This window comes from Rutidosis leptorrhynchoides, chromosome 1, assembly GCF_046630445.1.
Source record: "Rutidosis leptorrhynchoides isolate AG116_Rl617_1_P2 chromosome 1, CSIRO_AGI_Rlap_v1, whole genome shotgun sequence".
In the NCBI taxonomy this organism is placed as follows: domain Eukaryota; kingdom Viridiplantae; phylum Streptophyta; class Magnoliopsida; order Asterales; family Asteraceae; genus Rutidosis; species Rutidosis leptorrhynchoides.
Window position 1 is genome coordinate 419,232,318 of NC_092333.1, and position 72,089 is coordinate 419,304,406.

Sequence of the window (72,089 nt, forward strand, 5' to 3'; positions counted from 1 at the left end):
CAACTATGATGTTAATAAAAATTACTATATTACTAATAATAACAATCATAGCAATAATCATAATAATATCAATAATAATAATAATCATAATAATAAAAACAATAGTAGTGATAAAAAAAAGGAACTACCTCCATTGTAATGAATCCCAAAAATAAAGAAAAACAGCCCACTCCTAGGCTCGAACCCGAGAACACTTGCAAACCCGAACACGTCATTGATCCAGCTGAGCTACTGCTCTTTTTCTGTTTTATCAGATAAAATTATTTATTTAAACCATTTTAAATTTCTGTTTTATTTTCTCCTTCAACCTCTTCAGCTGTGATCGACCATAAAATCAAAATTAGAGTAACTATAAATCATATGTTTTGATTTAGGATTTTAAAATGAATCAACAACCTTTATAATTGATGATTGGAATTAATCAAAAAAAAACAAAAAAAAAAACAGAAGCAGCTCTTTTAAACCCGTTAACAAGCTCAATCTCTAATCTCGATCTTAAGGATGTTTCAGATTATGATTTCTAAATGAAAAGAGTTTTAAATCGTTATTAGAAACTAACTGGACCATCAATTTGACTTAAAACATTGAAACCAACTCGAATTTAATCGAAGATCATCATTTGACTTTTTAGTTTAAAGGACATTGACTCGAAAATTCGAAGTCAATATGAGAAATTAACGATTGAAATCTTGCAGATAGATTAAATTGAAGATTCCTAACAGAACCTCATTTATAGATTTTAAAATAAAAATCAAAATTGAATTTTTGTTGGAAACCATGAAGAACAGAGGTATTCCTTCAGTTATTTTGCTGTTTGTGTTTTATGACTCGAAAATCAGATTTGATAAATATTGTGATTGATAATGGTAATGAGGAACGAAAGAGTTAACCCCTATGATTGAACTACTAAATCGTTTTATGGCCAAACACCAAACGACAGGAAGAATCAAATCAGAAGTAAAATAGATAAAAAAATAAAATATTAAAAAGTAGATGTGGACTTGAAACTGAATTGTACGATTTTAATGTAGCTGATTTTGATCCAGCAGACAAGTGAAAAGATTTGGTAATGACTAGGAACTGATTCTGTAAATCGACAAAATTTTTCCTGAATGAAATTCATATCTATATATCCGTATATATATAACTGGATTTTATATCTTTATATATATTTATTTGTATAATTGCATTTATATAATTGAATTTATATATAACTGTTTATACATATATATAATTTATGAAATTTTTGTAATATTAATAATATAACTTTATTAATAATTTCAATAAGGATACTAGTAGTAATAATAATAATAATAATAAATAATCATAATAATAATCAAAATTATATAACAATGATATTAATAATAGTAAGATTAATAAATATTATTAGTGATGCTAATAATAATACTAATTATAATAATATTGATATTATTATGATAATAATAATAATAACATTTTAACAATTCATACCTCTTAAATTTCATATCTACACATTATATATTATAATAATATTAATAATACAAATAATAATATTAATATCAATAATAATGAGAGTAATAATAATAATAATATTTGATATAATACTATATCTAAACTTGTAATTATACTTACTATATTAATATTACATTTGCCATTTTTGTGTTTATATATTCTTAAACAATTATAATTAATATAGCTATATATATTTACAAGTAAAATTTATATACATAACTACATATATCTATTTATATAATATTAGTTTTTATTACATCGTATATTATTTTATATATTTATTTCCAACAATTAAATGTATATGCTAGTTTATTAATGTTCATGTTATTATATATTATACATATATTTATATATGCACATATTTATATATATACACATATTTACAAACCATGGTTCGTGAATCACCGGGAACAGTTGAAGGTCAAATGATATCATGTAACCAGTTTAAATAATTTTCGAGACTCAATATTACAGACTTTGCTTATCGTGTCGAATTATGTAAAGATTAAGTTTAAATTTAGTCGGAAATTCCTGGGTCATCACAGTACCTACCCGTTAAAGAAATTTCGTCCCGAAATTTGAGTAAGGTCGTCATGGCTAACAATAAATATGTTTTTCTTGACGAATATGAGCTGATAAATAGAGTTTTCATCATTACAGAGTAATACAGATAAAATAATTCGATTATTCGAAGAGCACGAATGAAACTATCATGAGAGAGGTCCCTACGGGCATCGTCCACCTTCGTCCAAAAACTTGCCCAAATTTTTAGCCGTTAGTAAAATAAAAATAAAAAATTTCCAACGGCTATCCCAACGGTCACTTTTACACTATAAAAACACCAATTATATGCTTCATTTTATGCACTCAAACACATATTTCTTTTATATTTCCACCTTTCTCAAAATCAAAATCAAATACTCCCCAACTGCAAAATGCTAACACTTTCCCCAATGATTGTTTCATTCGATGTTCATTACGGAGGTGATTTTCGTAATCAAATGAAGGAATATAAGTGGGGCGACAGTATTTCGTTTGAAGATATCGACATTCGTGATGTTGGTTTACAAGACTTGCTATCCTTTCTGAAGGAAAAAGTTCCGTGTGAATTCACATATGTGTTCTTTTATAAAGACGATTATGATGCGGATTGTAGGGCAAGTTTTCTGTGTTCCGATGATCAATGGTACTTTATAAAAGATACCATTGAAGATCGCGGTAAACGCATTTCTTTGTATGCGGTTCTTGAAGATGAAGAGGCGTTGGGTTATCGTTACCTCGATGAATTAGCTGAAGCAGCAGTTGAGGCATCAAGAGAAATACCGATGTCTCCAAAGTGCCTCACGGATGGTGAAATGACTGGTGAACGCTACTTTGTAGATGACAATTGACGACGACGAGTAGTTTGATTGTAATCTTTTAATTTTTAATTGTCGTGATGTTTTAATTTTTAATTATTGTAATTTCAGTGTTGTTGTCGAGTTTTATTTCTTCCTTTATGTTTCGGAGCTCTTCGTCTTTTTAATCTCCTCTCGATCTCGAGTAAAATGAGTAATGGTCTAGAATTTGTAAGTATGGTGTTTCAAATGAATTTAATGTTATAACCAAGAAAGAACGTAATAGCACGATTTGATTCAACAAATTACCTGAATCATTGAGAATAGAGCTATCAAGAATATACTTTCTTGATATGTTCAGAAGTTAATTAGAATAAAAGAGTTATGTAACATGACACATGATGGTGGTATGATCTACTGTGAACCATCATGTCCCATTAGAACTCAGCATGACTTACTGTAATATAATCACGTTGATCAAGTGTCATTATATTATACTAAATCATGCATCAGTTCCCAACATTACTTCAATAACATTCATATTTTAAGTTCGAAAGTTTACAGAATATAGAAACTAACAGTTTCTATATGATGTAACACTGATAGCACAGAGAGATAAATGATTTCAGATAGTATTAGTTATAAAAATATATTCAGAAGTATCGAGGATATTTATACTGAAAGATACGATAATATCTTTGAATATCTAAGATCAGAGGATGATGGAGACTATTGTCCGCAAGAGTTTAGAGTAATGAGCAAAATATTTGCTAAAGACTTCAGTAGACATTGAATCATCTAGATTCTTTGAAGTCAAACTTATTCTTTGTGATTTGTCCACGGTTTCTTTCATAGTTTCGCATAATCTGCTTTTCAGTACTAAATTTTCTATTGAATGCTTCCAATATAATGATACACAGGAAGCACGAAGAGGTATATAATTTCGGACGAGAATATTTATGAAGATATCCTCAGAAATATCGAAGATATTGATGATGATATTTTGGAATTTCTAAGTTCGATGGTTGATGAAGAAAGATTTTCCGCAAGATTTTAATATGAGTACGGAGCAAGATATTTGTTGAAGATTTCATCGGATCCAGAATTACCTGGATTCTTTGAATATATGGTATGGTCCTTGTATTTGTCCTTGGTCTCCTTCGTGGTTAGCTCAATCCGTTTTCCAGTTCCAACTTTTCTGAGCTTTTCCAACATACTATTCTTTATCATCAAACTTTAAATGATTATGGTCATTTACGGTTGTCTATGGTTTCTGCTGCTTCATTCAGCTTTTTCAACATTCAGAGTATTGATTTGTGACTGAGTGTTTTTCAGAATTCCTGACGGAGAGATCATAATTTTAAGAGATAAATGTCATACATATAACTGTTGATGTAGATATGCTGTGAGTTTTCAAAGTACTGATTGCGGATTCCCGGTAATTGGTATGGCAGTTCTCGTTACAAGATGTGAATGAGTATATGATAGGGTTTCACTGAATAAATATAATGATTTGTCAGAGAGATTTAAGTCAAGGAATAACGAGGTTGCTGATATGGTGGAATATAAATGGTTCCCCGGTAACAATAAAAGAGCACGCATATAAATCAAGGTTATAATAAGGTTGTTTCGAATGAAAAGTCAAAGTTGACTTGCTGGAGCTGTGACAAAATTGGCTAATTTGAAAGGAATTACCAAGTTATTTTGGGTAAATATAACACTAAAGGAATTGGCAAAACTATGTGTTAAACGTTTACTTAGTTTCAGAGAGTTTTTTAGATACATAACTAAATGCGTCACTCTCTTCTTCCGTAGATGAAGTGCGGTTGGTTCATCCTCTCAGTTGAGGTATTTTCAAGAATTTATGAAATGTTTGAACGCAGATTGGTATTGTCAAGATACAAATGAGGTTTAAGATGAAATCAAGTGGAAAACTTGAAGAATCGTTTAGTTTCATATGTTATAATTAATATTTTAATTCATTATAATTGTCCACTGTTGTTAGTCCTCATTTGATTAGTCCACAGTTAGCTAGGAACAGTTAGCTAGGATTTTGTTAGCGTGGATTCTTAACAAAATTTCTCATAGTTAATTTGTTTGTTTCTAACAAATTTTATTCCGTCAAATATTTTCTTCATTATGCCACTTGTTGAATTCTGATAGGTCAAAATCCAAATATGAAATTTGAATGGAAATGGTTATTCTGTGGTGAACGGGTTCATTTATCTGTGGATGTAAGTAAGATAGGAAATGACTGTTGAATCAGATTTGAAGAATGTACAATGTAACTTATTAATGTGAAATCTTAAATATTCCTCGGGTATTACCTACCCGTTAAAATATTTTCACAATTCACAGTTTGTACAAGGAATTTTTCAATTACAATCTTTATGAAAATATATATATATATACAATTTCTTCAGGTGTAATCTTGGATTTAATGAGTTAATATGATATTAAACTCATTTGATTTACCGTTAGAACAAGAATATGTAATCTATAAAATATTAGAGATTACATAATCGCCATGAAGAATGAAGATAAATGATGTAGAACGTCATGTAGAACGATGATTATGCTCGAGGTACAGATTGAGATGTTGAGGCATGTGATGTTAAAACTTGGGTTGTTGGTGGTACTGATGTTGATTTTGGTGGTACTGTTGGTGCCGGTGATGTTGCTGAAGCTGGTACGTTTTGCACCATGTTTTCTAAATTGATTACTTGAGCGCGAAGCTCGTTGACTTCTTCTATTATTTCGGGATGATTGTCGGTCGGAACGAAAGGATGAATAAGGTTTAGAATTTTTGATAAAATATGATCGTGGTGAGATACTCTGGAAATGAGTGTGAAAATGGTGTTTCGAATGGGTTCGCCGGTAAATGCTTCATGTTCATCGCCAAGAGGTAAATTCGGCTGGTGGAAGGAATCGCCTTCTTCGCGCCTCCATTGATTGAGTCGATCACGAACTCATCAGATGAATTGGGGATGGATGACTGGTTGATTCATTCTGGTGACGTTGCTTCCGGAGCTTAGATGACTATCCATTCGGAATAACTGTCGGGATAACTATCAGAATAGATGTCAGAATCCGAGGGACTCGAACTAGTTGAAGGATTCATCTCGTACGATCAGATGAAGGATTTTCGATAAGAAATAGATTATAGGATGTAGATTAGTATCCTGCAATACATAATTTACATATGCATATATAATACTAAAATCTCATAAGTTACGGAGGAATCTACGGAAGCTGTCAGGCAAAGATAACAATAACAGATACGCTAAGATATGAATTAGTAGATACGATAAGATACGAATTTTGTCTATATACTATTCATGCAATCATTGCAGTAAAACGTGTCTAGACTAAGAATGATAAGCAAGTGATTTTTGACACAAAGTGATAAGCAAAACTTTTGACATGCAGACACGGTCGAAGTCCAGACTCACTAATGCATCCTAACGACTTATCAGTTAGACACACTATTGCAGACCTGGTTCGCTAAGACCATTGCTCTGATACCAACTGAAAGGACCCGTCCTAATCCATCGGGACGAAGTCCATATCGATTATAAACGATTCACAATAGTTGATTTCATCGCGAGGTACTTGACCTCTATATGATACATTTTACAAACATTGCATTCGATTTTAAAAGACAATCTTTCTTTACAACGAAATTTGGAGACATGCATACCATTTCATAATATATCCAACTATAATTGACTTAATAATAATCTTGATGAACTCGATGACTCGAATGCAACGTCTTTTGAAATATGCCATGAATGACTCCAAGTAATATTTATAGAATGAGCAAATGCACAGCGGAAGATTTCTTTCGTACCTGAGAATAAACATGCTTTCAAGTGTCAACCAAAAGGTTGGTGAGTTCATTAGTTTAACATAAATAATCATTTTCATCATTTTAATAGACCACAAGATTTTCATTTCTCATAAATATACGTCCCATGCATAGAGATAAAAATATCATTCATATGGATTGAACACCTGGTAACCGACATTCACAATATGCATATAAGAATATCCCCATCATTCCGGGATCCTCCTTCGGACATGATATAAATTTCGAAGTACTAAAGCATCCGGTATTTTGGATGGGGCTTGTTGGGCCCGATAGATCTATCTTTAGGATTCGCGTCAATTAGGGTGTCTGTTCCCTAATTCTTAGATTACCAGACTTAATAAAAAGGGGCATATTCGATTTCGATAATTCAATCATATAATGTAGTTTCGATTACTTGTGTCTATTTCGTAAAACATTTATAAAAATTGCGCATGTATTCTCAGCCCAAAAATATAAAGGGTAAAAAGGCAAATGAAACTCACCTAATGTATTTTGTAGTAAAAATACATATGACTATATCGAACAACTGAACAATGCAGGTTTGGCCTCGGATTCACGAACCTATATTATTTGTGTAATCATTAATATATAGATAATCGTAATCGAATAAATATATATATTATTATTTGTGATATAATTTTTATATTAATAATTTATATATATTTCATTATTTAATTAAATGTATTCATTTTGAATATAACAATATTAATATGGTTAAGTTATGTATTTTAAATTTACTTTTATATAATTACGCTCTTGTTTACAAAATATTAGTTATAATAACACTAGAATAATTATACTGATAATAATAATAATTTTCATAGTACTAATAATATTAATGATAGTATTAATAATAATTTTTATAAAAATATAGATTTAAAGTAAAGATACTTTTAGTAGTAATTATATTAATTTTCAATTATAATAGTACTTGTTAATGATATTCGTATTAACGAAAATGCTAATATTAATAATATTACCTATGTCCATATTAATAATACTAACAATTTTAAAATGATACTCATACTAATAGTAAGGATGTTGATAATAATAATAATAAAACTTATAATAATAATAATAATATTAATAATAACAATAATAATAATAATAATGATAATAATCATAGTTGTAATTAGGGTTATGCTAATAATAATGATAAAAGGGTAACTAACACTTGTATTAGTAATAATGATAATACTAATAGCTAAAGTTCATAATACATAATAATAATAATACTAATAATTATGATTTTAATACCTAATGATAATAACAATAATAATAATTATGATATTCATAACAGTTAATATTAATAATAATAATATTAGTAATACTTTTAATTCTTGCAACTATGATGTTAATAAAAATTACTATATTACTAATAATAACAATCATAGCAATAATCATAATAATATCAATAATAATAATAATCATAATAATAAAAACAATAGTAGTGATAAAAAAAGGAACTACCTCCATTGTAATGAATCCCAAAAATAAAGAAAAACAGCCCACTCCTAGGCTCGAACCCGAGACCACTTGCAAACCCGAACACGTCATTGAACCAGCTGAGCTACTGCTCTTTTTCTATTTTATCAGACAAAATTATTTATTTAAACCATTTTAAATTTCTGTTTTATTTTCTCCTTCAACCTCTTCAGCTGTGATCGACCATAAAATCAAAATCAGAGTAACTATAAATCATATGTTTTGATTTAGGATTTTAAAACGAATCAACAACCTTTATAATTGATGAGTGGAATTAATCAAAAAAAACAAAAAAAAACAGAAGCAGCTCTTTTAAACCCGTTAACAAACTCAATCTCTAATCTCGATCTTAAGGATGTTTCAGATTATGATTTCTAAATGAAAAGAGTTTTAAATCGTTATTAGAAACTAACTGGACCATCAATTTGACTTAAAACATTGAAACCAACTCGAATTTAATCGAAGATCATCATTTGACTTTTTAGTTTAAAGAACATTGACTCGAAAATTCGAAATCAATATGAGAAATTAACGATTGAAATCTTGCAGATAGATTAAATTGAAGATTCCTAACAGAACCTCATTTATAGATTTTAAAATAAAAATCAAAATCGAATTTTTGTTGGAAACCATGAAGAACAGAGGTATTCCTTCAGTTATTTTGCTGTTTCTGTTTTATGACTCGAAAATCAGATTTGATAAATATTGTGATTGATAATGGTAATGAGGAACGAACGAGTTAACCCCTATGATTGAACTACTAAATTGTTTTATAGCCAAACACCAAATGACAGGAAGAATCAAATCAGAAGTAAAATAGATAAAAAAAAAATAAAATATTAAAAAGTAGACGTGGACTTGAAACTGAATTGTACGATTTTAATGTAGCTGATTCTGATCCAGCAGACAAGTTAAAAGATTTGGTAATGACTTGGAACTGATTCTGTAAATTGACAAAAATTTTCCTGAATGAAATTCATATCTATATATCCGTATATATATAACTGGATTTTATATCTTTATATATATTTATTTGTATAATTGCATTTATATAATTGAATTTATATATAACTGTTTATACATATATATATTTTATGAAATTTTTTGTAATATTAATAATATAACTTTATTAATAATTTCAATAAGGATACTAGTAATAATAATAATAATAAATAATCATAATAATAATCAAAATTATATAACAATGATATTAAAAATAGTAAGATTAATAAATATTATTAGTGATGCTAATAATAATACTAATTATAATAATATTGATATTATTATGATAATAATAATAATAACATTTTAACAATTCATACCTCTTAAATTTCATATCTACACATTATATATTATAATAATATTAATAATACAAATAATAATATTAATATCAATAATAATGAGAGTAATAATAATAATAATATTTGATATAATACTATATCTAAACTTGTAATTATACTTACTATATTAATATTACATTTGCCATTTTGTGTTTATATATTCTTAAACAATTATAATTAATATAGCTATATATATTTACAAGTAAAATTTATATACATAACTACATATATCTATTTATATAATATTAGTTTTTATTACATCGTATATTATTTTATATATTTATTTCCAACAATTAAATGTATATGCTAGTTTATTAATGTTCATGTTATTATATATTATACATATATTTATATATGCACATATTTATATATATATACACATATTTACAAACCATGGTTCGTGAATCACCGGGAACAGTTGAAGGTCAAATGATATCATGTAACCAGTTTAAATAATTTTCGAGACTCAATATTACAGACTTTGCTTATCGTGTCGAATTATGTAAAGATTAAGTTTAAATTTAGTCAGAAATTCCCGGGTCATCACACTGCTGGTGCTGCTGCTGGTGTTTGTAACCTTTGCACCATATTCTCCAAAGCCACTACCCGAGCGCGAAGCTCGTTGACTTCTTCTATTACACCGGGGTGATTGTCGGTTCGGACGAGCGAATAAATAAGATCTAGAATTTGGTGTAGTATATAATCATGACGAGATACTCTGGAAATGAGAGAGAAAATGGTGTTTCGGACAGGTTCGTCGGTAAGTGCTTCAGGTTCATTGCCAAGAGGGCAATGTGGTGGATGGAAAGGATCGCCTTCTTCTTGTCTCCAATGATTAAGGAGGATACGAACCCATCCCCAATTCATCCAGAATATATGATGGCTGATTGGTTGATCCATTCCAGTCACACTGCTTTCGGAGCTTGAGTAGGATTCCATTTCGGAATCCGAGGAACTTGAACTGATGACGAATTCCATTTCGTACGATTTGATAAAGGATTTTTTTGATACGAAATGATTTTCTGGCTATCGAGTGGTATTCTAACTACATAGAATATATATATATATATATATATATATATATATATATATATATATATATATATATATATATATATATATAGATCAAAAGATTTCATAGATTACGGAGGAATTTACGGAATATGTCAGGCAAAGTTTACGGTAATAGATACGATAAGATATGATTTAGCAGATACGCTAAGATATGAATTTTGTCTATACACTATTCATGCAATCAATGCAGCAAGACGTGTCTAGACTAAGAATGATAAGCAGGTAATTTCCTAAGGATGGTAAGTAGATGATTTCTGACTAAAAATGATAAACAAAACTTTTGACATGCAGACACGGTCGAAGTCCAGACTCGCTAATGCATCTTAACAACTATCAGTTAGACACACTAATGCAAGACCTGGTTCGCTAAGACCACTGCTCTGATACCAACTGAAAGGATCCGTTCATATACATTATAAACGATTCACAATAGTTGATTACATCGCGAGGTATTTGACCTCTATATGATACGTTTTACAAACATTGCATTTGTTTTTAAAAGACAGACTTTCTTTACATCAAAAATTGACGGCATGCATACCATTTCATATTACATCCAACTATAATTGACTTAATATTAATCTTGATGAACTCAACGACTCGAATGCAACGTCTTTCAAAGTATGTCATGAATGACTCCAGGTAATATCCTTAAAATGAGCTAATGCATAGCGGAAGATTTTTTTAATACCTGAGAATAAACATGCTTAAAAGTGTCAACCAAAAGGTTGGTGAGTTCATAGGTTTATCATATCAATCATTTCAATATATTAATAGACCACAAGATTTCCGTTTATAAATATATGTACACTCGCAAGTGTATAAAAGTATTCTATAAGTTGTAGGCACCCGGTAACAAGCCTTAACATTCATGTTTTACCCTCTGAAGTACACCAGATCAGGTGTGTTTAATATAACCTCGAAGTACTAAAGCATCCCATAGTCAGGATGGGGTTTGTCAGGCCCAATAGATCTATCTTTAGGATTCGCGCCTACCGTACATAGACAAGTAGTTTAATGTTACCAAGCTAAGGGTATATTTCTGGTTTAAACCCACGTAGAATTAGTTTTAGTACTTGTGTCTATTTCGTAAAACATTTATAAAACAGCGCATATATTCTCAGCCCAAAAATATATATTGCAAAAGCAATTAAAAAGGGAGCAAATGAAACTCACAATACTGTATTTCGTAGCAATTATGTATATGACGGCACTGAACAAGTGCAGGGTTTGTTTCGGATTCATGAACCTATATTAAGTATATATATATTTATATGTTGGTCAATATCTGTCTAACAATTTAGGTCAGGTCGTAGTGTATCACAATCCTAATGCTCGAGACCGACATGCAAAAGTCAACAAAAGTCAACTTGACCCAAAATGACTTCCAAAATCTATACATGTTTATTATATAACTTATATATAGTCGTTTTATATATTTAAATATATTTATCAGATCTTATTATACTAAATAATACAAGTCATTTATTAATAAATAAAAATTTATATTTAAATTCATATATGATAAAAATATACTTTTATATATCTCAAGTAATAAAATTTATAAAATTCACTTAATATCATAAAAATATAGTGGTATGTATTATTAATGTAATTATATTACGTGTGGTAAAAATATCTTTGTACGCATATTTATTTGATTAAATAATATTGATAATAATAATAATGATAAAAATAATAAAATGATAGTTTCAATAAAAATATTAATTTTTAGTAATAAAAATAATTTTAGTAATAACATCAACTGATAACAATTATAATAATCGTTTTAATAATAATATTAAAATTAATAATAATTCAGTTGACCATATCTTTTAATCCGTTCATCGAACCCACACGATTTCTAAATGAAAAGTTATTAATGTTTCTTTAGCTTTTCAACGACATGCATATCATATACCTTATCTCAGCAGCATATGTATCAAATTCGTGATTTATCATAAACTATTTAACGACGAAACTAAGCATACAAACATGCATAATCATATATACTCGAGCACTAGTCAGGGATACACTATTAATATATAAAAGATAAGATATGAATGCTCACGTATCAATATTGTGATTCAATATTGCAGGAAAGTACGTAGACGCAACGAAAATGATAAACGTTAGGTTGACCTCACGAGCAATACCCTCGAACAATATCTATAACCTCCATAGCTATAACCCATAATTTCCTTAGCTCTATCCCGTTTGAAAACTTATTTTGAAATCGTCTGAATATAACTCCGTCGTAGTATTTTATGTATACTAATAATATCTTGAAATAATACTAAGTAAATATATATATGTAATTCGATTGAGAGAGTTTAGAGAAATATATTTTCAAGTTTCTATGAAATAATAAAACCTATTAAATTCTATTTATAATAGATTTTTAAATTATTAAAGTGAATTATTAAAGTATGAATTATTAAAGTAAATTATTAAAGTATGAATTATTAAAGTGAATTATTAAAGTATGAATTATTAAAGTATAAATTATTAAAGTGAATTATTAAAGTGAATTATTAAAGTGAATTATTAAAGTTAAAGTAAAGTAAAAGTAAAGTAAAAGTAAAGTAAAGGTAAAGTTAAAGTATAGTAAAAGTATAAAACTATGTACGTATAATACGCGTATAAATATATTTAATATTAATTTAAATCGTTATATCATAAAACATTTTAGAAAAGTAGAATTATATATATTCATAATAGGTTTCAAGTTTTTAAATTACAGTCTGTTGGTGAAGCATGGGATAAAATCCAAAGGTTTAATAAACGTATGAAATCATCTTAATGAAAAATGTCGAGTTACTTAACTTGTCGATATCCAACATCTAAGTTATTTACACTCCACGTTCTTACTTATAGATCACTTTACCATTTTCCGAATATTGTCAAAAAGAATAGATTTCTTAAATCACAGTGGACCTCATAACATTGGCCCGTAATCATATCATAATGTATCTTATAATTCAATCATTTGATATTATCTCTTAATTCTGTCGATAAATATATCGAAACAAATACGTTCATGTAAAGTATCATATATATCAAATACTTTGTTAATGTTTTCAGTTATTATATATTATATATACATATCTATATACACATAATTGATCGTGAATCGTCGAACACGGTCAAAGGGTAATTGATTACATGAATGTAGTTCCAAACTTTTTGAGATTCAACATTACAAATTCTGCTTATCGTGTCGGAAACATATAAAGGTTAGGTTTAAATTTGGTCAAAAATTTTCGGGTCGTCACATACGAACCCATCAGATGAATTGGGGATGGATGATTGGTTGATTCATTCTGGTGACGCTGCTTTCGAAGCTGGAGTGGGACTCCATATCAGAATCCAAGGGACTTAATCTAATGGTGAGTTCCATTGCGTACGATTGAATAAGGGATTTTTCGATATGAAATGATTTTCGGATATCGGATGATATTCTAATTACATAGAATATCTATGTATATTACAGAAGATCCCGTAGATTACGGAGAGATTTAAGGAAACGTGTCAGATAAAGTCTACAGTAACAGATACGCTAAGATATGAATTAGCAGATACACTAAGATATGAATTTATCTGTACACTATCTATCAAATAAGTGCAGGAAGTCGTGTCTAGACTTAGGAATGATAAGCAGGTAATTTTACAGTAGGAATGACAAACAATACTTATAATATGCAGCTAAGGTCGAAGTCCAGACTCGCTAATGTATCCTAACAACTATCCGTTAGACACACTAATGCAAGACCTGGTTCGCTAGGACCAACGCTCTGATACCACATGTAACAACCCGTCCTAATCCATCCGGATGAAGTCATCAACATTTGGTCCCATTGCGATGATCGACTCCAAGTAATGTCCTTAAAATGAGCAAATGCACAGCGGAAGACTTAATTCGTACCTGAGAATAAACATGCTTAAAAGTGTCAACCAAAAGGTTGGTGAGTTCATAGGTTTATCATAACAATCATTTCAATATCTTAATAGACCACAAGATTTCATATTCATAAACATTTCAATAAAAATATTCTAAGTTGTTGAGCACTTGGCAACCATACTTAACATTTAATCAACGTCGCATATTCCCTTTATTATGAAATCTCCCTACACCGTACCAAGTGTAGTCACTGAAACGAAGTACTGTGCAACCGTTGAATACTGGTCGTCCAGTCCGGTTGGGGTTGTCAGGCCCGATAGATCTATCAACAGGATTTGCGTTTACACTACCCCATGTAAATAGTAGTTACCAAGCTCAGGGAAACTCACCTAATGTATTTTGTAGTAAAAATACATAGAACGACATTGAACAAGTATAGGGTTGTCCTTGGATTCACGATCCTATATCATTTATGTGTATTAATACATATAATCGTAATCAAACAAATATATATATATATATATATATATATATATATATATATATATATATATATATATATATATATATATATATATATATATATATATATATATATATATAGCTATGTTTTAAGATTTGCTATTTATATAAATGATTCAATTTAAAACATATTTAAATATTATTTGTAACTTATTTATAATAACATTTTATTAAAGAAAAATAGTATTTAATATTAATATAGATGTAATATATATTTTTTTCATAAATGTCCTTTATTTATTAAAGTACTATTTTTAATACTAAACTAGTGACAATAATAATAATGATAATAATAATAATAATAATACTTATAATAATAATAATAATATTAATATTAATAATAATATTAATAATAATAATAATAATAATAATAATAATAATAATAATAGTAATAATAATAATAATGGTAATTATAACACTACCTCAAGAGTCCTTAAAATAATGCCCAAGTCCGGGTTTGAACTCCCGCTAACCCGAAACAACCTAAACCACTCTTCCGTTTCATCTTTTCTGATAAAATCCCAGACGCAAATTTAATTAACCCGACACTTCTGTTTTCTATTTCTTCTTATGATCATACTCATATAACCATTATTATTATCATTTGGCCCAAAAGATACACAAGTTCACAGCCCAACCATAAATAACCTAGCGCAATCTCATGTTTAACATGTACGACTCGTGATTTAGAAAGCATATGTGGTTTTAATCAAGTAGAAAGCAGAGAACACGAAGCAGTTGTTCGATCACAGCTCCTCATCTTCATTGTTACTTGTTCGGAATAGCAACAACAACAAAAAAATATATATGTTGCAGTAGGATCGCAGGAGCAATCTTCATCATCTCATCATCTATATCACCCTAAACGTATAATCTAACCATCATTAACTTTTCTTAATCGAATGTCATCATGACTACCTCATAAAATAAAGATCAAAGAACGTCCCTACCCTAATCATCTTTATTTATTATTTTTTTTATATCCATAATCAACCATTATCAAACTTTGATATCATGATACAAAGTATTCAACGTGCGTCTTTTTTTTTTATTATTGCCCCTCTATGTCCACACTTTACACCCACTATGTTTCTCCTAATATATTACTAAGTGCTTGTATTATTTGATGTAATAATGTTAACCAAAACCCTACAAACAACTACTCAAGGTTATAAATCCATTAGAGATAAAAAGTCCACTAGTGACCCGACTCAAGATTTGTTTTTAAGATAATGATGCTGATGCAATTTGTTTGTTGGATATGGATCCAAGTTTTGCGTCCCTACCTCGACCCTACTCCCACTACCTTTTAAATTCTTAATTCATCTATCATCATTATTTGTTCTACACATACAGTAGTAGTATGTTTTGTAGCCAATAAAATAAATAAATGAATTAATAGAACTTTAAACATCAAAATTTAATCACAAGTGGGGAAAGTAGGCTAGTGGATGTCGGCCTAAAAAATATTAAAATGACACGTACTAGCAACCGTTTATCAAGAGTTGCAGAATATTTATGGGGTCTGTTGTTGATCGAATGGAATAGAAAAATATATGCAGCAACAAGGAAACAGCAGTAGCAGAAATCCGTGGTAATTGATGGTGGTTTTTGGTGATAATAGTTCTCGGTTTAGGGTGGTGATAGTGGTGATTGGATGGTGATTGTGGTGGTTGATGACGGGTTTAAAACAGGAGAAAAATAAAATATCAAGCAACGTGCTTTTGGGCGGGTCTTGGTTTCAAACCGAATAGAATTGAGAGCGAACGGGTATAGTAGTTCAATGAGGTTGAAGTAGTTGTGTGGGTTTGTTGTGATTGGTTTAGTCTTGAGCTCGAAACACGAAAGAAGTAAAAAGCAAACATGAGGTGTTCGATGGTTGCAAGTTGGTGGTTTAATATGGCGACTAAGGTGGTGGTTCTTGTGGTGATCGTACAGGAGTACCGGTTACGGTTGCCATCTTTTGGTGTTCATGATGGTTTGATCGTGGGTTAAGATAAGGTAACAAAGACGAGTGTAATGGTGATAACCGATGGGGATTTATTTATGTTGTTGAGTATCCACAATCATATACAACATCATTTAACAATAATAACTAGTTTGATGGTAGTAATGGATTGATTTAGGATGCTAAAGAAGAAGTGATGGTTTAAATGACAGAAAAACAAACAATAACAAGTAGTGGAATGGAGATATTGAATGTGGCTGTCGAACTCAAAGGGAATGGAAGAGAAAAAAAAATGAATGGTGGCATCTTGATTCATGTATATGCATATTTTATTTATAATGAAAGGTAGATAGATAAAGATCCTAGTTTGTGAGAAGAATTCAAAAGGTGATACAGTATCACAATTATAAATCTCAAGTTAATTAGAACGTGTGAGTCTGCCGACACTTTTACACGGATAGCTATATCGTGTCCATTACTAAACAGTTGTCGTATAAAAGTGTTTCTAAAAATGCCAAATTTTTAGTTTAATTATATTTTATTATTTCACTCATTAACTGTTTGAAACCTGATCAAAAAGGTTCGAAAATTATTTGTTTTCTGTTCCAATTTATATGTACGGAGTACTAAAACTTAATTTGAAAAGGTAAAAAAATAATTAATCAAAACTGTTATCTTTTTAATCAAATTTTGGAACAACTTTTATTTTTAAACTTCATATATATATATATATATATATATATATATATATATATATATATATATATATATATATATATATATATATATATATATATATATATATATATATATATATATATATATATATATATATATATATATATATATATATATATATATATATATATATATTAGACCTATTTTAAAAATAATTAAACGTCAACCGAGAGTTACAGACATTAACCATTTAAACTCAAAATTGATTATATTTAATATATGCTATGTATATATATAAACATTTTTAAATAAAAAAATTTACTACGCAATTAAATATATATTAAATAATTAAATTAGATATACAAGAAATAATAGTTTTGATTACAATGTATTGTACATATTTAGTTATAAATGTACGTAATAGTTTATTAATGTTCAAATTATTATATATATTATACATATATTTATATATACACATTTTTATATATATCCACATATTTACAAGCAATGATTCGTGAATCATCGAGGACAGTCGAAGGGTAATTGAATATATGAACATAGTTTCAAGGTTTTTGAGACTCAATATTACAAACTTTGCATATCGTGTCGAAAATATTAGATTGTATCGAGAGTTTGGTTTAAAATTAGTCAAAATTTTCCGGGTCGTGACAAAATTCGAGTTCGTTTTGATATTTCAAGTACAATTGACAAATCCAATAGTTTATATGTAAGATTTTCAAACTATTTCATGAAGAAAGCGTGGCCTAAAACGAAGTTAAAATCAAATCGAAGAATTGTTTTTTTTTTATCTCGACGAGCAACAGCAGCTTTTTATTCATACTTTAATTTTTTTTTTTACAAACTCTCCAAATACAAATTGTTATAATTAAGTTTCAAGTCTTAAATCGAATTTGTAATTCACGTTTATGTTGATTTGATTTTGGCCATTAATTGTGATGAAGAAGAAAGAGGAAGAGGATAAAGAAAAGCAGACACATGATAATAGAAATAAAACTGTGTTATAATCAGAATAGAAGGATTGGTAGAGTGGTTTAGGGGGTTTGTATATAAGTGGGAGGTCACGGGTTCGAGTCCCTGCTTGGGCAAATTATTAATTTTTTTTTTTTAGCTTTAAGAGGTAGTTCCCTTTTCTTTTATTATTATTATTGTTATTATTAATATTAATATTATTATCATTATTATTATTATTGTTATTGTTATTATTATTATTATTATTGTTATTATTGGTTATTATTATTATTACTAGGTATTATAATTAAAATTAGTATTGTAATTATTATTAATATTATCATAATATTAAGTATTATAACCATTATTATTATTATTATTAATCTTAAAAGTATTATTAATATATGTATTATTTTTTAAACCCATAAGTATTATTATTATTATTATTATTATATTATTATTATTATTATTATTATTATTATTATTATTATTATTATTACTAATATAATTACACATACCATTATTGTTATTATTATTATCAATAAGTATTAGAATTATTATTATTATTAGTATTATTATTAGTAAGTATTATGAACATTAGTTATTACTGTTATTATTACTAATATAAGTATTAGTTACCAAATATTATTATAGTTATCATAACCCTAGTTGCAATTATGACTATTATTATTATTATTATTATTATTATTATTATTATTATTATTATTATTATTATTATTATTATTATTATTATTATTATTATTATTATTATTATTATTATTATTATTATTATTATTATTATTGTTATTACTAATATTATTATCACTATATGTATTATTGTTAAGTAATATTATTATTAATATTATTATTAATATCAAAAACTACCTTTTAAACATATAAGTATTTAGTACATAAAATATATTTGTTACATATACTATAATTATATTAAAATTTCACATAACTATATATATCAAACCTATTAATATTATTTATATAAATCCATACAAATAACAAACTAACAATTTTTTTAAAAAAAATTAACATTTAAACAATTATGTATATAAATATGGATATATTAATATAACTATATAGATATTAACCATTATAAATATATCCACAAAATTAAACATGCATAATATATAAATTAAAGATGTAATATATAAACTTATTCAATTACGATTATGTGTATTAATATATATACACAAATGATATAGGTTCGTGAATCCGAGGCCAACCCTATATTTGTTCGATGTCGTCAAATGTAATTTTACTACAAAATACATTAGGTGAGTTTCATTTGATTCTCTTTTACTCTTTACATTTTTGGGACTGAGAATATGATAATGCTAAAAACGAACATATATTTCATAGCATTATTCCTCAAGAAAGACAAGCTTTTAGTTGCAATTGTTCTATTTACAAGTGATATTCGTTTAAATAATAAAAGGTGAAGACAAAAAATAGATTCGACGAATTGAAGACGCAAACGACCAAAAAGCTCAAAAATACAAAATAAAATCAAAGTGGTTCCATTTATTGATAAGAAACGTCTCAAAATTACAAGAATACAATATTCAAAACGCAAAGTACAAGATATTAAATTGTACGCAAGGACGTTCGAAAATCCGGAACCAGAACCAGAGTCAACTCTCAACGCTCGACGCAACGGACTAAAAATTACAAGTTAACTATGTATATAAATATAATATAATATATAATTAATTATATAAATTATATATATATATTATATTTATATATTAAAACCGTCGGCAGACTAGGATCCAAACTTGTGTGAGCTGGGTTTACGAACTCCGCGACTTGCGGAGTTTGTAGTGCAAAGGGACCGTGACTCACGGAGATACCCTGGACAAAAATGCCTATAAAAGCTAACTCATTTTGATCGTTTTATATATCCATATCCTTTAATCTCTCTATCTAAACGTATATATATATATATATATATATATATATATATATATATATATATATATATATATATATATATATATATTTATATTTTAATTTTAATTTTAATTTCTAATAATAAGGGTATGTTAGCGAATGTTGTAAGGGTGTAAGTCGAAATTCTGTCCGTGTAACGCTACGCTATTTTTAATCATTGTAAGTTATGTTCAACCTTTTTAATTTAATGTCTCGTAGCTAAGTTATTATTATGCTTATTTAAATCGAAGTAATCATGATGTTGGGCTAAAAATACTAAAATTGGGTAATTGGGCTTTGTACCATAATTGGGGTTTGGACAAAAGAACGACACTTGTGAAAATTAGACTATGGGCTATTAGTGGGCTTTATATTTGTTTAACTAAATGATAGTTTGTTAATTTTAATATAAAGATTTACAATTGAACGTCCCTATAAATAACCATATACACTCGATCAGACACGATGGGCGGGGTATTTATATGTACGAATAATCGTTCATTTAACCGGACACGGGAATGGATTAATAGTCACTAGAATTATTAAAACATGGGTGAAATTATGTATAAGGACACTTGGCATAATTGATAACAAAGTATTAAAACCTTGGGTTACACTCAGTCGATATCCTGGTGTAATTATTAAACAAAGTATTAAAACCTTGTTACAGTTTAAGTCCCCAATTAGTTGGAATATTTAACTTCGGGTATAAGGATAATTTGACGAGGATACTCGCACTTTATATTTATGACTGATGGACTGTTATGGACAAAAACCAGACGGACAGATTAAATAATCCAGGACAAAGGACAATTAACCCATGGGCATAAAACTAAAATCAACACGTCAAACATCATGATTACGGAAGTTTAAATAAGCATAATTCTTTTATTTCATATTTAATTTCCTTTATTTTATATTTAATTGCACTTCTAATTATCGTACTTTTTATTTATTGTTATTGTATTTAATTACACTTTTAATTATCGTACTTTTTAATTATCACAATTTTATTTTATCGCACTTTTATTTATCGCAATTTCATTATCGTTATTTACTTTACGCTTTAAATTAAGTTATATTTATTTTTAATATTTTACATTAGGTTTTAACTGCGACTAAAGTTTTTAAAATCGACAAACCGGTCATTAAACGGTAAAAAAAAACCCCCTTTATAATAATAATATTACTTATATATATATTTATATTTTTATAAATTAAAACTAATATAGCGTTAAACTTTGTTTAAAAGATTCCCTGTGGAACGAACCGGACTTACTAAAAACTACACTACTGTACGATTAGGTATACTGCCTATAAGTGTTGTAGCAAGGTTTAAGTATATCCATTCTATAAATAAATAAATATCTTGTGTAAAATTGTATCGTATTTAATAGTTTTTCCTAGTAAAAATAAAGCTATTTCATATATACCTCTGCGCACATCAAGTATTTTTGGCGCCTCTGCCGGGGAACGCCGAAGCGAAACGCCACACACATAAAAAAAAGAGAATTTTTATTAGTTTTATTTAGTTTTTGTAAAAATACATTTTAAATATTAAAAAAATTTAAAAATTTAAAAACCGAAAAAGAAAAAAAATAGATATATAAATCTATTTTTAAGATTTTTATTTATAAAATTATAAAGTATTTCTATTTTTTTATTTTAGTTTTTAAAATATAAGTTTTTATTTATTATATTTTATATAATTATTAAAAACAGAAAATTATATAAAATATAATTTTTAAAAAAACTACAGAACCTGTCAAACGATATTTGGGCATTTAAAATTTTAACCTCCGCGACTCGCGGGGTTTTCTGGTACGTGGCACCGCAACTCGCGGAGCCACCCTGACACGAGCAGAAGCCCTAATTCTGCATTAATTACGTGTAATTATTATTATTTATTTAAAAACCCTAATTAGGTTTTGTTAATTAATTAATTTAGTTTAGTTTTAATTATTTTATATATTTAGTTTAATTAGTTTAATTAAATTGTAAAATAATAGTTTTAATAAATAAATAATATAAAATAATATTTTTATAAAATTTGTACTTTTTACAACTTTTAGTATATTTTTATATTTTGTCCCTTTTTAATTGTTTTAGCGTAATTTTTTGTATTTTTCGCTCATATTTAGTTTTAATCCATAGTTTTTGCCATAGTTATTTTTACTTATAGATTTTTAAGCTTTGCCGTAAAATCCCTTAAGTGCTTTCTCTTTAGACTAAGATTTAGGTGCTTTAGAATATTGCGACGCCTTTTTAAGTTTTAGTACCTTTTTAAGATATTTCCATTTGGGATATAGTTTTTCTTGTAAGCTTTAATATTTTTAGACGCAACTTTTAATTTTTAGTTTTTAGTTCCTTTTTAAGTTTTGACGCACTACTTTCTTATTTTTATTTTTCGACGCCTTTTACCTATGTATCAATTATCACTCCAATTAGTAATCTCAATTTGCAATTTTAATTTTAAGTTAGTGATAGTAATAAGGTTGGGTTAGTCGAGTATTTTAAAGTTTTATAAGTCACTCTTTTTCTTTCTTATTTTTCGACGCCTTTTTTTTTTCTCTTTCTTTCAACCCTTTTCTTTTTTGGCCTTTTTAGACGCGCTCTTTTTCTTTCTTATTTCTCGCCATACTAGTTTTTAGGACATAGATTTTTATTCTACTTCTTATATAAATTTCTTAAAATTACGAAAATTTATTTTAAGTGGTTAAATTGATAGACATCAAAATTTTCTGGTTCGTAGTAATAGTTGGATTTGTACGTGGACCGAGTTATTGGAGCCAAACAGTACTCAATTATATTGAGACCAAACGAATCCTGCCCCTCTGCTGCATCTTTTGGCTATTCGAAACGTGGGCAAAATCAGAAAAGTCTATTAATTGGATAACTTATATAATTTTTCTTTCCTTTTAAAAACTAATAGGATATTCAGTGAATGCACTGAGCAAGACGTTCACCACCTTTTGTAAGTTCACCACCTGTAACTCGATCAAGACATCTAGCTAATATTGTCGCCGTTGATTTTTCTTTAGAATCGTCATCCAGTCGACCAAGTACTCCAATTCAAATTTCCCATAATCCATTTTTTGAACCCGACCTCACAATTGAGAATCCGGAGAATATTCAGGGACAATTCATAGATCCTGAACCATTAATTTTTCCTCCGGAACCACCAATCATTCAAACAGAGATTGTTGAGGAACGAACCATTAAATCAGAATCCTCTAGTGATTCAGATTCAACAAATTCAATCATGGAGAATCTGGAACCTTTAAGTATGGAAGACCGAATGAGTGCTAAACGCACTGGACAAGGTCACGCAATTACTCATCCAAACATTAATACGCCAGATTATGAAATCAAAGGACAAATTCTACACATGGTGACTAATCAATGCCAATTTAGTGGTGCGCCGAAGGAAGATCCAAACGAACATCTTCGTACCTTTAATAGGATCTGCACACTATTTAAAATCCGAGAAGTGGAGGATGAACAGATATATCTAATGTTATTTCCCTGGACTTTAAAGGGAGAAGCCAAAGATTGGTTGGAATCGTTACCTGAAGGGGCGATTGATACATGGGACGTTTTAGTTGAAAAATTTCTTAAACAATTCTTTCCGGCATCTAAAGCCGGAAGACTTCAAGGAGAAATTGTTACGTTCACACAGAAACCGAATGAAACTCTATATGAGGCATGGACCAGATTTGGAAAGTTATTAAGAGGATGTCCGCAACATGGTTTAGACACCTGTCAAATAGTACAAATATTCTACCAAGGATGCGACATCACTACAAGGAAAGACATCGATATAGCAGCTGGTGGTTCTATTATGAAGAAAACCGAAACTGATGCTTATAAAATTATTGATAACACTGCTTCCCACTCACATGAGTGGCACCAAGAAAAAGATATCGTTAGATCATCTAAAGCAGCTAGAGCCGATTCTAGCCATGACTTAGATTCCATTTCCGCAAAGATAGATGCTGTCGAAAGACGAATGGAAAAGATGACTAAAGATATTCACTCAATACGAATTAGTTGTCAGCAGTGTGGAGGACCACATTTGACAAAAGATTGTCTCAGTATTGAACTAACAATGGAACAAAGAGAGAATGTTTCATACATAAACTAAAGGCCTGGAAATAATTATCAAAATAATTATCAATCGCCAAGACCAATTTACAATCAAAACCAGAATTATAACCTCAATGTTCCATACAACAACCAACAAGGTCCAAGTAATCAACAAGTATCCAACAATACTTACAACCAGCAAAGACCTAATTTTCAAAACAAACCACCACAACTCGATGATAAAAAACCAAATTTAGAAGATATGATGACGAAGCTAGTTGAAACTCAAACGCAGTTTTTCAAATCTCAGAAACAAACGAATGAACAAAATGCTCAAGCATTTAGAAATCAACAAGCTTCTATTCAAAATCTGGAACAAGAAGTAAGTAACCTAGCAAGGTTAATAGGTGAAAGAAAACCGGGAAGTTTACCTAGTGATACAAATGCTAACCCCCGTAATGAAACAGCTAAAGCTATTACCACAAGAAGTGGTACAACACTTAAACCACCTGAAATACCTGTAATTTATGATGAAGCTATTCCTACTCCACAAGAACCACAACCTGAACAAGATAAGGAAAAAGAACCGGTAGTTGAAAAGGTTAATGAAGATAACACAGTTAAGGCTAAACCTTATGTTAAACCATACCAACCACCACTTCCTTACCCGAGTAAAATGAAAAAAGAGAGACTTGAAGCCGAGCAATCCAAATTCTTGGATATGTTTAAACAGATAAATGTAAATCTTCCTTTCATTGATGTGATTTCAGGAATGCCTAGATATGCTAAATTTCTGAAAGATCTAATCTCAAATAGAAAGAAAATGGAAGAACTCTCGGCTGTTACTATGAATGCTAATTGTTCAGCAGTGCTGTTGAATAAGATACCAGAAAAATTATCAGATCTAGGAAGTTTCACAATTCCATGTTTTCTGGGTAGTCTTAGTTCAATAGAAGCATTGGCAGACTTAGGTGCTAGTATAAATCTAATGCCGTATTCACTATACGCTAAACTAGACCTTGGAGAATTGAAACCAACAAGAATAAGTATACAACTAGCCGATCGATCAATAAAATATCCCAGAGGGATAATGGAGAACATGCTAGTTAAAGTTGGTACTTTAGTATTTCCAGTAGATTTTGTTGTTCTGGACATGGAAGAAGATTCTCAAGTTCCTCTCATATTAGGAAGACCATTCTTAAACACGGCTAAAGCAATGATAGACGTGTTCGGTAAGAAACTGACCCTAAGTATAGAGGATGAGAGTGTTACCTTTTCAGTTGATAGAGCAATGCAACAACCGCAATCTGCAGATGATACATGTTATTATATTCAAACTATAGAATCACATGCAGAATTGTTAGAAGAATTTCCAGAATTACAAGGAACAGGAGAATGTTCTTTAGGAGAAGGAACTGAACCAATTGATGAAACTGAAATGTTAGCTACACTAATAGCTAATGGATATGAACCAACAACAGAAGAAATTCAAATGCTAAAAGAAGAAGACAGATATCGATACAAATCATCGATAGAAGAACCTCCGACATTAGAGTTAAAGCCACTTCCAAACCATTTGGAATACGCTTATTTACATGGTGAATCTGAATTACCTGTAATAATATCGTCTTCTCTTACTGAAAATGAGAAATCACAACTCATTTCTGTGTTGAAAGCTCATAAACCAGCCATTGCATGGAAGATTCATGATATAAAAGGAATAAGTCCTTCGTATTGCACACATAAAATCCTTATGGAAGAAGGTCATAAAACGTATGTGTAACGCCAACGAAGACTAAATCCTAATATGCAAGATGTAGTTAAGAAAGAAATTATTAAACTGCTTGATGCAGGTTTAATTTATCCAATCTCTGATAGTTCATGGGTAAGCCCAGTTCAATGCGTGCCTAAGAAGGGTGGCATGACTGTCATTACAAATGAGAAAAATGAGCTTATTCCGACTAGGACTGTAACAGAATGGCGTGTATGTATTGATTATAGAAAATTAAATGACGGCACCAGAAAAGATCACTTTCCCTTACCTTTCATTGATCAAATGTTGGAAAGATTAGCCGGAAATAGTTACTATTGTTTTCTTGATGGATTTTCCGGATATTTTCAAATTCCAATAGCACCCGAAGACCAAGAGAAAACCACGTTCATGTGCCCTTATGGTACTTTTGCTTACAAACGCATGCCATTTGGACTTTGTAACGCCCCTGCAACCTTTCAAAGGTGCATGATGGCGATTTTTCATGACATGATAGAAGAATGCATGGAAGTTTTCATGGATGACTTTTCAGTCTTCGGTGATACATTTGAATCATGTCTAGTGAATCTTGAACGAATGCTTATTAGATGCGAACAATCAAATCTAGTACTTAATTGGGAGAAATGTCATTTCATGGTTAAAGAAGGCATCGTTCTTGGACATAAAATTTCAAAGGAAGGAATTGAAGTGGATAGAGCTAAAGTAGATGTAATTGCTAAACTTTCACATCCCACCAATGTTAGAGGAGTTAGGAGTTTTCTAGGGCATGCCAGTTTTTATCGACGTTTCATTAAAGATTTTTCTAAAATTGCCACTCCTATGAATAAACTCCTAGAAAAGGATGCTCCATTCATCTTTTCAGATGAATGTATCAAATCTTTTAATATTCTTAAAGAGAAACTCACTAATGCGCCGATCATGATAACACCAAATTGGAATCTACCGTTTGAACTTATGTGCGATGCAAGTGATTTTGCAATGGGAGCCGTTTTAGGACAAATGATTGAAAAACGATTTCAACCTATATATTATGCTAGTAAGACGTTACAAGGAGCACAAACGAACTATACAACTACTGAAAAAGAACTCCTTGCTATTGTCTTTGCTTTTGACAAATTTCGTTCATATCTCGTTCTAGCAAAAACGGTGGTCTATACCGACCATTCTGCTCTTAGATAACTATTTTCGAAACAAGATGCCAAACCAAGATTAATCCGTTGGATCTTACTCTTACAAGAATTCGATATTGAAATCCGAGATAAAAGAGGAGCAGAAAATCTCGCCGCTGATCATCTTTCTCGTCTTGAAAATCCCGAATTAGAAGTTCTAAATGAATCAGCCATACAAGACAACTTTCCTGATGAATATCTATTGAAGATAGATTATAATAAAATTTCATGGTTTGCAGACTATGCAAACTACTTAGTATGTGGATTCCTTGAAAAAGGATTATCGTACCAAAAATGAAAGAAATTCTTTAGTGATATAAAACACTATTTCTGGGAAGATCCACATTTGTTTAAAAGTTGTCCAGATGGAATAATACGCCGATGTGTATTCAGAGATGAAGCTAGTAAAATATTAAACCATTGTCACACAGGACCAACAGGAGGGCATTATGGGCCTCAACTAACAGCGAGAAAAGTTTATGATGCCAGATTCTATTGGCCTACAATTTACAAAGACGTACACCTTCTTTGCAAATCCTGTGATGCATATCAAAGGGCCGGAAAAATAAGTCAACGTGATGAAATGCCACAAAATGTCATTCAAGTATGTGAAGTATTTGACATTTGGGTTATTGACTTTATGGGTCCATTTCCAAAATCTCATAATAATCTCTACATTCTCGTAGCCATTGATTATGTATCTAAATGGGCGAAAGCACAAGCTCTCCCAATTAACGATGCACGAGTTGTACTCAACTTTTTAAAACGTCTTTTTGCAAGGTTTGGAACACCGAAAGCTTTAATAAGTGACCGGGGAACTCATTTCTGTAATAATCAACTTGAGAAAGTTCTTAAAAGATATGGAGTAACTCATAAAATCTCCACCGCATATCATCCACAAACAAGCGGACAAGTTGAAAATACCAACCAAGCTTTAAAACGTATTCTAGAGAAAACCGTAGGATCAAATCCGAAGGAATGGTCCATAAAATTGGAGGATGCACTCTGGGCTTTTAGAACAGCCTACAAAACTCCAATTGGAACCACACCTTTTAGACTCGTTTATGGAAAAGCATGTCATCTTCCAGTAGAAATTGAACACAAAGCATTTTGGGCTTTGAAGACATGTAATCTTGATTTACATGAAGCTGGACGTCTACGGTTAAGTCAACTAAATGAATAAGAAGAATTAAGACATGAAGCATATGAAAATTCGTTAATCTATAAGGAAAGAACGAAGAAATGGCATGATAAAAGAATCAGAAGTTCAAAAGAATTTAAAGAAGGAGACAGAGTTCTTCTTTTCAATTCACGATTCAAGCTATTTCCTGGAAAATTGAAATCAATATGGTCTGGACCATTCATAGTTAAAAGAGTTTTACCATACGGAACAGTAGAGTTAATAAATTCAAATGGGATTGAATTTAAGGTAAATGGTCACAAAGTTAAACACTACATAGATAGTCCGATGGAAGTCGACAACGAAGTTAATCACAATTTCGATACCACAGCTAACTAAGTGTGGGGAGAATCAAGTCTTTAAAGGATAATATGTATTTCTGTTAGGGTTAGATTTTCTGTTTTCGTGTAGTTCTTGAAAATGGAACCCGAATGGTCTTTCCCTAGCAGACCCTAAAAAACTAGTCTTCTCCCCCCATTCTGAATTTTTATTTTTTTTAGGTTTTTACGAAATGAAGACTTCCTGTGAACTAAACCATGGTCTAATGCTACACGCTTTGATCACTAAACGTAATAATGACACACTTCCAAGTGAAATAGTATCATTAATCAGAGGTAAATTGGACGGAGTAAGAAAAGAATCCAGATGCGAAGATAATAAGTTACAATTTGGTAAAGGAAAATCAAAATGCGCAGCGAAAAGAAGAGCACGACACCTTGAAAGATGTCACAAATGCGAAAAATGGTCACACGAAGGTAAATGTTCAAATAATCAAAATTATTCAAACACCGAATTTGTTACTTTATGCAGAGATGGACCATTCATATGTTTAGAAGAAAAAACATTAAATGCTCGAGGTTACGCCTATGTAGCCATGGAAAATCAATTAGTCCGACTATCTTATGAGTGGGCTAGAGCATATCACTAAGAAATCTATTTCACAGGTAAGTTTGTACAGTTTTTATTTTTATTTTTATTTTTAACCTTTTGATAATAAACGCTAATTTGTTCGCTATAAAGTATTAAATTGGTATTCGATGAAATTAGGTCTTGCGACCAAAATTGTTGATAACATACAAAAATTTATTACATCACTGCGAAATTTAACGTTTATTCTTAAGGTATAAATATCTTTAATCAATCAACCCAAAATATTTCAAAAATTCGTCATGAGTTAAATTAGGTCATGGAACCGAAATTACTTTACCGAAAAGAGGGGCGCATATTTTTGATTATATTTGATTGATTAAAGTGGGATAAAAGCAAAAAAGATTTTTAATTTTATTTTTACCATGTTTTTAAAAAAATTAATAAATTAATATTAAATAAATATTGTAAACTTTTAAAATTGTAAATATTTGAAAAATTAATATAAGTTTGTATGTATAAAAATAAAAATATAATTTAAGTTTGGTGTGAATTTTTAAAATATGAATTTTTAATTTTATGCATTTTAAATTTAAGTTTGGTGTGAATTTAAAAAACAAAAATTTACTTTATTTTGCTAAGTTAAAAATATGATTTTTAAAAATTCGTTGTAAGTTGAAGACTAGGTCTTTGAACCGAAATTGCTTTACCCGAGGGAGGGACGAGAACTTTTATTATCATTATTTTTAATCTTATTGAATTAAAGTATGCAAAAAAAAAAAAAAAAAACGCCGATATGTTTGGAAACTTTGGTAAAATTTAATCATTTCTACGCTAATCACCCTCAATAATTTAGATTGTTACTGATTTCTTGCAAATGAGGGCATTGCAAGATCTTAAGTGTGGGAAGGGGTTAAATTCTTTCGGATTTTTAAAATTTTTACTTTATACACTTGGTTACCATTAAAAATACTAGTAACGCAGTAGTTGTATTAGAATCTAGTGCTCTCTGATAATAAAGAACAGTCCTAGTCTTATATACTGACTACCCAATTCTAGTAAAATTTTTCAAAATTTTCAATTAAACGAATTCAAAATTATGTTTATACATATTTATGAACGATAAAACTAGGTGTTAAACACCGAAATTATTGTTACCTCGGAAAGGACATAAATTGAGAAACAAACCAAAATGTTAGAATTCATTTAAAATGGAATAGAGGACAATAAAAAGGAAAATAAAAGCCAAGTGTGGAAAAATTTACCAAGTTATTTTGAACATATATCACATATTTCTGTAACAAATAGCTGAAGATGCTTTTGCTTTAGACTAAACTAATCAGGTTCACCCGATTTACTATAATATATTTGAAAGAATAGATGGGTCTACATGATGAATCAATTCCATCATTAAAAGGAATTAAAGTCTTCCGAAAAAGAAACGCGCTTCTTGATTTAGGTCATGAAGTTGTCGTCCAGACCAGCTGTAGGTTGACGAAAAATCTAGAAAAGTCATCACTAAAATCAGCAGGAAATCCACGGACCTCAGCATCAAATAGGGTCGCCAAGTGGTCAGACTTATCCTAACCATGAGAGGATCTGTCTTGTAAAATGGGGAGGACGCCGTGCAAATTAGCTTGATAAGACTAATGAATCAGACCCCCAGAAAGGATAATCTCCTTAAAGATTAAAAATCAGCTTTTAAGACTGATATTACTCAATCCTTGAGATTGACCTTAAAGATTTAGAATTACAAACTCATGGAATTCAATGATATCTAAACTCGAGCTTGAACGAGAAAATATTTTGATCAAAATTACAAACCGATTTGTTTTCTGAAAAACCCATTTTTAATGCGTTCATTACCATTGAACGTAAAATCCTAAGAATTCACCTAAAATTCATTAGGACACCTGAACCAAATCGGGTGTCAACCGTAAGAACGGTGGTTGCATAGTATGATCAAAGACATGATCTTGTGCCAAACCGAAAAATTATAGGGTGAGCTTTACTATTGCTCCTACCAAGGATAGTAATTGCATCTGACACGTTATAGACCATAATTAAAAGCATGTCATGGGACATTGCCTTAACAGTTGCTTGTTCAACGCTTTCCTTTACAACCGGACGGTAGTTTACCGAAAGGTAATATACGGAGCAAGTATACTGGACGTGTTGCTTTTCCAATACAAGGATAGCAAGTGGGTGACACAAAACCACAAGTTTTGAGCTAAAATTTTCAAATCTGAAACCCACCAAACGCAAAGTGGTTCCAATTATTGATATGAAACGTCTCAAAATTACAAGAATACAAGATTCAAAACGCAAAGTACAAGATATTAAATTGTACGCAAGGACGTTCGAAAATCCGGAACCGGGACCAGAGTCAACTCTCAACGCTCGACGCAACGGACTAAAAATTACAAGTTAACTATGTATATAAATATAATATAATATATAATTAATTATATAAATTATATATATATTATATTTATATATTAAAACCGTCGGCAGACTAGGATCCAAACTTGTGTGAGCTGGGTTTACGAACTCCGCGACTTGCGGAGTTTGTAGTGTAAAGGGACCGCGACTCGCGGAGATACCCTGGACAAAAATGCCTATAAAAGCTAACGCATTTTGATCGTTTTATATATCCATATCCTTTAATCTCTCTATCTAAATGTATGTATATATATATATATATATATATATATATATATATATATATATATATATATATTTTAATTTTAATTTTAATTTTAATTTCTAATAATAAGGGTATGTTAGCGAATGTTGTAAGGGTGTAGGTCGAAATTCTGTCCGTGTAACGCTACGCTATTTTTAATCATTGTAAGTTATGTTCAACCTTTTTAATTTAATGTCTCGTAGCTAAGTTATTATTATGCTTATTTAAATCGAAGTAATCATGATGTTGGACTAAAAATACTAAAATTGGGTAATTGGGCTTTGTACCATAATTGGGGTTTGGACAAAAGAACGATACTTGTGAAAATTAGACTATGGGCTATTAATGGGCTTTATATTTGTTTAACTAAATGATAGTTTGTTAATTTTAATATAAAGATTTACAATTGGACGTCCCTATAAATAACCATATACACTCGATCGGACACGATGGGCGGGGTATTTATATGTACGAATAATCGTTCATTTAACCGGACACGGGAATGGATTAATAGTCACTAGAATTATTAAAACAGGGGTGAAATTATGTATAAGGTGTAACGACCCGCACTTTTTCGATCATACTATACTTATAAGATTAATATTTACATAAATTAAACCTTGCCAACATGATAAGTAATCCAAATTGTCGAGACTTATATTTCCGAAAAGAGTTTTACACAACGTTTGACCGTCTAGTTTGACCGATGATATCACGAACTATACAATATATGATAATTATACGTTTGTGTATATAAATGTATATATACATATTTAACATGATTAATGAATGATTTAATACCTCATTTTATATTAATAACAATAAGTTACAAGTATATTTTGAAACTACTAACTTAAGTTTTCAAAACGATAACTATACGTAACGTTATTTGACATAAATACTTAAGACTTATAATGTTTATACATATATCGTATAAGTAATGTATTTAATCACTTTTAAGAACTTAAATACATAAAATCATATAAGTGTATTCACAAAAGATAGCTATATTTGAATCCTCATTCCATTTTTCACAAAATTTCTATACGTATACCTAGAGTATTTGTACTCGTATCATACCAAGCTTCTATACGTATTTACTAATAGTAAATACACATCAAAATCACCACCTAACCAGCCATTATTCATGCCATGAGGGCTAGGTAATTGATTTTGGAAGCTTATTGACTAATTACACAAAAGAACAACTTGAAATCTTGTCATGGATACCCCATGAAACACGTTTTTTGTAGCTTATATACATGAGCATTTTTGATTCATTTTACCTTAAATTCTCTAGCAAAACACACACATACTTTGAAGCCTTAAAACCCTTAATCAATTCAGCAAAGTTTCCAAGAAGATCTAGCTTCAAAAACCATACAAAAACACTTCAAGAAAACCTTCCAAGAACACCAACTTACTTCCAATCTTTCATCCACTTCTATCACCCTTTTGATTCTAGCTTCTTACTCCTCTTTTACAGCAATCTTATCCAAGGAACTTGAGGTAGAATCTATGTTCATAACCTTATTCAATTCATATATATATAGCTATCTTATTTTGTGGTACAAAAGTTTAACAACAAGAACATAGTTTGAATGTTTTCAAACTTGTTTGCAAACTAAATAGATCCTTCTAACTTAACTTTTAAAATACTTCAAGACATGTAACATAACTTATTTATATGTTAATTTAACAAGGTAAAACTTGGTTTTTCAAAGTATAAGTATTTTTGGAAAAATGGTCATTAAATGATTTTGTTGTAACAAAAATGTTTAATTTCATATGTTTCACTAATGTTTCACTTATGCCGTATGATTTTGAATACAAACCAAGGTATTTACAGTTCATAGTCTTAAAGAAGAACTCGATCCAAGAAGATGGCAATTTGAATCAACGAAAACGGATTTGTAACGAAGAAACTATGACCGAAACAAAATTGGTTATCCTAGATCATTTCAACTACGGGATCAATTGGAAAAAAATGATATAAATCACATATTTCTAAGATAACATGATATTTTATATATATGTACTTATAATTCAATTTTATATGGTTCAGGATCACCCGTAAACAACACGAGAAGATTAATTATAAGATCCCATGATTGTACGCAACACGTCATTTGACAACACCGGTACTTTATGTACGCAACACGTCATTTGACAACACCGGTACCATGGGTCAAGATTAATCTCGACCAATACATTTATGATGGGGTTTTACGGGAGTTTTATTTATTTCGTTGGGGGTTGTATTTATTCATTGCGGGTATATTAAACATCTAAAAATGAACCATTAAAATTGAATTGCTAACCTCGGACTGCTAACTTCGGACTAAGGAAATATTCAAAGTATTAAAAGTATAACAAATATATATATATATAACGTTTGTTTAAAAAGAAAAGGTATTGATATATTATATATGGATAGGTTCGTGATATCAACCGGAAGACCGAGTCAAAATATATATATCATCAAGACAAGAGTGAGTATATAGTCCCACTTTTAAACTCTAAATATTTCGGGATGAGAATACATGTATTTTATGTTTTACGATATGGACACAAGTAACTGAAAAATATGTTCTACGTTGAGTTGTACCACTGGCATACTTCCCTGTAGCTTGGTAACTAATATTTACAGCGGTATTGTAAACGCGAATCCTGTTGATAGATCTATCGGGCCTGACAACCCCAACCGGACTGGACGACCAGTATTCAACGGTTGCACAGTACTTCGTTTTGTGACTACACTTGGTACGGTGTAGTAAGATTTCATATTAAAGGGAATATGCGACGTGAAAATGTTAAGTATGGTTACCAAGTGCTCAACCACTTAGAATACTTTTATTAAACTGTTTATATACGAAATCTTGTGGTCTATATATATATTGTTGCCGGCATTAAACCTATATCTCACCAACTTTATGTTGACCTTTTAAAACATGTCTATTCTCAGGTGATTTCTAAAGCTTCCGCTGCATCATGTTGGATCTAACCAGGATCTTGCGTACGCATGTTTGTGTCAAAAATAAAACTGCATATCCGAGATGTTGTATTGTAAAATATGCTAGAAACCGTGTTGTTGTCATCATTTGTAAAGTTTGTAAGTCGAAGATTATCGCTAAACGTTAATCTTCTTTTTATTGTCTTAAGCTTGTAACAAAAATAATGGTTATGGTTTGTAATGTATAATATATGCAGTTTTCTTTCAAAAATGTCTCATATAGAGGTCAATACCTCGCAATGAAATCATACGTTATCTAACACGTTCTTATGGTTAAGGACGGGTTATGACATGTGGTATCAGAGCGGTGGTCTTAGCGAACCAGGTTTGCATTAGTGTGTCTAACTGATAAGTCGTTAGGATACATTAGTAAGTCTGGACTTTGACCGGGTCTGATTTCAAAAACCATTGCTTATCACTGTTGGTTAAAATTTATGTGTAAATATTATGTAAGTACTAATGGGTTAGTTGTTGTGTGATAGATGTCGGGCTCGAAACTTATTATCACATTCAGCGACTCCGAATCAGAACCTTCAGATTGTGTTTCAGTCATTAACATATCCGATGACGAAAGTGGTATTTTTGGGGAAGACTCACAATTTCCGGATGAACCAACTATAGAGAACCCGGAAAGTGAACCCGAGGAGGAAAGTGAACCCGAGGAGGAAAGTGAACCCGAGGAGGAAAGTGAACCCGAGGAAGAAATACAGGAAATTACAAAAGACGAGTTCGAACTAGGAAAGAAACGAAAGGCTAATGAATTAGAAAATCCAAATCCCGAGTTTAATGAGAATGATGTGGCACCAATTCCACTCAACACTACCACCCCTATCCCCGCTATTCCTATTAGTGCTATCCCCGCATCTAGTTCTTCGGCTCCTCAGCCAAAACGTAGGAAGACAGCTAGGATTCGCGTTGGGGGATTCCCTGGACATAAATGTTTTGGGAAATAGACCAAATGATGCGCTGCCGTATTAAACCATGGAATCACATAATGTTTTGTATAATATTATTAGTGTGGTTTGTTTAAAGTTTGATGTAAGCATATGTAAAATAGCGAAGTATGAAATGCAATAATTTTCCATGGTTAAGTATTATTTAGATTGTAGTAATTGGTTCTGTACTAAGCTATTAAGTATGAACATTAACGGGTAGGTACTACCCTAGATATAATTATAAAACGCTAATAAGAAGAAAAGGCTTTTATAATAATACCTGGTTCATATTATTAACAAGCTATAAATGTACTATAAATACACACTACATCTATAATATTCCATGTGAATAATTATTTTCTTTCATTAGGAAATGGCGCGATTGAATCGAATGACGGAACAAGAACTCGAGGAACTCATCAACCAGCGAGTGAACGATAGAATGCTATGGGTCGAGGCTGCAAGAGCTGCTGCAGTTAATCCAAATCCTCGTGTAGGATGCTCCTACAAGACGTTCCAAGCTTGCAAGCCATCATCATTCAGTGGAACGGAAGGACCGATCGGTTTAACCCGATGGATAGAAAAGATGGAGACGGTGTTCAAAATCAGTGGTTGTGATGAAAAAGACATGACCAAGTTTGCATCGTGCACTTTACAAGATAGTGCACTCACATGGTGGAAGAATTATGTGAAGGCGGTAGGAGGAGATGTAGCTTATGATACTCCATGGGAAGAATTCAAAGCAATGATAATCACCGAGTATTGTCCAAGGAATGAGGTTATTAAGTTAGAAGATGAGTTACGAAGTTTGAAGGTGGTTGGTACTGAAATCACCAACTACAATCAGCGATTCATGGAATTGGTTTTACTATGTCCTGAATTGGTTCCAACCGAAGCACGGAAGATTGAAATGTACAAAGGTGGTTTGCCCAAAAAGGTCAAGGCAAACGTTACGGCGTCGAAACCTAAGACAATTCATGAAGCTATAACCATGGCGAACGAGTTAATGGATCAGGTCATTCTGGATAAGAAAGCATTCACTACTGAGGAGAAGGTATCGAGTAACAAAAGGAAGTGGAACGGAAATTATGATCGAGGTTACCAACAGCAATCTTTTAAGAAACCAGAAACCCCGAAAGGTGCGGGTAGCGGTTCAGGCTTTGGTTACAAAGGACAAAGTCCTTTATGCAACCGTTGTCACAAACATCACTTTGGTTACTGTAGTGTGTTGTGCACCAAATGCAATCGACAGGGACATCTTGCTGAAGATTGTAAGGCTCTCGTTACAAATGCAAATGGTAACAAGACTCCTGCCACCAACGCAAATAGAACTGCTTTGGCTAACATTACTTGTTTTGGATGTGGAAAACAAGGTCATTATAAGAGTCAGTGCCCGAATCCAGAAAAGAATGGCGGACCTGCACGTGGAAGAGCGTTTGTTATTAATGCTAGAGAGGCACGTGAAGACCCGGAGCTTGTTACGGGTACGTTTACCATTAATAACTTATCAGCATCTATTTTATTTGATACTGGCGCCGATAGAAGTTATGTGTGTAGAAATTTTTACACTAAATTGAATTGTTCATCATTACCTCTAGATGCTAAGTACTTGATTGAGTTAGCTAATGGTAAACTAATTAAAGCCGATAAAATTTGTCGTGATTGTGAAATAAATCTAGCCGGAGAAACGTTTAAAATCGACTTAATACCCGTAGAATTAGGAGGTTTTGATGTAATAGTCGGCATGGACTGGATGTCCAAAATAGGAGCGGAAGTTGTTTGTGCCAAGAAGGCAATTCGTATTCCTGGTAAGGATAAAATACCGGTGATGATTTATGGAGAGAAGGGTAATTCAAAGCTAAAACTCATTAGCTGTTTGAAAGCCAAGAAGTGTTTAGAAAAGGGATGTTACGCTATTTTAGCACATGTTAATAAAGTCGAAAAGAAAGAAAAGTGCATCAACGACGTGCCTGTGGCAAGAGATTTTCCTGAAGTTTTTCCGGAAGAATTGCCGGGATTACCTCCATTTAGATCGGTAGAATTTCAAATAGATTTAGTACCAGGAGCTGCACCAGTGACTCGTGCTCCATATAGACTTGCACCGTCCGAGTTAAAAGAACTTCAAAGTCAGTTAAAAGAATTATTGGACCGTGGATTCATACGACCGAGTACTTCACCGTGGGGAGCTCCAATTTTGTTTGTTAAGAAGAAAGATGGATCTTTTAGGATGTGTATAGATTATCGTGAATTAAATAAGTTAACTATCAAGAATCGGTATCCACTACCGAGAATTGATGACTTATTTGATCAATTGCAAGGATCATGTGTGTATTCGAAAATCGACCTAAGATCGGGCTATCATCAACTACGTGTCAAAAAAGAGGACATTCCGAAAACTGGTTTTCGAACACGTTATGGTCATTACGAATTTTTGGTCATGCCGTTTGGGTTGACAAATGCGCCAGCTGTATTCATGGACCTCATGAATCGAGTTTGTAGTCCGTATTTAGATAAGTTTGTTATCGTTTTCATTGATGATATTCTTATCTATTCCAAGAGTGAGCAAGAGCATGAAGAGCATTTAAGGTTGATACTGGAGTTGTTGAGAAAAGAACAACTTTATGCTAAATTTTCTAAGTGTGCTTTCTGGTTGAAAGAAGTGCAATTTCTTGGTCACGTTGTTAATAGCGAAGGAATTCAGGTTGATCCAGCAAAAACTGAAGCTATTGAAAAATGGGAGACTCCTAAGACACCAACACAGATACGCCAATTTTTGGGTTTAGCTGGTTATTATAGAAGGTTTATTCAAGATTTTTCCCGAATAGCTAAGCCGTTGACAGCGTTAACGCAAAAAGGGAAGAAATATGAATGGACCTCGGAGCAGGAGAACGCATTTCAAATACTGAAGAAGAAGTTAACTACGGCGCCTATATTATCGTTACCAGAAGGGAACGATGATTTTGAAATATATTGTGACGCTTCGCGACAAGGTTTTGGTTGTGTTCTTATGCAACGAAAGAGAGTAATTGCATTTGCATCCCGACAATTGAAGATTCACGAGCGGAATTATACGACGCACGATCTAGAATTGGGAGCAGTCGTGTTTGCATTGAAGATGTGGAGACACTACTTGTATGGGGTTAAATTCACTGTGTTTACTGATCATAAAAGCCTTCAACATATTTTTGATCAGAAACAATTGAACATGAGGCAACGTAGGTGGGTCGAGTTAATAAACGACTATGATTGTGAAATTCGTTATCATCCCGGGAAGGCGAATGTGGTGGCTGATGCTTTAAGCAGAAAAGAACGAGAACCAATTCGAGTTCGAGCAATGAACATAAAAATTCGTATGAATCTCAACTCACAAATCAAAGAAGTTCAACGAGAAGCACTCAATGAAGAAAACATAAAGAATGAAATAATGAAAAAGTACGAGAAACAACTTGTTGTACGGGAAGATGGAATTCGGTATTTTGCAAATCGTATTTGGGTACCGAAGTTGGGTGGATTAAGGAAGTTGATATTGAATGAGGCACATAAGACAAGATACTCGATACATCCTGGAGTTGGAAAGATGTATCAAGATCTTAAGACACGTTATTGGTGGCCTAATTTAAAGACCGACGTTGCAACATATGTTGGGGAGTGTTTAACTTGTTCTAAGGTCAAAGCAGAACACCAGAAGCCGTCAGGGTTACTTCAACAACCAGAAATCCCAGAATGGAAATGGGATGGTATTACCATGGATTTCATCACAAAGTTACCAAAGACTGCCTGGGGATACGACACCATTTGGGTGATTGTTGATCGTCTCACCAAGTCTGCACATTTCTTGCCTATAAAGGAAACAGATAGAATGGAGAAACTATTACGATTGTATATAAAGGAAGTTGTTTCAAGGCATGGAATACCTATTTCCATTATATCCGATCGTGATAGTAGATTTACTTCAAAGTTTTGGCAATCACTACAGGAGGCACTAGGAACTCGTTTGGATATGAGTACCGCATATCATCCGCAGACCGACGGGCAGAGTGAAAGAACAATTCAGACTCTTGAAGACATGCTCAGGGCATGTGTGATCGATTTTGGAAACGGATGGGATAAATATCTACCGTTAGCAGAATTCTCGTATAATAATAGTTATCATGCGAGCATTGGAGCTGCGCCATTCGAAGCATTGTATGGAAGGAAGTGTAGATCTCCTATCTGTTGGAATGAAGTAGGAGATCGACAATTAACTGGTCCCGAGATCATACACGAAACGACCGAGAAGATAGTACAAATCAAGGAGAGATTGAAAACAGCCCGTAGTCGCCAAAAGAGCTACGCCGATGTCCGAAGGAAACCATTAGAGTTTCAGGTCGGGGACATGGTTATGCTAAAGGTTTCACCTTGGAAAGGTGTGTTACGTTTCGGCAAAAGGGGTAAACTAAACCCAAGGTACGTAGGCCCGTTCAAGATCATCGAACGCATTGGACCGGTAGCTTATCGACTCGAGTTACCGCAACAACTCGCCGGAGTACATAATACCTTTCACGTCTCAAACCTTAAGAAGTGTCTTGCAAAGGAAGACCTCACCATCCCTCTTGAAGAAATCCATGTCGATGAGAAACTACAATTCATCGAAGAACCAATCGAAATCATGGATCGTGAAGTTAAACAGCTCAAGCAGAGCAACATACCAATCATTAAGGTTCGTTGGAATGCTAGAAGAGGTCCCGAGTTTACTTGGGAACGAGAGGATCAGATGAAGCAAAAGTATCCACACTTGTTTCTCGATGACGCAAAATAGGTACAATTTTAAAATTTCGGGACGAAATTTATTTAACGGGGAGGTAATGTAACGACCCGCAATTTTTCGATCATACTATACTTATAAGATTAATATTTACATAAATTAAACCTTGCCAACATGATAAGTAATCCAAATTGTCGAGACTTATATTTCCGAAAAGAGTTTTACACAACGTTTGACCGTCTAGTTTGACCGATGATATCACGAACTATACAATATATGATAATTATACGTTTGTGTATATAAATGTATATATACATATTTAACATGATTAATGAATGATTTAATACCTCATTTTATATTAATAACAATAAGTTACAAGTATATTTTGAAACTACTAACTTAAGTTTTCAAAACGATAACTATACGTAACGTTATTTGACATAAATACTTAAGACTTATAATGTTTATACATATATCGTATAAGTAATGTATTTAATCACTTTTAAGAACTTAAATACATAAAATCATATAAGTGTATTCACAAAATATAGCTATATTTGAATCCTCATTCCATTTTTCACAAAATTTCTATACGTATACCTAGAGTATTTGTACTCGTATCATACCAAGCTTCTATACGTATTTACTAATAGTAAATACACATCAAAATCACCACCTAACCAGCCATTATTCATGCCATGAGGGCTAGGTAATTGATTTTGGAAGCTTATTGACTAATTACACAAAAGAACAACTTGAAATCTTGTCATGGATACCCCATGAAACACGTTTTTTGTAGCTTATATACATGAGCATTTTTGATTCATTTTACCTTAAATTCTCTAGCAAAACACACACATACTTTGAAGCCTTAAAACCCTTAATCAATTCAGCAAAGTTTCCAAGAAGATCTAGCTTCAAAAACCATACAAAAACACTTCAAGAAAACCTTCCAAGAACACCAACTTACTTCCAATCTTTCATCCACTTCTATCACCCTTTTGATTCTAGCTTCTTACTCCTCTTTTACAGCAATCTTATCCAAGGAACTTGAGGTAGAATCTATGTTCATAACCTTATTCAAATATATATATAGCTATCTTATTTTGTGGTACAAAAGTTTAACAACAAGAACATAGTTTGAATGTTTTCAAACTTGTTTGCAAACTAAATAGATCCTTCTAACTTAACTTTTAAAATACTTCAAGACATGTAACATAACTTATTTATATGTTAATTTAACAAGGTAAAACTTGGTTTTTCAAAGTATAAGTATTTTTGGAAAAATGGTCATTAAATGATTTTGTTGTAACAAAAATGTTTAATTTCATATGTTTCACTAATGTTTCACTTATGCCGTATGATTTTGAATACAAACCAAGGTATTTACAGTTCATAGTCTTAAAGAAGAACTCGATCCAAGAAGATGGCAATTTGAATCAACGAAAACGGATTTGTAACGAAGAAACTATGACCGAAACAAAATTGGTTATCCTAGATCATTTCAACTACGGGATCAATTGGAAAAAAATGATATAAATCACATATTTCTAAGATAACATGATATTTTATATATATGTACTTATAATTCAATTTTATATGGTTCAGGATCACCCGTAAACAACACGAGAAGATTAATTATAAGATCCCATGATTGTACGCAACACGTCATTTGACAACACCGGTACTTTATGTACGCAACACGTCATTTGACAACACCGGTACCATGGGTCAAGATTAATCTCGACCAATACATTTATGATGGGGTTTTACGGGAGTTTTATTTATTTCGTTGGGGGTTGTATTTATTCATTGCGGGTATATTAAACATCTAAAAATGAACCATTAAAATTGAATTGCTAACCTCGGACTGCTAACTTCGGACTAAGGAAATATTCAAAGTATTAAAAGTATAACAAATATATATATATATAACGTTTGTTTAAAAAGAAAAGGTATTGATATATTATATATGGATAGGTTCGTGATATCAACCGGAAGACCGAGTCAAAATATATATATCATCAAGACAAGAGTGAGTATATAGTCCCACTTTTAAACTCTAAATATTTCGGGATGAGAATACATGTATTTTATGTTTTACGATATGGACACAAGTAACTGAAAAATATGTTCTACGTTGAGTTGTACCACTGGCATACTTCCCTGTAGCTTGGTAACTAATATTTACAGCGGTATTGTAAACGCGAATCCTGTTGATAGATCTATCGGGCCTGACAACCCCAACCGGACTGGACGACCAGTATTCAACGGTTGCACAGTACTTCGTTTTGTGACTACACTTGGTACGGTGTAGTAAGATTTCATATTAAAGGGAATATGCGACGTGAAAATGTTAAGTATGGTTACCAAGTGCTCAACCACTTAGAATACTTTTATTAAACTGTTTATATACGAAATCTTGTGGTCTATATATATATTGTTGCCGGCATTAAACCTATATCTCACCAACTTTATGTTGACCTTTTAAAACATGTCTATTCTCAGGTGATTTCTAAAGCTTCCGCTGCATCATGTTGGATCTAACCAGGATCTTGCGTACGCATGTTTGTGTCAAAAATAAAACTGCATATCCGAGATGTTGTATTGTAAAATATGCTAGAAACCGTGTTGTTGTCATCATTTGTAAAGTTTGTAAGTCGAAGATTATCGCTAAACGTTAATCTTCTTTTTATTGTCTTAAGCTTGTAACAAAAATAATGGTTATGGTTTGTAATGTATAATATATGCAGTTTTCTTTCAAAAATGTCTCATATAGAGGTCAATACCTCGCAATGAAATCATACGTTATCTAACACGTTCTTATGGTTAAGGACGGGTTATGACATAAGGACACTTGGCATAATTGATAACAAAGTATTAAAACCTTGAGTTAGACTCAGTCGATATCCTGATGTAATTATTAAACAAAGTATTTAAACCTTGTTACAGTTTAAGTCCCCAATTAGTTGGAATATTTAACTTCGGGTATAAGGATAATTTGACGAGGATACTCGCACTTTATATTTATGACTGATGGACTGTTATGGACAAAAACCAGACGGACATATTAAATAATCCAAGACAAAGGACAATTAACCCATGGGCATAAAACTAAAATCAACACATCAAACATCATGATTACGGAAGTTTAAATAAGCATAATTCTTTTATTTCATATTTAATTTCCTTTATTTTATATTTAATTGCACTTCTAATTATCGTACTTTTTATTTATTGTTATTGTATTTAATTGCACTTTTAATTATCGTACTTTTTAATTATTGCAATTTTATTTTATCGCACTTTTATTTATCGCAATTTCATTATCGTTATTTACTTTACGCTTTAAATTAAGTTATATTTATTTTTAATATTTTACATTAGGTTTTAACTGCGACTAAAGTTTTTTAAAATCGACAAACCGGTCATTAAACGGTAAAAAAAACCCCCCTTTATAATAATAATATTACTTTTATATATATATATATATATATATATATATATATATATATATATATATATATATATATATATATATTTGTATTTTTATAAATTAAAACTAATATAGCGTTAAGCTTTGTTTAAAAGATTCCATGTGGAACGAACCGGACTTACTAAAAACTACACTACTGTACGATTAGGTACACTGCCTATAAGTGTTGTAGCAAGGTTTAAGTATATCCATTCTATAAATAAATAAATATCTTGTGTAAAATTGTATCGTATTTAATAGTTTTTCCTAGTAAAAATAAAGCTATTTCATATACACCTCTGCGCACATCAGAATACATGCGCTGCTTTTATAAATGTTTTACAAAATAAGCACAAGTTCATGAAACTACATTCTACGATTGTTTTGTTATACCGGATATCTGTACTTATTATTATTATGCTTGGTAACCTAAGAATTAGGGAACAGACACCCTAATTGACGCGAATCCTAAAGGTAGATCTACAGGCACCAACCACCCCCATTTTCAAATAGTGGAAATGCTTTAGTACTTCGAAGGGTTCTTGTCATACATTTGAATAGTGGAATGTATGATGCCAGATATCTTAAGTGCTCTATGTTAAGGTCGGTTACCAGGCGACTCATCGTATGAATGATTTTTGCAGTTGTAATGATCCTGCGCATTTAATTAAATGAAATCTTGTTTTTAAATATTATGATTATTATATAGAAATTAAACCTTTGAACTCACCAACCTTTTGGTTGACACTTTAAAGCATGTTTATTCTCAGGTATGAAAGAAATTTTCCGCTGTGCATTTGCTCATTTTAGAGATATTACTTGGAATCATTCATGACATATTTCATAAGACGTTGCATTCGAGTCATTGAGTTCATCAAGATTATTATCAAGTCATTTATAGTTGGATATATATATTAAGAAGTGGTATGCATACTGTCAACTTTCGATGTAATGAAATATTGTGTTTTCAAAAACGAATGCAATGTTTGTAAAAATGTATCATATAGAGGTCAAGTACCTCGCGATGTAATCAACTGTTATGAATCGTTTATAATCGATATGGACTTCGTCCGGATGGATTAGGACGGGTTATCACAAGTATGATAACTATTATTGTACGAGAATTCCACCAAAGGTAAGTGCTCATCCCAACTACCACCGAAATCAATAATGCACGCCCGTAACATATCCTCTAATGTTTGATTCGTACATTCGGTTTGACCGTCCGTTTGAGGATGGTAAGCCGTGCTCAATTTTAATTGTGTACCTATGTCTTCATGAAACTTTTCCCAAAATCGAGATGTAAAACGGGTATCTCGATCCGAAATAATAGATATAGGAACCCCATGTCGAGCGACAACTTCCTTGATAAACAATTTAGCCAAGGTTTCCGACGATATCACTTCCCGAATGGGAAGAAACAAAGCACTTTTTGTCAATCGGTCAACTATCACCCAAATTGAATCAAATTGGGTTCTCGCCATCTTTGGTAACTTTGTGATAAAATCCATGGTAATGTGCTTCCATTTCCACTTCGGTATTTCTAATGGTTGTAACTTACCATACGGCTTTTGGGGTTCGACTTTAACTTGCAAACACGTGATGCATTGCTCAACATACTTAACAACATCACATTTCATACCCGGCCACAAATACTCCTTCCTTAAATCAAGATACATTTTTGTTGCACCCGGATGAATGGAATACTTTGACTTATGTGCTTCATCAAGTAGCACTCGTCGATAATCCCCTATCTTAGGCACCCACACTCTTCCTTGAAAAGACAACAAACCACGTGAGCTCATAGTAATGAACTCTGATTGCCTCACTATTCGTTCCGCATGCTTGTTGTGAATGTAAGCCTCTATTTGAATCACACCAAGTTTTTCAAGAAAATCGTTAGTAATAATCATATGTAACAATCCCAATCGTAACGTCGGGTGGTGACTCTTTCGACTTAACGCATCCGCGACCACATTCGCCTTGCCCGGATGATAAAGTATTTCACAATCATAATCTTTTACCACATCCATCCACCTACGTTGGCGATAATTCAAATCTCGTTGATTGAAGAGATGTTTCAAACTCTTATGATCCGAATAAATCGTACTCTTGACACCATACAAGTAATGGCACCAAATTTTCAACGCATGCACAACCGCCGCTAACTCAAGATCATGAGTCGGATATCTCGTTTCGTGTTCCTTTAATTGTCGAGAGGCGTAAGCGATGACTTTACCTCTTTGCATTAGAACACACCCGAGCCCATTTAGAGAGGCATCACAATACACCGTCATGTCTTCCACACCTTCCGGCAACACTAACACCGGAGCTTGACACAATTTCTCTTTTAGCAATTGAAAAGCAATTTCTTGCTCGTTCTCCCAATTAAATCTCGCATTCTTCCTCGTCAATTTCGTCAACGAAGAAGCTATCTTAGAAAAGTCTTGGATAAACCGACGATAGTAACCGGCCAATCCGAGAAAACTTCGGATTTCCGTAGGCGTAGTCGGTCGTCTCCAACTCTTCACCGTCTCTATCTTCCCCGGATCTACTTGAATACCATTTTCGTCCACAATATGGCCAAGGAATTGAACTTCCCTTAGCCAAAATTCACATTTGGAGAATTTAGCATACAACTTCTCCTTCCGCAACGTCTTTAACACACATCGCAAATGAAGTTCATGTTCTTTCATACTCTTCGAATAGACAAGTATGTCGTCAATGAACACAATTACCGATTTGTCCAACATAGGTTGGCACACTCGGTTCATAAGATCCATGAATGCCGCCGGTGCATTCGTAAGACCAAAAGGCATTACCACAAATTCAAAATGCCCATAACGCGTTCAAAAAGCCGTTTTCTCAATATCTTCCTCACGGACCCGCATTTGGTGATAGCCGGACCGTAGGTCGATTTTAGAGAAATACGTTGCACCTTGGAGTTGGTCAAACAAATAGTCAATCTGAGGCAATGGATAACAATTCTTGATAGTCACTTTGTTCAACTCCCGATAATCGATGCACATCCGCATACTACCATCCTTTTTCTTCACGAATAAAACCGGAGCGCCCCATGGCAAAGCACTCGGTCGAATGAAACCCTTTTCGAGTAACTCTTGGGTTTGATTTAACAACTCTTGCATTTCCGTCGGTGCTAAGCGATAAGGAGTCTTAGCAATGGGAGTAGCCCCCGGAACCAACTCAATGCGAAATTCAACTTGTCTTTCCGCCGGAACACCCGGTAACTCGTCCGGAAAAACGTCTTCGAATTCACTAACCACCGGGATTTCATGAATGGGTGGTGGCTCATCACGAGTATCAACAACATGGGTAAGAAAATTCAAGCCACCATTAACAAGGAAATGACGTGCCCGTGCAAAAGTGCATATCGGCACAAGTCTTCTACGCTTATCACTGTGAATAATTAACTCTCCCCCACTTGGGGTCTTCACACGAATAAATTTTTCATGGCATGCAATATCGGCTCTATTATGATCGAGCCAATCCATACCAACAACAATATCAAAATCACCCAAAGTCATCGGGATAAGATCATTCTTAAAGTTTTCGGCACCAAAAATGACATCACAATTTTTACATACATTAACCACTAGCACCGTATTGCCGTCCGCTATTTCGACTTCTACCGGACGACTTAACTTAGCTAACGGTCTATTAAGTCTAGGCGCAAATTTTGGAGACACAAATGACAAATTTGCACAGCTATCAAATATAATCCTTGCCGGATTAGACTTAACCATGAAAGTACCTGAGACAACTTCATTAGATTGTTTGGCTTCATCATTGGTCATCAAATAATTTCGACCCCTAGCCGTACCCGCCGCCATCTCCAACTTCTTAACATTATCGTTGCGCAAGTCGGGACACTCCGGCCTCTTGTACCCTTCTTTACCACAATTATAACAAGTAACTTTGGTTGTAGAAGATGGGTTGGTGCAATCACGGGCCATATGTCCCTTTCGTCCACAATTGTGACAAGAATAACGGAACTCTCCGGGAACACTTTTCTTCACACTACCGATACTCTCGGTTGCACCCTTATTCTTCTTGTTCGAATGACTTGTAGCTTCGAACTTCCTCTTGCCAAAAGTAAAGCCACTCTTTCTCAACACAAGCGCCTCAAAACCTTTGGCCATATTAAACAACTCATCAAAGCTCTTCACCACGTTTACACTAATCTTCTCTTGATAACTATCATTCAAGATTCGATAGAAATCTTCTTTCAACATTTTATCATTCCCAACATACTCCGGGCAAAATTGGGTCTTGGACAAAAACACGAATTTGAGAGTGTTCAAATCAATTCCAGAAGTCCCAGGAGTCTGATCAGACCTTGAAAAATAGAAACAAGTGCTCCGGTGGGTTTCTTGGTGTTTGATGCTCATCACGGTTCTAATCCTTGATGCGTATAATCCTCAAGTGTACAACTCTTTGATGTTTTAGCATCATTATGACCAAGTTTTAACCATCAACACACAACTAAAAATAAAAGCTAACTTTCTATAAGTTTTGAACATCAAAGTTGTCTCTTTATTGTATAAACACAATAAAGCTTCAACCTTTGTCCTTTTGACACAAGTTTATGCATCTTCATCATATGAGATGATGAAGACTTGATTTTTATCACCAATAAACTCACAGAAAGGTTCCAAATAAGTGAGATCTACAATAATAACTTAGATCTCAAGTGTTAAGAAACCCTAAACTAGAAAGCTTGGATTTTTACAAGATTAATGAGACTATAAGCTAGAAAGCAAAGATCTAGTAAAAGTAATGAGATCATAAACTTAAAAAGCTTAGATCTAAACAAAATAATGAAACCCTAATCTAGAAAGCTCGGATCTTTAATGTTCTTGAAGATCCTTAAAGCAAAAAAGCTAGATCTACAAGTTACATGAAGATCATAAACACAAGTTTTGATCTTTTAACAAAATAAAGTGATCTAAAGCCTTCAAACTTAGATCCAATAAAGTAATGAAGATTCAAAGCTAAAAAGCTTGAATCTTTCATTTCTTGAAGATTTCAAATCAAGGTTTGAATCTACAAGATGTAACAAGATCAAAAAGCTAAAAAGCTTGATCTGTAACAACCCGACTTCGCTTTACCAAAAACACACTACAAAAAAAAATTCCTGGTGCAGCACATCTGGACGGCGTCCAGCAATGAAGGGTGGGATGGTGTCCAGCAGGTCTGGACGGCGTCCAATTTTCCTTCCAGCTGCTGTCCCCGGGTCCAACTTACACGAGCGGAAATCCCGCTTCCCGACACTTTTAAATGAAAACCCTTTCACAACATATCACAATATAATAAACTAAGAGGTTTTCATCATCAAAACAAGTTTTACATCACCGGGCCCACATCGGCCCGAATTACGCGTTTCGTTCAAAAATACAAGTTTCGACCAAATTAGTTTAATTTCCAAACGACACTAGAGCATGGTGTTTGGGGTTAAACTACCCAAATCTTGGCCGAACTTCCAATAGCTACCCAAAAGCATCCCCTATCAAAATAAGCGGGAGACCACTAATCCAATCGAATACCTTTACCTTTGTCCACGCCGGAGCCTAAAAAGGTAAATAATGAGAGGGTAAGCTAACGCTTAGTGAATGCAATAATTATACATATACATATACATATATAACCTACTTACTTGCATCACTTACACAATACCATACACGAGCTAGCAATTCGACAATCATGCAAAACATTATGCATATACCAATAACCGAAATTCACAATGAGCTAGCAATACCAATAGCATATAGTTCATAATTAAAATATGCCGATACAAAATTCATAAACCATGGTTAACCAATTAAACAAGGGAACGGTACTTAAAAGACCGTCAGAGTTCATAACATCCATTAGTGTTACTTAAACACCGCGTAAACACTAATTCCCCGGGTGATGTCTTGAACTGTAGTGACCCGAACTTTTCCATGTTTATATATATATTAAATGAAATTGTTATTTACATGATTAAGTGTTTCCAACATGTTAAGCAATCAAACTTGTTAAGACTTGATTAATTGAAATAGGTTTCATATAGACAATTGACCACCCAAGTTGACCGGTGATTCACGAACGTTAAAACTTGTAAAAACTATACGATGACATATATATGATTATATATATAGTTAGCATGATTTTATTATAAGTATGTATCTCATTAGGTATTTTAACAATGAGTTATATACATAAAAATGAGACTATTAATTTAAGAAACTCGAAAACGATATATATAACGATTATCGTTATAACAACGTCTTACTAGGTACATATGAATCATATTAAGATATTGATTCACTTGGTTAATTATGTTAAATGATAAGTAAATATATAATTAAGTGTATTAACAATGAAATACATATGTAAAAATAAGACTACTAACTTAATGATTTCGAAACGAGACATATATGTAACGATTATCGTTGTAACGACATTTAACTGTATATATATCATACTAAGATATATTATATATCATAATATCATGATAATATAACAATTTAACATCTCATTTGTCATAATAAATAATGGGTTAACAACATTCAACAAGATCGTTAACCTAAAGGTTTCAAAACAACATTTACATGTAACGACTAACGATGACTTAACGACTCAGTTAAAATGTATATACATGTAGTGTTTTAATATGTATTCATACACTTTTGAAAGACTTCAAGACACTTATCAAAATACTTCTACTTAACAAAAATGCTTACAATTACATCCTCGTTCAGTTTCATCAACAATTCTACTCGTATGCACCCGTATTCGTACTCGTACAATACACAGCTTTTAGATGTATGTACTATTGGTATATACACTCCAATGATCAGCTCTTAGCAGCCCATGTGAGTCACCTAACACATGTGGGAACCATCATTTGGCAACTAGCATGAAATATCTCATAAAATTACAAAAATATGAGTAATCATTCATGACTTATTTACATGAAAACAAAATTACATATCCTTTATATCTAATCCATACACCAACGACCAAAAACACCTACAAACACTTTCATTCTTCAATTTTCTTCATCTAATTGATCTCTCTCAAGTTCTATCTTCAAGTTCTAAGTGTTCTTCATAAATTCCAAAAGTTCTAGTTTCATAAAATCAAGAATACTTCCAAGATTGCAAGTTTACTTCCAAGTTTTCTAAATCCATTCCAAGTAATCATCCAAGATCAAGAAACCTTTGTTACTTATAGTAGGTTATCTTTCTAATACAAGGTAATAATCATATTCAAACTTTAATTCAATTTCTATAACTATAACAATCTTATTTCGAGTGAAAATCTTACTTGAAATTGTTTTCGTGTCATGATTCTGCTTCAAGAACTTTCAAGCCATCCAAGGATCCTTTGAAGCTAAATCTATTTTTCTCATTTCCAGTAGGTTTATCCAAGGAACTTGAGGTAGTAATGATGTTCATAACATCATTCGATTCATACATATAAAGCTATCTTATTCGAAGGTTTAAACTTGTAATCACTAGAACATAGTTTAGTTAATTCTAAACTTGTTCGCAAATAAATGTTAATCCTTCTAACTTGACTTTTAAAATCAACTAAAAACATGTTCTATATCTATATGATATGCTAACTTAATGATTTAAAACCTGGAAACACGAAAAACACCGTAAAACCGGATTTACGCCGTCGTAGTAACACCGCGGGCTGTTTTGGGTTAGTTAATTAAAAACTATGATAAACTTTGATTTAAAAGTTGTTATTCTGAGAAAATAATTTTTATTATGAACATGAAACTATATCCAAAAATTATGGTTAAACTCAAAGTGGAAGTATGTTTTCTAAAATGGTCATCTAGACGTCGTTCTTTCGACTGAAATGACTACCTTTACAAAAACGACTTGTAACTTATTTTTTCGACTATAAACCTATATTTTTTATGTTTATATTCATAAAATAGAGTTCAATATGAAACCATAGCAATTTGATTCACTCAAAACGGATTTAAAATGAAGAAGTTAAAGGTAAAACAAGATTGGATAATTTTTCTCATTTTAGCTACGTGAAAATTGGTAACAAATCTATTCCAACCATAACTTAATCAACTTGTATTGTATATTATGTAATCTTGAGATACCATAGACACGTATACAATGTTTCGACCTATCATGTCGACACATCTATATATATTTCGGAACAACCATAGACACTCTATATGTGAATGTTGGAGTTAGCTATACAGGGTTGAGGTTGATTCCAAAATATATATAGTTTGAGTTGTGATCAATACTGAGATACGTATACACTGGGTCGTGGATTGATTCAAGATAATATTTATCGATTTATTTCTGTACATCTAACTGTGGACAACTAGTTGTAGGTTACTAACGAGGACAGCTGACTTAATAAACTTAAAACATCAAAATATATTAAAAGTGTTGTAAATATATTTGGAACATACTTTGATATATATGTATATATTGTTATAGGTTCGTGAATCAACCAGTGGCCAAGTCTTACTTCTCGATGAAGTAAAAATCTGTGAAAGTGAGTTATAGTCCCACTTTTAAAATCTAATATTTTTGGGATGAGAATACATGCAGGTTTTATAAATGATTTACAAAATAGACACAAGTACGTGAAACTACATTCTATGGTTGAATTATCGAAATCGAATATGCCCCTTTTTATTAAGTCTGGTAATCTAAGAATTAGGGAACAGACACCCTAATTGACGCGAATCCTAAAGATAGATCTATTGGGCCTAACAAACCCCATCCAAAGTACCGGATGCTTTAGTACTTCGAAATTTATATCATATCAGAAGGGTGTCCCGGAATGATGGGGATATTCTTATATATGCATCTTGTTAATGTCGGTTACCAGGTGTTCACCATATGAATGATTTTTATCTCTATGTATGGGATGTGTATTGAAATATGAAATCTTGTGGTCTATTGTTACGATTTGATATATATAGGTTAAACCTATAACTCACCAACATTTTTGTTGACGTTTAAAGCATGTTTATTCTCAGGTGAATACTAAGAGCTTCCGCTGTTGCATACTAAAATAAGGACAAGATTTGGAGTCCATGTTTGTATGATATTGTGTAAAAACTGCATTCAAGAAACTGATTTCGATGTAACATATTTGTATTGTAAACCATTATGTAATGGTCGTGTGTAAACAGGATATTTTAGATTATCATTATTTGATAATCTACGTAAAGCTTTTTAAACCTTTATTTATGAAATAAAGGTTATGGTTTGTTTTAAAAATGAATGCAGTCTTTGAAAAACGTCTCATATAGAGGTCAAAACCTCGCAACGAAATCAATTAATATGGAACGTTTTTAATCAATAAGAACGGGACATTTCAGTTGGTATCCGAGCGTTGGTCTTAGAGAACCAGAAAATTTGCATTAGTGTGTCTTATCGAGTTTGTTAGGATGCATTAGTGAGTCTGGACTTCGACCGTGTTTTCTTTAAAAATGATTGCTTAACATTTTTGTTGGAAACTATATATTATTAACATGTATATATTATGTGATATATTAATCTCTTAACATGTTTGATATTGTGTGATAGATGTCTACCTCTAGCACAAATCCTATTGACTCACCTAATAATAACGAAGAGTCGAATATATATTGGACTGATTCACAAGTTCCCGAAGAAGAACCGGAAGAAGAATCGGAACCGGAAGAAGAATCAGAACCGGAAGAGGAGGAACCGGAGGAGGAAATAGAACCGGTGGGGGAAATAATAAAACGGTTAAGTAAAAGAAAATCCTCAACCAACCGACCAAGGTTAATTATGGTCAATGGTGTTTCCGCCAAGGAAGCAAAATATTGGGAGGATTACCAATTCTCCGATGAATCGGATTCCGACGAGAATTCCGATGATGTTATAGAAATTACCCCAACTGAATTTAATAAGGCAAAAGAAAATAATAAGGGAAAGGGCATAAAAATAGAGAAATCTAATTCCAAACCCGATTAACTTTATATGTATCGTCAACCCCCGAAGTCCTTAAGTTGTAACAATGACCCGGGAACCTCTAAACCACCAGGTTTTTCTAAACCGTTGTGGAAAACGACAGCTCATATTAGGGGAACATCATATATCCCTAGAAACTTGGCAAAACGAACCAAAATCGAAGAAGAAGAAACGAGCGAGTCAGAATAAGATAGTTGTATTCGTGTGGTGTAATATATGTAATATAGTGTGCTTATGCTTTATGATATATGTAAAAATTGCTTGTATTAATAAGTATTTTTTTTATGAATCTAACTCTTGTCTATTTTACAGTATAAAAACACAAAATGGATAGACAATCCAATATTTTAAGAGACCTACCCGGAGACATGATTGATGAAATCTTGTCTAGAGTCGGTCAGAATTCTTCGGCACAACTATTTACGGCGAAATCAGTTTGTAAGACATTCGAAGAACGTTCCAAGAATGTCTTGGTTTATAAGAGACTTTCGTTTGAAAGATGGGGGATATCACATTGGGAAACCCATAAGTTACGATGTGTTTACTTTGACGCATATATTTCGGGGAACCCAAATGCTATTTTAGGCAATGGGTTAAGAAATTATTTTGACTCAATGTATCCGAATATAGAACTTCATGATTTAGAAAAAGCGGCTAACATGCAACATAAAGTAGCATGCTATGCTTACGGGTTAGTAATGTTCGCTTCTCACCAAAGTGAGAAAAAGAACATCGGGCTACAACTATTAAACAAAACGTTCCCACAAGTGACGGAGTCAGTAATTGGGGTAAGAAATGAGGTTTTTAGGTTATTACGAGACTGTTGGTCATTACGTAGCCCTCGTCCCTTTGACGACGTTACAACACGCTGTCTTATCAACGACCATAACGGTTATGTTCCACAATACCAAGGATGGGAAGTAGTCCTAGTAAAACCAGAATGCATGACTTGTTTCTGGACGTATGAATTACGTGTCTTTATTGCCTTTGCTGAACAACTTGTGTACTAGCTAGAATTATCTTCACAACTATCTTGTATCAAAGTTATTGTGTGCTATATTTCATGCTTTATGTAAAATAAGCGGTATTGTAAGTTTGTAAAATATTGTATAAAAGTTTGAACGCGAAATATTATTATAATCAGTTTTTCATATAGAATTGTAGTAGTTGAATTGTATATTAGCTACTAAGTATGAACTTAACGGGTAGGTACTACCCGAATTTAAACTTATAAAACGCTAATATGAAGAAAAAGCTTTTATAAATGAGTTCATATTATGCTACAAAATACTATTAACTACTCTTAATATTCTGTATGATTAACTTGTTCCATTTGACTATTTTGAAGGAAATGGCACCGACTACTCGGCACACCGTGAATATGAATGAAGAGGAATTCCGTACTTTTCTAGCTTCAAACATAGCCGCAGTACAGGCTGCGCTACATACCAACAATAACCTTGGATCTAGCAGTACAGGAAATCATGTAGGATGCACCAACAAAGAATTCACTGCCTGCAAACCTTTGGAATTTGATGGAACATAAGGACCGATCGGATTGAAACGGTGGACCGAGAAGGTCGAATCGGTGTTTGCCATAAGTAAGTGTACTGAAGAGGACAAAGTGAAGTACGCTATGCATACCTTCATAGGTTCTGCGTTAATATGGTGGAATACCTATCTAGAGCAAGTAGGACAAGATGATGCGTACGCACTACCGTGGTCAGCATTCAAGCACTTGATGAACGAGAAGTACCGTCCCAGAATCGACGTCAATAAGCTCAAGACAGAACTTAGAGGGTTACGAACCCAAGGATTTGATATTACCACGTACGAAAGACGATTCACAGAATTGTGCCTTTTGTGTCCGGGAGCGTTCGAAGATGAGGAAGAGAAGATTGACGCGTTTGTGAAAGGATTACCGAAAAGAATCCAAGAAGATATAAGTTCACACGAGCCCGCCTCCATACAACACGCATGTAGAATGGCTCACAAACTAGTAAACCAGATTGAGGAAAGAATTAAAGAACAGACAGCTGAAGAGGCCAATGTGAAGCAAGTCAAAAGAAAGTGAGAGGAAAACGGTGATAAGAATCACCAATACAACAACAACAGCAATTACAATAATAATCGCAACAATTATCCCAACAATCGCAACATCAATCGCAACTACAACAAACGGCCCAACAACAACAGCAGCAACAACAACAACAACAACAGCAACTACAACAATCATTCTAACAACAATAACAACCGCAACAACAACAACAACAACAATCAGAAGCAGCTATGCCAAAGGTGTGAAAAGTATCACTCGGGGTTCTGCACCAAATTTTGCAACAAGTGTAAAAGAAATGGTCATAGCGCGGCGAAGTGTGAGGTCTACGGACCAGGGGTTAACAAAACGAAAGGAACAAATGGTGTCGGAACGAGTAATGGTGGAGCAAGTAGTGTCGGAGCAAGTTATGCCAATGTAGTTTGTTATAAATGTGGAAAATCGGGCCACATTATTAGAAATTGCCCGAACCAGGAGAACACGAATGGACAAGGCCGCGGAAGAGTTTTCAATATTTATGCGGCAGAGGCACAGGAAGACCCGGAGCTTGTTACGGGTACGTTTCTTATTGACAATAAATCTGCTTACGTTTTATTTGATTCGGGTGCGGATAGAAGCTATATGAGTAGAGATTTTTGTGCTAAATTAAGTTGTCCATTGACGCCATTGGATAGTAAATTTTTACTCGAATTAGCAAACGGTAAATTAATTTTAGCAGATAATATATGCCGAAATCGAGAAATTAAACTGGATAGCGAAATATTTAAGATTGATTTGATACCAGTAGAGTTAGGGAGTTTTGATGTAATAGTTGGCATGGACTGGCTGAAGAAGGTGAAAGCAGAGATCGTATGTTATAAAAATGCAATTCGCATTGTACGAGAAGAAGGAGAACCCTTAATGGTGTACGGAGAAAAGGGCAACATGAAGCTACATCTTATTAGTAATTTGAAGGCACAAAAACTAATAAGAAAAGGTTGCTATGCTGTTCTAGCACACGTCGAGAGAGTACAAACAGAAGAAAAGAGCATCAATGATGTTCCCGTCGCAAAAGAATTTCCCGATGTATTTCCGAAAGAATTACCGGGACTACCTCCACATCGATCTGTTGAATTTCAAATAGATCTTGTACCAGGAGCTGCACCAATAGCTCGTGCTCCTTATAGACTCGCACCCAGCGAGATGAAAGAACTGCAAAGCCAACTGCAAGAACTATTAGAACGTGGTTTCATTCGACCAAGCACATTACCATGGGGAGCTCCTGTTTTGTTTGTCAAGAAGAAGGATGGTACATTTAGGTTGTGTATTGACTACAGAGAGTTGAACAAACTTACCATCAAAAACCGTTATCCACTGCCGAGAATTGACGACTTATTTGATCAACTACAAGGCTCGTCGGTTTATTCGAAGATCGATTTACGTTCTGGATATCATCAAATGCGAGTAAAGGAGGATGATATTCCAAAAACTGCTTTTAGGACGCGTTATGGTCATTACGAGTTTATGGTTATGCCGTTTGGATTGACTAACGCACCAGCTGTGTTCATGGACCTTATGAACCGAGTGTGTGGGCCATATCTTGACAAGTTTTTCATTGTTTTCATCGATGACATACTTATTTACTCAAAGAATGATCAAGAGCACGAAGAACATTTGAGAAAAGTGCTAGAAGTATTGAGGAAAGAAAAAATGTACGCTAAGTTTTCAAAGTGTGCATTTTGATTGGAAGAAGTTCAATTCCTCGGTCACATAGTGAACAAAGAAGGTATCCAGGTGGACCCGGCAAAGATCGAAACCGTTGAAAAGTGGGAAACCCCAAAAACTCCGAAGCATATACGTCAATTTTTAGGATTGGCTGGTTACTACAGAAGATTCATCCAAGATTTCTCCAAAATAGCAAAACCCTTGACTGCATTAACGCATAAAGGGAAGAAATTTGAATGGAAGGATGAACAAGAGAAGGCGTTTCAATTATTGAAGAAAAAGCTAACTACGGCACCTATATTGTCATTGCCTGAAGGGAATGATGATTTTGTGATTTATTGAAGGTGATTGCTTATGCGTCTAGACAATTGAAGATTCACGAGAAAAATTATACGACGCATGATTTGGAATTAGGCGCGGTTGTTTTTGCATTAAAGACTTGGAGGCACTACTTATATGGGGTCAAAAGTATTATATATACCGACCACAAAAGTCTTCAACACATATTTAATCAGAAACAACTGAATATGAGGCAGCGTAGGTGGATTGAATTGTTGAATGATTACGACTTTGAGATTCGTTACCACCCGGGGAAGGCAAATGTGGTAGCCGACGCCTTGAGCAGAAAGGACAGAGAACCTATTCGAGTAAAATCTATGAATATAATGATTCACACTAACCTTACTACTCAAATAAAGGAGGCACAACAAGGAGTTTTAAAAGAGGGAAATTTAAAGGATGAAATACCCAAAGGATCGGAGAAGCATCTTAATATTCGGGAAGACAGAACCCGGTTGTAACACCCCAGCTTAACATGACCACAATATTGTCCGCTTTGCCCGCAGGCGCACGGCTTTTTCTTGGCGACCACACACGAGAATCACTTTCCCAGGAGGTCACCCATCCTGGTAGTGCTCTCGCCTAAGCACGCTTAACTGCAGCGTACTCACACATCTGCTCTGCTTGTGGTCCCAAAACGCGTTGTGTCATTTAAGCGTGAGTATTACCTTATAATCCCATGATCACTCATGTTCGTGGGCGATGTGAGATTTGCCTAGGGTGTTACATTCACCCCCCCTTAGGGACTCATCGTCCTCGATGAGGTTTGCCCCACCACCCCCAACGGCACATGAGTGGCTCTGATACCATTCTGTAACACCCCAGCTTAACATGACCACAATATTGTCCGCTTTGCCCGCAGGCGCACGGCTTTTTCTTGGCGACCACACACGAGAATCACTTTCCCAGGAGGTCACCCATCCTGGTAGTGCTCTCGCCTAAGCACGCTTAACTGCAGCGTACTCACACATCTGCTCTGCTTGTGGTCCCAAAACGCGTTGTGTCATTTAAGCGTGAGTATTACCTTATAATCCCATGATCACTCATGTTCGTGGGCGATGTGAGATTTGCCTAGGGTGTTACACCGGTATAGGGCTGAAAGAATTTGGGTACCAAAATTTGGAGATATGAGAGAAATGGTACTTAGAGAAGCTCATAAAACCAGATACTCAATACATCCTGGAACGGGGAATATGTACAAGGATCTTAAGAAATATTTTTGGTGGCCAGGTATGAAAGCCGATATTGCTAAATATGTAGGAGAATGTTTGACGTGTTCTAAGGTCAAAGCTGAACATCAGAAACCATCAGGTCTACTACAACAACCTGAAATCCGGAATGGAAATGGGAAAACATTACTGATAATGCTAAAAACGAACATATATTTCATAGCATTATTCCTCAAGAAAGACAAGCTTTTAGTTGCAATTGTTCTATTTACAAGTGATATTCGTTTAAATAATAAAAGGTGAAGACAAAAGACAGATTCGACGATTTGAAGACGCAAACGACCAAAAAGCTCAAAAGAACAAAAGACAATCAAAAAGGTTCCAATTATTGATAAGAAACGTCTCAAAATCACAAGAGTACAAGATTCAAAACGCAAAGTACAAGATATTAAATTGTACGCGAGGACGTTCGAAAATCCGGAACCGGGACCAGAGTCAATTCTTAACGCTCGACGCAACGGACTAAAAATTACAAGTTAACTATATATATAAATATAATATAATATATAATTAATTATATTAATTATATATATATTATATATATATATTTAAAACCGTCGGCAGCAGGAAACTCCAAGGGTGTAAACTGTAAATACCTCTCCGCGACTCGCGGAGTTTTAAGGGTATTTGGCCGCGAGTCGCGGAGCCCCAAAAATCAAGTCTGGCTATAAATCAACCCGAATTCTGATCAAAATCATCATCATTTTTTCTTCTCATTCATACGAAGTAATATATATTTATATTTATAATTTATATTTTAATTTTAATTATAATTCTAATAATAAGGGTATGTTAGCGAATGTTGTAAGGGTGTAAGTCGAAATTCTGCCCGTGTAACGCTACGCTATTTTTAATCATTGTAAGTTATGTTCAACCTTTTTATATTAATGTCTCGTAGCTAAGTTATTATTATGCTTGTTTAAAACGAAGTAATCATGATGTTGGGCTAATTACTAAAATTGGGTAATTGGGCTTTGTACCATAATTGGGGTTTGGACAAAAGAACGACACTTGTGGAAACTAGACTATGGGCTATTAATGGGCTTTATATTTGTTTAACTAAATGAAAGTTTGTTAATGTTAATATAAAGATTTACAATTGGGCGTCCCTATAAATTACCATATACACTCGATCGGACACGATGGGCGGGGTATTTATATGTACGAATAATCGTTCATTTAACCGGACACGGGAATGGATTAATAGCCACTAGAATAATTAAAACAGGGGTGAAATTACATTCAAGGGTAATTGGTGTAATTGTTAACAAAGTAGTAAAACCTTGGTTTACACGCAGTCGATAACCTGGTGTATTCATTAAACAAAGTATTAAAACCTTGTTACAATTCGAATCCCCAATTAGTTGGAATATTTATCTTCGGGTATAATAATAATTTGACAAGGACACTTGCAATTTATATTTATGACTGATGGACTGTTATGGACAAAAACCAGACGGACATATTGAATAATCCAGGACAAAGGACAATTAACCCATGGGCATAAAACTAAAATCAATACGTCAAACATCATGATTACGGAAGTTTAAATAAGCATAATTCTTTTATTTCATATTTAATTTCCTTTATTTTATATTTAATTGCACTTCTAATTATCGCACTTTTATTTATTGTTATTTTATTTTATCGCACTTTTAATTATCGTACTTTTTAATTATCGCAATTTAATTTTATCGCATTTTTATTATTCGCAATTTCATTATCGTTATTTACTTTACGCTTTAATTTAAAGTCTTGTATTTATTTAATATTTTACATTAGGTTTTAACTGCGACTAAAGTTTTAAAATCGACAAACCGGTCATTAAACGGTAAAAACCCCCCTTTATAATAATAATATCACTTATATATATATTTGTATTTTTATAAAAGTAAACTAATATAGCGTTGAGCTTTGTTTAAAGATTTCCCTGTGGAACGAACCGGACTTACTAAAAAACTACACTACTGTACGATTAGGTACACTGCCTATAAGTGTTGTAGCAAGGTTTAAGTATATCCATTCTATAAATAAATAAATATCTTGTGTAAAATTGTATCGTATTTAATAGTGTTTTCCTAGTAAAATATAAGCTATTTTGTATACACCTCGCACTTCATCAAGTATTTTTGGCGCCGCTGCCGGGGAACATCTTAAAAGCCGGAAGCGCAACGCTAATAAAAAAAAAAACAAGATTTTTAGTTACTTTTATTAAAAATTTGCTTTTGTAGAAATACGTTTTAATTATTCAAAAATATAAAAAACAAAAATATAAGTATTTTTAAGATTTTGTTAAATATTTAAGTTTTATAAGTTTCTTTTATTTTTATTTTAGTTTATAAAAATATAAGTTTTAATTTTAATATCTTTTATTTAATTAAAAACAGAAAACAAAATAAAAAGAAAAAAAAAATAAAAAGAAAAACGCGTAAAAAGACAAAGCTGTCAACTGAATTCCTGAACCCCGCGACTTGCGGGGTTTTCCTCTTTATTTGCCGCGACTCGCGGAGACCCTCTGACACACGGACAAAAAACCCTAATCACGGGTTATTTTTAATTATTATTATTATTAAAACCTAAATATTATTATTATTATTAATTTTAGTTTTATTTTTACTTTTTACTTTATATTTATGTATTTAGTATTAATTAAGTTTTTATTAAATTGTAAAATTAATAGTTTAGTAAAATAAATAATATAAAATAATATTTTTATAAAAATTGTACTTTTTACAATTTTTTGTATATTTTTATATTTTGTACCTTTTTAATCGTTGTAGCGTAACTTTTGTATTTTTAGCTCATATTTAATTTTAAACTTAGTTTTAGCTATAGTTATTTTTACTCCTAGATTTTTAGGCTTTGCCGTAGAATTCCTTAAGTGCTTTTTCTTTAGACTAAGATTTAGGTGCTTTAGAATTTTGCGACGCCTTTTTAAGTTTTAGTTTCTTTTTAAGTTATTTCCATTTGGGATTTAGTTTTTCCTGTAAGCTTTAATATTTTTAGACACCTTTTACTATGTATCAATTATCATTCCAATTAGTAATTTCAATTTGCGATTATAATTTTAAGTTAGTTGTAGTAATAAGGTTAAATTAGTTAAGTATTTTTAAGTTTTTATAAGTTTCTTTTATTTTTCCGTCACCTTTTATTTTTCAACCATTTTTTCTTTTTCAACCTTTTTCGACGAACTCTTTTTCTCTCTTATTTCTCGCCATTCTAGTTTTTAGGACATAGAATTTTATTCTACTTCTTATCTAAATTTCTTAAAATTACGAAAATTTATTTTAAGTGGTTAAATTAATAGACATCAAAATTTTCTGGTTCGTAGTAATAGTTGGATTTGTACGTGGACCGGGTTATTGGAGCCAAACAGTCCTCAATTATATTGAGACCAAACGAATCCTGCCCCTCTGCTGCATCTTTTGGCTATTCGAAACGTGGGCAAAATCAGAAAAGTCTATTGATTGGATAACTTATTATAATTTTTCTTTCCTTTTTAAAACTAATAGGATATTCTGTGAATGCACCGAGCAAGACGTTCACCACCTTTAATACGTTCACCACCTGTAACTCGATCAAGACATCGTTTAACAAATATAACCGCCGTTGATTTTTCTTTAGAATCGTCATCCAGTCGACCAAGTACTTCAGTCCAAATTTCCGATAATCCATTTTTTGAACCCGACCTCACAATTGAGAATCCAGAAAATATTCAGGAACGGTTCGTAGATCCTGAACCATTAAACTTTCCTCCGGAACCACCAATCATTCAAACAGAGATTGTTGAGGAACGAACTATTAAATCAGAATCATCTAGTGATACCGATTCAACAAATTCAATTATGGAGAATCTGGAACCTTTAAGTATGGAAGACCGAATGAGAGCTAAACGCACTGGCCAAGGTCACGCAATTACTCATCCAGACATTAATGCGCCAGATTATGAAATCAAAGGACAAATTCTACACATGGTGACTAATCAATGCCAATTTAGTGGTGCGCCGAAGGAAGATCCAAATGAACATCTACGTACCTTTAATAGGATCTGCACACTATTTAAAATACGAGAAGTGGAGGATGAACAGATATATCTCATGTTATTTCCCTGGACTTTAAAGGGAGAAGCCAAAGATTGGTTGGAATCGTTACCTGAAGGGGCGATTGATACATGGGACGTTTTAATTGACAAATTTCTTAAACAATTCTTTCCTGCATCTAAAGCCGTAAGACTTCAAGCAGAAATTGTTACGTTCACACAGAAGCCAAATGAAACTCTATATGAGGCGTGGACAAGATATGGAAAGTTGTTAAGAGGATGTCCGCAACATGGTTTAGACACCTGTCAAATAGTACAAATATTCTACCAAGGATGCGACATCACTACAAGGAAAGACATAGATATAGCAGCTGGTGGTTCGATTATGAAGAAAACCGAAACTGATGCTTACAAAATTATTGATAATACTGCTTCCCACTCACATGAGTGGCACCAAGAAAAAGATATCATTAGATCATCTAAAGCAGCTAGAGCCGATTCTAGCCATGACTTAGATTCCATTTCGGCAAAGATAGATGCTTTCGAGAGACGGATGGAAAAGATGACTAAAGATATTCACTCAATACGAATTAGTTGTGAGCAGTGTGGAGGACCACATTTGACAAAAGATTGTCTCAGTATTGAATTAACAATGGAACAAAGAGAGAATATTTCATACATAAACCAAAGGCCTGGAAATAATTATCAGAATAATTATCAACCGCCAAGACCGATTTACAATCAAAACCAGAATTATAACCGAAATATTCCATACAACAACCAACAAGGTCCTAGCAATCAACAAGTATCCAATAATACTTACAATCAGCAAAGACCTAATTTTCAAAACAAACCACCACAACAAACCGAAGATAAAAAGCCGAATTTAGAAGATATGATGACGAAGCTAGTTGAAACTCAAACGCAGTTTTTCACATCTCAAAAACAAACCAATGAACAAAATGCTCAAGCATTTAGAAATCAACAAGCTTCTATTCAAAATCTGGAACAAGAAGTAAGTAACCTAGCAAGGTTAATAGGTGAAAGAAAACCGGGAAGTTTACCAAGCAATACAAATGCTAACCCCCGGAATGAAACAGCTAAAGCTATTACCACAAGAAGTGGTACAACACTTAAACCACCTGAAATACCTGTAACTTCTGATGAAACTATTCCTACTCCACAAGAACCACAACCTGATCAAGATAAGGAACAAGAACCGGTAATTGAAAAGGTTAATGAAAATAACACAGTTAAGGATAAACCTTATGTTAAACCATACCAACCACCACTTCCTTACCCGAGTAAAATGAAGAAAGAAAAACTAGAAGCCGAGCAATCCAAATTCTTGGATATGTTTAAACAGATAAATGTAAATCTTCCTTTCATTGATGTGATTTCAGGAATGCCAAGGTATGCTAAATTCTTGAAAGATCTAATCACAAATAGAAAGAAAATGGAAGAACTCTCGGCTGTTACTATGAATGCAAATTGTTCAGCAGTGCTGTTGAATAAGATACCAGAAAAACTATCTGATCCAGGAAGTTTCACAATTCCATGTTTTCTGGGTAGCCTTAGTTCAATAGAAGCATTAGCAGATTTAGGTGCTAGTATAAATCTAATGCCGTATTCACTATACGCTAAACTAGACCTTGGAGAATTGAAACCAACAAGAATAAGCATACAACTAGCCGATAGATCAATAAAATATCCTAGAGGGATAATGGAGAACATGCTAGTTAAAGTTGGTACTTTAGTATTTCCAGTAGATTTTGTTGTTTTGGACATGGAAGAAGATTCTCAAGTTCCTCTCATATTAGGAAGACCATTCTTAAACACGGCTAAAGCAATGATAGACGTGTTCGGTAAGAAACTGACCCTAAGTATAGAGGATGAGAGTGTTACCTTTTCAGTTGATAGAGCCATGCAACAACCACAATCTGCAGATGATACATGTTATTATATTCAAACTATAGATGCACATGCAGAATTATTAGAAGAATTTCCAGAATTACAAGGAACAGGAGAATGTTCTCTAGGAGAAGGTAATGAACCAATTGATGAAGCTGAAATGTTAGCTACACTTATAGCTAATGGATATGAACCAACAACAGAAGAAATTCAAATGCTAAAAGAAGAAGACAGATATCGATATAAATCATCGATAGAAGAACCTCCGAAATTAGAGTTAAAGCCACTTCCAAACCATTTGGAATACGCTTATTTACATGGTGAATCTGAATTACCTGTAATAATATCGTCTTCTCTTACTGAAAATGAGAAATCACAACTCATTTCTGTGTTGAAAGCTCATAAACCAGCCATAGCATGGAAGATTCATGATATTAAAGGAATAAGTCCTTCGTATTGCACACATAAAATCCTTATGGAAGAAGGTCATAAAACGTATGTGCAACGCCAACGAAGACTAAATCCTAATATGCAAGATGTAGTTAAGAAAGAGATTATTAAACTGCTAGATGCAGGTTTGATATATCCAATTTCTGATAGTCCATGGGTAAGCCCAGTTTAATGCGTGCCTAAGAAGGGTGGCATGACTGTTATTACAAATGAGAAAAATGAGCTTATTCCTACTAGGACTGTAACAGGATGGCGTGTATGTATTGATTATAGAAAATTAAATGACGCCACCAGAAAAGATCACTTTCCCTTACCTTTCATAGATCAAATGTTGGAAAGATTAGCCGGAAATAGTTACTATTGTTTTCTAGATGGATTTTCCGGATATTTTCAAATTCCAATAGCACCCGAAGACCAAGAGAAAACCACATTCACGTGCCCTTATGGTACTTTTGCTTACAAACGCATGCCATTTGGACTTTGTAACGCCCCTGCAACCTTTCAAAGGTGTATGATGGCGATTTTTCATGACATGATAGAAGAATGCATGGAAGTATTCATGGATGACTTTTCAGTCTTCGGTGATACATTTAAATCATGTCTAGTTAATCTGGAACGAATGCTAATTAGATGCGAAAAATCAAATCTAGTACTTAATTGGGAAAAATGCCATTTCATGGTTAAAGAAGGCATCGTTCTTGGACATAAAATTTCAAAAGAAGGAATTGAAGTGGATAGAGCTAAAGTAGATGTAATTGCTAAACTTCCACATCCCACCAATGTTAGAGGAGTTAGGAGTTTTCTAGGGCATGCCGGTTTTTACCGACGTTTCATAAAAGATTTTTCTAAAATTGCCACTCCTATGAATAAACTCCTAGAAAAGGATGCGCCATTCATCTTTTCAGATGAATGTATCAAATCTTTTAATATTCTTAAAGAAAAACTCACTAATGCGCCGATCATGATAACACCAAATTGGAATCTACCATTTGAACTAATGTGCGATGCAAGTGATTTTGCAATGGGAGCCGTTTTAGGACAAAGGATTGAAAAACGATTTCAACCTATATATTATGCTAGTAAGACATTACAAGGAGCACAAACGAACTATACAACTACTGAAAAAGAACTCCTTGCTATTGTCTTTACTTTTGACAAATTTCGATCATATCTAGTTCTAGCAAAAACGGTGGTCTATACCGACCATTCTGCTCTTAGATACCTATTTTCAAAACAAGATGCTAAACCAAGATTAATCCGTTGGATCTTACTCTTACAAGAGTTTGATATTGAAATCCGAGATAAAAAAGGAGCAGAAAATCTCGCCGCTGATCATCTTTCTCGTCTTGAAAATCCCGAATTAGAAGTTCTGAATGAATCGGCCATACAAGACAACTTTCCTGATGAATATCTATTGAAGATAGATTATAAAGAAATCCCATGGTTTGCAGACTATGCAAACTACTTAGTTTGTGGATTCCTTGAAAAAGGATTATCGTACCAAAGACGAAATAAATTCTTCAGTGATATAAAACACTATTTCTGGGAAGATCCACATCTGTTTAAAAGTTGTCCCGATGGAATAATACGCCGATGTGTATTTGGAGATGAAGCTAGTAAAATATTAAACCATTGTCACACAGGACCAACAGGAGGGCATTATGGGCCTCAACTAACAGCAAGAAAAGTTTATGAAGCTGGATTCTATTGGCCTACAATTTACAAAGACGCACACCTTCTTTGCAAATCCTGTGATGCATGTCAAAGGGCCGGAAGAATAAGTCAACGTGATGAAATGCCACAAAATGTCATCCAAGTATGTGAAGTATTTGACATTTGGGGTATTGACTTTATGGGTCCATTTCCAAAATCTCATAATAATCTATATATACTCGTAGCCATTGATTATGTATCTAAATGGGCGGAAGCACAAGCTCTCCCAACTAACGATGCACGAGTTGTAGTCAACTTTTTAAAACGTCTTTTTGCAAGGTTTGGAACACTGAAAGCTTTAATAAGTGATCGGGGTACTCATTTCTGTAATAATCAACTTGAGAAAGTTCTTAAAAGATATGGAGTAACTCATAAAATCTCCACCGCATATCATCCACAAACAAGTGGACAAGTTGAAAATACCAACCGAGCTTTAAAACGTATTCTAGAGAAAACCGTAGGATCAAATCCGAAGGAATGGTCCATTAAATTGGAGGATGCACTCTGGGCTTTTAGAACAGCCTACAAAACTCCAATTGGAACCACACCTTTTAGACTTGTGTATGGAAAAGCATGTCATCTTCCAGTAGAAATTGAACACAAAGCATTTTGGGCTTTGAAGACATGTAATCTTGATTTACATGAAGCTGGACGTCTACGATTAAGTCAACTAAACGAATTAGAAGAATTAAGACATGAAGCATACGATAATTCGTTAATCTATAAAGAAAGAACGAAGAAATGGCATGATAAAAGAATCAGAAGTTCAAAAGAATTCAAAGAAGGAGACAGAGTTCTTCTTTTCAATTCACGATTCAAGCTATTTCCTGGAAAATTGAAATCAAGATGGTCTGGACCATTCATAGTCAAAAGAGTTTTCCCATACGGAACGATAGAATTGATAAATTCAAATGGGAATGAATTTAAAGTTAATGGTCACAGAGTTAAACATTACATACAGGGTCCGATGGAAGTCGACAACGAAGTTAATCACAATTTCGATACCACAGCTAACTAAGTGTGGGGAGAATCAAGTCTTTAAAGGAAAAATATGTATTTCTGTTAGAGTTAGATTGTCTGTTTTCGTGTAGTTCTCGAAAATGGAACACGTATGGTCTTTCCCTAGCAGACCCTAAAGAACTAGTCTTCTCCCCCCATTCTGAATTTTTATTTTTTTTAGGTTTTTACAAAATGAAGACTGCCTGTGAACTAAACCATGGTCTAATGCTACACGCTTTGATCACTAAACGTAATAATGACATACTACCGAGTGAATTAGTATCAGTAATCAGAGGTAGAATGGACGGAGTTAGAAAAGGATCCAGATGCGAAGATAATAAGTTACAATTTGGTAAAGGAAAATCAAAATCCGCAGCGAAAAGAAGAGCACGACACCTAGAAAAATGTCACAAATGCGGAAAATGGTCACATGGAGGTAAATGTTCAAATAATCAAACCTATTCAAATACCGAATTTGTTACTTTATGCAGAGACGGACCGTTCATATGTTTAGAAGAAAAGACAATGAATGCTAGAGGTTACGCCTATGCAGCCATGGAAGACCAATTAAACCGGCTATCTTATGAATATAATAGATCATATAACTAAGAAATCTATTTCACATGTATGTCTGTACAGTTTTTATTTTTATTTTTATTTTTAACCTTTTGATAATAAACGCTAATTTGTTCGCTAAAAAGTATTAAATTGGTATTAAATAAAATTAGGTTTGGCGACCGAAATTATTGATATCCTTCAAAAATTTATTACATCACTGCGAAATTTAACGTTTATTCTTAAGGTATAAATATCTTTAATCAATCAACCCAAAATATTTAAAAAATTCGTCATGAGTTAAATTAGGTCTTGGAACCGAAATTACTTTACCGAAAAGAGGGGCGCATATTTTTGATAATATTTGATTGATAAAAGTGGGATAAAAAGACAAAAAGATTTTTAATTTTATTTTTACCATGTTTTTAAAATTAATATTTAAATCTTAAATTAATATTGTAAACTTTGTAAAAACAATATATTTAAAATTGTAAATATTTGAAAAATTAATATAAGTTTGATATGAATTTATGAATTTTTAAATTAAGTTTGGTGTAAATTTTTAATTTTTAAAATATTAATTTTTAATTTTATGCATTTTAAATTTTGAGTTTGGTGTGAATTTTTAATATTAATTTTGAATTTTATATTTAAGTTGTGTGAATTTAAAAACAAAAATTTACTTTATCTCATTAAGTTAAAAATATGATTTTTAAAATTCGTCGTAAGTTGAAGACTAGGTCTTTGAACCGAAATTGCTTTACCCGAGGGAGGGACGAGAACTTTTATTATCAATATTTTTAATCTTGTTGATTTAAAGTATGCCAAAAACATTAAAAAACCCAAAAATCTTAGCTTTTAAAACAATCGCTACAAAAAGACAAATTTTAAAATTTTGTCGAGGGACGGACTAGGACATCGATCCGAAACGACCTCGTCCTAAATAACAAGGGAAACAAAATTTTAAAATTAATTTCTTAATTGTGTTATAAGTTAAAGATTATAAAAAAAAAAAAAAAAAAAAAAAAAAAAAAAAGGGTAAACTCCGCGACTCGCGGAGTTTTCAGTACAAAACCTCCGCGACTCGCGGAGGGACAAAATTACAGAAAAAAAATATAACCAGCTGCACGATCAGTTCACTCACCCACACACATAAACACCCAAATACTGCGAAAAAAGACCCCGAAATACTGCGAAAATCACCCCCAAAAATCTCAATTTTTAACCGTTAATCACCAAATTTTTTGCTAAAATCATGTTGAGAAGGATGATATCTAAGAACTACTCAAGAAAAACGGTAAATTTCTACACCTAAACACCATTTAATTCGAATTTTAGTGTTCTTGAGCTAATTTTTACCCAATTTGATTTTGATGCTTTTTAGTGTAATTAAGCTTAAATTGTTTATGTATTATGCTTGTATAACCTAGATTGATGCTGTTTAACATGATTAGAAGCCTTAAACTTCAAATTTTGAATAATCTAGGGTTTGTGTTCTTGAGCAATTTGGGGCTTTTTGATATAAACAGGTTATGGCCGATTTTTGTCATGAATTATTGCTAAATTGAGTAGTGTAACATGTCTAGGTAGTTAAAAGATCCAAACTTTGAGCCTAAACATGATTTTGAGAATTAAAGTGGACTTTTTCAAGTCCAAAATTCATGAACTTGATTTTTGAAAGATAATGCCATTTGAGACTTGTTTATTTGCTAGTAATGATTATTTTGACATGTTATTTGAGTTGAATGCTTATGAACTTGGCGAAAATTTTCGTATATGCTTATTTGAAAAAGTGTAGATTTGATAAAAATGTGAAAATGAGCTTAAGTTTGATATAAATTGATAATGTCATTGTAATTATTTTGATTGATGATTTTGCTGACACTAATGCATATTTGGATGCACAAAATTTGTGTTTGATGTGTTTTGCAGAATGAAAGGGGTGAATCTTCATCCCAAGCCCGTCATGCTCCTGCTGAGAACTTGGAACAACAGGAGGTAGATAACTACTACAAGCAGGATGTACCTCATCCAGTCATGACCTTTTCAGATATGCACTTGGAACAGTTGCACCCGAACCTGAGATTTGACAGACTTTGGATAGATTATCCAAAATATCAACGGGGTTTGCATACTCTTCATTCCAAGGTTGTTGAGGTACCAAGGGTCATAGAATGGGGACCCTTGGAAGCTGTAGAATTGGCCGGGCCAATTAGGGAATTACTGGTACAGAGGTATGGTAATTCTTATTTTAATGACTGGATATGTTTATTCACCATACGCAGACCTGTATATAAAGTATGGTGTGAAGAGTTGTTATGTAGTATAGAGTTGAATGATCGGGTAGCTAGTTTAACCGATCGTTCTTTTATTAGATTTTTGTTAGGCGGTTCGATGCGCCACATGTCTTTACTGGACATGGCTCAGGCTTTACGTATATATACGCCTGAGGAATTAGCGTCTGCCGATTGTAGAGGATTGATACTAAACGGTAGGAAAATAGATGAGAATTTTGATACACACGGTGTGTGGAGTCAAATGACAAGCCACCACCGTTTCAAAGGGGGAAACTACTCTTATTTGGATATAGATAGAGCCGAATTAAGAGTA